Source organism: Arachis ipaensis, chromosome B6, assembly GCF_059453495.1.
Source record: "Arachis ipaensis isolate K30076 ecotype BB chromosome B6, ASM5945349v1, whole genome shotgun sequence".
Classification (NCBI taxonomy): Eukaryota; Viridiplantae; Streptophyta; class Magnoliopsida; order Fabales; family Fabaceae; genus Arachis; species Arachis ipaensis.
Window position 1 is genome coordinate 46,048,563 of NC_142441.1, and position 72,089 is coordinate 46,120,651.

Consider the following 72,089-nt stretch of genomic DNA (forward strand, 5'->3'; position numbering starts at 1 on the left):
GCGCCAAAAACTTGATGGGTTATTTTGGAAAACGGATTCCAAACACCCAAAACTCACCGGCAAGTTTACCGGGTCGCATCAAGTAGTAAAACTCACTTAGAGTGAGGTCGATCCCACAGGGATTAAGGATCAAGCAACTTTAGTGGGTGATTACTTTAATCAAGCTAACATTGATGATTTGAGTGATAATTGATGCAGCAGAAAGTAAATGACAAGAAAATTTAAAGTGCAGAAAGTAAATCTGCAGAAACTTAAAGTTCAAGAAAGGTAAATTGACAGAATCTTAAATAGCAAGAAATGTAAATTGCATCAAATGTAAATGGAATTGGGTGCAAGGAAATTAAAGAAAGCAATAGCTCAAGCAATTGAAAAAGAACAAGCAGCTGGAAATTTAAAGTGCAGGAGGAATAAAGGAAATTGAGTGCTGGGATTGCAAAATGTAGACAAGCAGAAGTATAATGACAATTAAACAGAGAATAAAATGAATCTAAATGTAGTAGATCTAAACAAGAGAAATAAAATTGCTTGAAGAATTAAAACAGAAAGTGACTGATGCTTAGTTGCAGCAATTTAAAAGAAGGTTGAAGATCTCAGGAGTGGAAGAGACTAGAAAACAAGTCTAGATCTCAAATCCTTCCTTGATCCAACAAGAAAAATTGCAAAAGAAATAAGGAAAAGTAAATTGCAGAAGAATAGAAGATGAAGCAGTAATCAGAATTTGAATTATGCAGAAAAAGTAAACAAGAGATCTCAAAGTGAGAATTGAAACAGAATTTGTTCAATTCTCTAATTCAAGTTAAGATGTAAAAGTGAGCTCTCTACTACTACTCTCTATTGGGACTCTCCTCTACTTTCTAATGGAGCTTCCCCTTTGAAAATGAGAATGATGCCTTTATATAGGCTTTTTACAAAATAAAATGAAAGTGAAATGAAAAACAAATTAAATGAAAATCCTAATTCTAGCTTGTTCTTGTGCCTTTGAGTGATGATGTGGGCTTTGCTTGCTTGATTTAGAGAGAGATGGGTTTGGTTGGCCTTGATTCAATTTGGTGAAGAATTGATTTTAATTGAAATTTTTGTTGAATTTTGGCCCAATATTGCACCTCCCAGGGACGGCACAGTTGGAAAACACAACTGAGCGCCCAAACTTGCTTTGCCTTGCCGAATTTGGTGTGTCAGCCCCTTGTTCGTGTCAATTTTGTGTGCACGATTAGCTTCCTTGGCGTGCCAAAATGTGAGGAGTGTGGGGGGAGTAGTGCTCAGTTGGAAAATTTAACTGAGCTTTCCTTTGTGTGCCTTGGTAGCGCCTTTGGCTTGAGTGTGAGGTCTTGAGTTCAAATCTTGGTGGAAGCACTTTTGTGAGCCTTTTCCTTGTATTTTCTTGAGTGAGAGCCCGATAAAGCTCAGTTGAGAAAGTGAACTGAGAGCTATTTTGCTTTCCTTGTTTTCCTTGTGTCTCCCCCTTCGAGCCTTGGTGGAAGCATTGGCTGATTTTTTTTGCTTATTTTTGGCTCTTAAAGATGTATTTCACTCATGCCTCAATTTCGTGCCAAATATGAACTATAATATATCGTTGGAAAGCTCTAAATGTCATCTTTCCAACGCAACTAGAAGCACATCAATCGGACATATGTATCTCAAGTTATATCCCTTTGAAGAAGGCATGGTCATGCTCTGAACGCCCAGATTTTAACTTAGCGAAATTTCTTGCTTCCAAGCCCATTTTTCTTGTACGTCTAAGCTAAGTGAACTGAGCTTTGTGTGCTGATTGTTCACGCTTCCTTGATTTGGTCATGGGCCATGCTTTTAAAAGCGTGGCCTAAGGCTCCAAAGTGTGCTCCAACTTCAAAGTGTGCCACAAAACTCTTTTTTTCTCCTTTTTGACTTATTTTGTGCTTTTTGCTTCTTTTTCTTCTTATTTTCTACAAAATTTATCAAATCAAGAAAATCAAAGAAATATAACATTTAAGCACAAAAGAATTCAATATTTAAGCACAAATCATCAATTTCTTATATGAAAAAAGCATATAAAAACATGACATGTTGACATGTCATCACAACACCAAACTTAAACCTTGCTTGTCCCCAAGCAAGAAAAGAATCATGCAATAAAGATTGACAATCCAAGGTAAGAAGAATAGCAACTCAATGTTCATGGTAAGCTAGTTTTCTAAGCATGCTACAATCACAAAAGAAATGTAAATGATTGATGCTTCTATCTAGCTCAATTTATGAAATCTTTTCCTTATATTTCTTCCTTGAAACAAGCTTTTTATTTTCTTATTAGCTTCTCCTTTTGGGTGCTTTGCCCCATGAGTTGATAACAAAACTACGACTCTAAATGCTTTGTTTTCAAGTATTACCACTTGATACATAAGCACCACAACCATTTAATTAGAGGACTTCATTAAGCTCATTTGTTTCTTCTTCTTTATTCTCTAATCATTGATGCTCAGAGCCTTGAGCTTTGAGGGAGTGCTTGTGCGCTTGAGCCTAGCCTTAACTTCTAAGTGTTTTGTTTTCAAGCATTTTACTTGATACATAAACACCACAAGTACTTAGCAAATAAATTGCCATTGGTACTCAGAGCCTTCAGCTTTCTCATTCTTTCCCTTTTTCTTTTCTTGCTTTAATTGTATTTGCTTCTTCAAGGTTTTCATGATTTTCAAAAGATTTCACAAAATGTCCTAGATGAAAACTTCAATTAAATAAAATCCAATGCAATTGAGCAACAATTAATCATACTAGCTTTCCAATACTTGTATGCACATGCTAAAATCTTCTTTAATTCCTTGTTTGTTTATGATCATGATGCTTTATTGCTTTTGAACTCACAAAACTCAAGTTGGTAGTCATAATGCCACAGCAACATGTTACAAATCAAGATTCAAGCTATGCTTTATTCATACACACATGTAAACAGAAAAGATGAAAACAATCATGCAATTTAAGTGCTGGAAACAAATGAGAAGAAAAGGAACTCTACAACCTTGTAGTTCATCTTCATTATTGTTGTCCTTTTTCCTCTATTTTTCCTCTTTCCCTTGCCAAACTCAGAATGCTTGCTCATCCTCAAGCAACAATTAGAACAATGGCTATGGGGCTAAGATGGATCATGAGTGTCTCACACAATGAAATGTTAGCAATACATGTGTTTCAAGCAAGCAAAATTAAAGATAACAATCAAGGCACAAGAGACAGAGACATTTTTATTGCAAACATAAGAAGGTGTGCATGATACATTGCATAAAGATATAAGTGGCACACCAAACTTAGTGTGACACTTTCACTTGGAATTAATGCAAGTATCCAATAAAGATTGGAAGCAAATTTTGTTGCATAGCAACACCAAACTTAGAATGCAATCCTATGTCCATTTTATTTAAAACAAAACTAAATGAAACTGTTGTATGTTAAATACAATCACCAAGCCAAGAATCTGTCATGAATAAAGCTCTCTTGGTAATGTATTAACAAACACAGTAAATAAAAGAAAGCATTTAAAACAAGGAAATGACTAAAAACAAAGACAAAACTAAAATTGTCTAACTAAAAGAATGATGACAGTGTAAAGAACATTATGATTATGCAAACAAGTGGTATTGCTGAATGATTTGCATAGAAAAATAAGTGGCACACCAAACTTAGAATCTTGGTGTGTCACATTCATTTTTGATTTGATGCAATCATCCAAAAAGATTGAAAACAATTTATTGCAAGGCAACACCAAACTTAGAATGTAACCATATGCCAATTTATTGAATTTAAACAGAGCAAACAAAGCAGAGAAGAAATGTTACCTACGGTTGGGTTACCTCCCAAGAAGTGCTCTTTTAGTGTCATTAGCTTGACATGTTGTTCTTCACTTTCTTCCTCTTCTTCCAGTTTGTTAAGAGGTATGACCTCAAATGAGGGAAAGATTCAGCTAGTGTCCCTTGTCTTGGCCTTTCCTCAGCAAGCTTCCTTTTGTAAATAGCATGATTGAGCTTGCTTGCTGGATTAGGGACAGAATTGGTGCTCTTGCTAGTTGCCTTCACTTCTTTAGATTCAAGATTTGGTTGCTGTGTTATTATTGGAGTTTTGTCTTCATCAAGAGTCCCTTGCAATGGTGGTTCCATGAGCTTTTCCTCTATGTACTTCTCTGCTTCACTTGAGTTTGGAATGACTTCCTCACTTTCTTGCTCATCCACTCCTTTCTTTGCACCCAACATTTGACTTAATAGCTTTTTCATTGAAGAGGTTTGTTGATCTTCCCAATATTTCTTCATCTCCTCTTCATATTTTTCAATCACAGATTCAATTGTTGAGAGTTTTTGGGTCAGGGAGGTTTGTGAGAGTTGGGAGTCTTCATGTTCCCTTGTCACCTCAAGTGTAGTTTCATTTTCAACCACCTCATTCTTCATTGAATGTTCACTTGATGCAGTAGCCTCCTCATCTTGCTCTTCCACTTTATCCTTCACATCCATCAATTGGTCTTCATTTTCCTTGCTTAGTAGTTCTAAGTGTTTATCTGTGTCCTCTAATTGCTCATCCGTCTCCTGAGAAAGGATTTCTAGTTCCCTCCGGGATTGTTGATATTCCTCCATCATTTTGTTGAACATGGACTCAAGTTTTGAGAGTCTTTGGCTTGTGGATGTTTGTGTTGAGGCATATTTAGGTGATGAAGAATTTTCAAATGTAGAAGTGGGAGGTGAGGTTGGGCAATTTTTCATGTGAGTTGACTGCTCAGGACTTGCATTTTCTTGGAAACACTCCTAGCCACCATTGCAATAATGACTTGAATCATTTTGTGGTGGAAGGAAATATTCCATATGATTTTCTTTTTCATCTTGTATTTCTAAAGCAATTCTCCATGAATTGGAGTGCTTAGAATTTATATTTTCTTGGTGATATTCCCAGCCACCATTAGAGATTGGTGATGGTGGGTAATATCCCATAAAATTTGTTTGATCATAAGATGAGTTGAACTCCATTTGAATTTTGGAACACACAACACCAAGGAAAATTGAAATTACTCATATCAGAGATGAGAATTTCTTAGTGAGGCAAAAACTCAAACACCTTGGTTTTAATCTACAATAGAAAACAAAAATAAAGAAAATGCTTGATCTAGACTTCTCACCCACTTAATCATTGATGATCTAAATCAATCCCCGGCAACGGTGCCAAAAACTTGATGGGTTATTTTGGAAAACGGATTCCAAACACCCAAAACTCACCGGCAAGTTTACCGGGTCGCATCAAGTAGTAAAACTCACTTAGAGTGAGGTCGATCCTACAGGGATTAAGGATCAAGCAACTTTAGTGGGTGATTAGTTTAATCAAGCTAACATTGATGATTTGAGTGATAATTGATGCAGCAAAAAGTAAATGACAAGAAAATTTAAAGTGCAGAAAGTAAATGTGCAAAAACTTAAAGTGCAAGAAAGGTAAATTGACAGAATCTTAAATAGCAAGAAATGTAAATTGCATCAAATGTAAATGGAATTGGGTGCAAGGAAATTAAAGAAAGCAATAGCTCAAGCAATTGAAAAAGAACAAGCAGCTGGAAATTTAAAGTGCAGGAGGAATAAAGGAAATTGAGTGCTGGGATTGCAAAATGTAGACAAGCAGAAGTATAATGACAATTAAACAGAGAAGAAAATGAATCTAAATGCAGTAGATCTAAACAAGAGAAATAAAATTGCTTGAAGAATTAAAACAGAAAGTGACTGATGCTTAGTTGCAGCAATTTAAAAGAAGGCTGAAGATCTCAGGAGTGGAAGAGACTAGAAAACAAGTCTAGATCTCAAATCCTTCCTTGATCCAACAAGAAAAATTGCAAAAGAAATAAGGAAAAGTAAATTGCAGAAGAACAGAAGATGAAGCAGTAATCAGAATTTGAATTATGCAGAAAAAGTAAACAAGAGATCTCAAAGTGAGAATTGAAACAGAATTCCTTCAATTCTCTAATTCAAGTAAAGATGTAAAAGTGAGCTCTCTACTACTACTCTCTATTGGGACTCTCCTCTACTTTCTAATGGAGCTTCCCCTTTGAAAATGAGAATGATGCCTTTATATAGGCTTTTTACAAAATAAAATGAAATTGAAATGAAAAACAAATTAAATGAAAATCCTAATTCTAGCTTGTTTTTGTGCCTTTGAGTGATGATGTGGGCTTTGCTTGCTTGATTTGGAGAGAGATGGGTTTGGTTGGCCTTGATTCAATTTGGTGAAGAATTAATTTTAATTGAAATTTTTGTTGAATTTTGGCCCAATATTGCACCTCCCAAGGACGGCTCAGTTGGAAAACACAACTGAGCGCCCAAACTTGCTTTGCCTTGCCGAATTTGGTGTGCCAGCCCCTTGTTCGTGTCAATTTTGTGTGCACGATTAGCTTCCTTGGCGTGCCAAAATCTGAGGAGTGTGGGGGGAGTAGTGCTCAGTTGGAAAAGTTAACTGAGCTTTCCTTTGTGTGCCTTGGTAGCGCCTTTGGCTTGAGTGTGATGTCTTGAGTTCAAATCTTGGTGGAAGCACTTTTGTGAGCCTTTTCCTTGTATTTTCTTGAGTGAGAGCCCGATAAATCTCAGTTGAGAAAGTGAACTGAGTGCTATTTTGCTTTCCTTGTTTTCCTTGTGTCTCCCCCTTCGAGCCTTGTGGAAGCATTGGCTGATTTTTTTGCTTATTTTTTACCCTTAAAGATGCATTTTACTCGTGCCTCAATTTCATGCCAAATATGGAGTATGATATATCGTTGGAAAGTTCTGAATGTCAGCTTTCTAACGCAACTGGAAGCACATCAATCGGACATCTGTAGCTCAAGTTATATCCCTTTGAAGGAGGCATGGTCATGATGTGAACGCCCAGATTTTAACAAAGCGAAATTTCTTGCTTCCAAGCACATTTTTCTTGTATGGCAAAGCTAAGTTCACTTAGTGAACTTTGTGTGCTGATTGTTCACGCTTCCTTGATTTGGTCATGGGCCACGCTTTTAAAAGCGTAGCCTAAGGTTCAAAAGTGTGCTCCAACTTCAAAGTGTGCCCCAAAACTCTTTTTTTCTCCTTTTTGACTTATTTTGTGCTTTTTACTTCTTTTTCTTCTTATTTTCTACAAAATTTATCAAATCAAAAAATTCAAAGAAATATAACATTTAAGCACAAAAGCATTCAATATTTAAGCACAAATCATCAATTTCTTATATGAAAAAAGTATATAAAAACATGACATGGTGACATATCATCAGGACTCATGCAACAAGCAAAGCATCTCCATGGATAAATCTGAGAAATCAACCGAAGAAAGGAGCATGAAGGAGATTTTAGAATCTCAACATGAGGACAAGAGGATGGGGTATGTCTTGCAACAAGTGGAGGAGGAAGAGATTGTTGAAGAAGAAGAAGTGGTTGAAGAGTTAGAGGAAGTTGAACAAGAGGTTGATTTCAAACTTGAGAGCGCTTCCATACCAAGTGACATTGTTGTTGATTTTGTGGAAGTTGTTGAACCTTCTTCTAATGAGCTTGAATTTGGTGTTGAGGAGGATAATGCGCAACCTCCTAAGCATATAATGAATGATGAAGAATTGGAAGAAGGTGAGCAAATAACAAATCTTCCTCTTGGAGATGAGCCCACACCAACACATGATCCTTTGGTATTTGAGGAATCTTCTCCTCTTGAATTTGAGGTGGATGTTGAGACAAGTTCTACATTACCTCCAAGTTGTGATATAAAAAATGGAGAAGAGCTAGAAGAGGTTGGTCAGGAAGTAATTGGACATGAAGATCCTTATAAAGAGGTGAAGGTGGAAGAAGCTTCCTAAGAGGTGGAGGTATTCAAAGAAGAGCACAAGGAAATGGAACTTACAAGACCATTGGATACGTCCCTTCCTAAGTCACTATCCAACACAACATTCAAGTGGGTAAAATTCTTATCTCTAATCTTTAATTTCTCACTTGAATATGGTTTTCTTGAGACGGATGGGCAACTTAGAGCTCTTTGTGGAGTCAAGAGTAGGAGAGAATTGGTTAGTGGGTGAAAATGCCAATCAAGGTTCCTTATGGTTGGAAACTCAAAGTCTAAGTACAATGGTTGGTATAGTTCTCAACTAAAGGGGTCTAGGAAGATGCTTTGGTGTTTACTTGAGAATTCGGATCACTTCTCACCCAATTGGAATTGTGATGATCAACTTGAAGATGGGTGTAGAAACAAGATTTAGGATCTGGGAATATATGATGACTAATTTTGGAAGCCCTTAGCTTGTGTAGAACTTCATCAAAGCTTGGTGCCATTGATCTTGAATTTTGGAGCTTACTTGAAGTCCAAGCATTGGTGGAAGTTTCAAGATGAGTTCAAGCATAAGCCACCATAACAAGGTGCCTTCCAAATGTCCAACTTAAGGACTTAAACTAAAAGTGCTAGGTGGAAGACACCTCACCATGGTAAACACTTTCCACTCTCTTTTAGATTTAGTTAATAAGTGATTGGAGTTGCCATTGTAGGTAGTTTTTGTTATTTCCTATACTCTTACACATTTTGCTTTGATTGATTGGTTGTTTCTTAGTTTGTTTTGATTAGTTTAGTTGTTGTTGAATTGCATTTTGCTTGTAGTATAAGTTTTGTTTTTAGTATGTTTGAAAATTTTTCAAAAACCAAAAAGTTTTGTTGTTGAATTTAATTTTGGTTATATTAGAATGCTTGTAGATTAGGAGAGTGCCCTGTAAAAAAAATAAAAAAAAAAGGGCATCGGCGCACAAGCGGGTTGTGCGCGCGCGCGCCGGTGGTGCATCTCACCCTCCTGGTATAAAAACCCGAGAGTTGTGCCCACTTTATGCCTACTTTGTGCCAGGCGATCCGCACGTAAGCACGCATGGTGCGCGCGTGCCGATTGTTTCTGCCACATCCGCGTGTGAGTACACATGGCGTGCGCACGCAGATTTTACATGCTGCATCTGCGCATAAGCACGCATGGCGCGCGTGCATAGATTGTACCTGCTGCATCCGTGCATAAGCACGCATGGCGCATATGCACGGATTTGCCCCCTGTTTTTCTTCTTTCTCCATTCTCCTTCTTTCTTATTTTCTTCTTCTTTCTTTCTACTTTTTTTTTCTTTTTCTTCTTCCTCTCTTGAAAATCTTTTTTTCTCTTTTATAAAAATAAATAAATAAATAAATAAATAAATAAATAAATAAATAATAAAAATAAAATAAAATAAAAATTTTAAAGAAAAAAAATTTTTTTCTTCCATCCTCTTTTATTGCATTTACTTATTTTCATTCATTGCATTTTAACTTTGTTTTTATAGTTTGTTCTTATTTTATTTTCTAGGTTTCTCATTTTAATAATGCTGTTTTATTCTCTTACTCAATTGTTGAGAAGTCCTTGGATTATTTTGGTGCTTCGTGACTTGTTTGGCATTAATTGTGATAATTGTTCCACACACAAGATTAGTGCTTTAGTCCTTCCTAACTCCTTATTCTTTGTTTTTGTACCTCATTATCATTGAGTTAGGATAAAACCAATTGCTCTCATGCTTATCACTAATCTTGTTTGTGTCCACTCTTTCTAGCTGAACTTGATGCTCTTAAGTGCTCTTCATGCTTTGACTTTACTCTTGCATCAAGTAGTAATTGATATGTCCTTTGCCTATATTGCTTTCTCACTCACATGCGTAGCTAACATGTAGTGAGAACCTTACTCTTATTTGGTATTAGTCCCCGCCTATGTTCTAATTGCTTTTATATCTTTGTTGTAGGCATAATTTTCTTTCTTTTTCTTTCCTTTTAGGTTGGCCACCAAGAAAGAAAGGATTGGAAAGGCTTCTAAATGGGACAACAAACAAATTCACCCACACAACCTTTTAAAGGAGCTCATCAATTGTAGCAACCCGTCCACCTTGCTCTTCTTTGCATGCATCGAGGATGATGCAAATTTCTAAGTGTGGGGAGGTCGTCCGACCGACCTCCATGGGTAACAACTTCCTTTTTCAACACCAATTTTTTAATTTTTGTCTTTGTTAGATTAGTTGTTGCATTGCATGATAGATTGCATGTTAGTTAGAATTTGTACATATTTTTACCACTTCCTTTTTATGTTAGGACTACTTGATTAGGGTAATGATTTCTTTTCCAAGAAACTATTTTTAGGGCACCCTACCAATTTGAAAAATTTTTTCTTGTTGAATGGTGCACGAAATTGTGATCTCAACGGTGCCAAAAACTTGGTACGCACGTACATAATCTCAATTCTTTTTCACAACACCGCACAACTAACCAGCAAGTGCACTGGGACATCCAAGTAATAAACCTTACGTGAGTAAGGGTCGATCTCACGGAGATTGTCGGCTTGAAGCAAGCTATGGTCATCTTGTAAATCTCAGTCAAGCAGATTTCAATTGGTTATAAGGTTTTGATAATTAAAATATAAATATAATATAAAATAAAGATAGAAATACTTATGTAATTCATTGGTGAGAATTTCAGATAAGCGTATGGAGATGCTTTGCTCCTTCTGAATCTCTGCTTTCCTACTACCTTCATTCAATCATTCATACTCCTTTCCATGGCAAGCTGTATGTTGGGCATCACCATTGTCAATGGCTACTTCCCGTCCTCTCAGTGAAAATGGTCCAAATGCGCTGTCACCGCACGGCTAATCATCTGTCAGTTCTCGATCATGTTGGAATAGGATCCATTGATCCTTTTACGTTAGTCACTACGCCCAACACTCGCGAGTTTGAAGCTCGTCACAGTCATCCCTTCCCAGATCCTACTCGGAATACCACAGATAAGGTTTAGACTTTCCGGATCTCAGGAATGGCCGCCAATAATTCTAGCCTATACCACGAAGGTTCCAATCTTAGATTAGAAACCCAAGGGATACACATTCAAGCTTGTTTGCATGTAGAACGGAATTGGTTGTCAGGCACGTGTTCATAGGTGGGAATGGTGATGAGTGTCATATAATCATCATATTCATCATGTTCTTGAGTGCGAATGAATATCTTGGAGAAGAAATAGGCTTGAGTTGAATAGAAAAACAATAGTACTTTGCATTAATTCATGAGGAACAGCAGAGCTCCACACCTTAATCTATGGGGTGTAGAAACTCCACCGTTGAAAATACATAAGTGATGAAGGTCCAGGCATGGCCGAATGGCCAGCCTCAAAGGTCTAGGGACTAAACATCCAAAGATGAAAATACAATAGTAAAAATAAGTAAATGATGCAGAAATCCACTTTCGGGCCCACTTGGTGTGTGCTTGGGTTGAGCATTGAAGCTTTCATGTGTAGAGACTTCTTTTGGAGTTAAACGCCAGGTTGTAGCCTGTTTCTGGTGTTTAACTCTAGTTTGTAACCTGTTTCTGGCGTTTAACTTCAGAATAGGGCAGGAAGTTGGCGTTTGAACGCCAGTTTGCAACGTCAAAACTTGGGCAAAGTATGGACTATTATATATTGCTGGAAAGCCCTGGATGTCTACTTTCCAACACAATTGAGAGCGCGCCAATTGGGTTTCCGTAGCTCCAGAAAATCCATTTCGAGGGAGGTCAGAATCCAACAGCATCTGCAGTCCTTCTTCAGCCTCTGAATCAGATTTTTGCTCAAGTCCCTCAATTTCAGCCAGAAAATACCTGAAATCACAGAAAAACACACAAACTCATAGTAAAGTCCAGAAATGTGAATTTTGAATAAAAACTAATAAAAATATACTAAAAAGTAATTAAAACATACTAAAAACTACTTAAAAACAATGCCAAAAAAAGTATAAATTATCCACTCATCACAACACCAAACTTAAATTGTTGCTTATCCCCAAGCAACTGAAAATCAAATAGGATAAAAAGGAGAGAATATACTATAAATTCCAAAATATCAATGAAACTTAGCTCCAATTTAGATGAGCGGGGCTAGTAGCTTTTTGCCTCTGAACAGTTTTGGCATCTCACTTTATCATTTGAAGTTCAGAATGATTGGCATCTATAAGAACTTAGAATTCAGATAGTGTTATTGATTCTCCTAGTTCAGTATGTTGATTCTTGAACACAGCTACTTTATGAGTCTTGGCCGTGGCCCTAAGCACTTTGTTTTCCAGTATTACCACCGGATACATAAATGCCACAGACACATAACTGGGTGAACCTTTTTAGATTGTGACTCGGCTTTGCTAGAGTCCCCAATTAAAGGTGTCCAGGGTTCTTAAGCACACTCTTTTTTTGCTTTGGACCTCGACTTTAACCGCTCAGTCTCAAGCTTTTCACTTGACACCTTCACGCCACAAGCACATGGTTAGGGACAGCTTGGTTTAGCCGCTTAGGCCAGAATTTTATTCCTTTGGGCCCTCCTATCCACTGATGCTCAAAGCCTTGGATCCTTTTTACCCTTGCCTTTTGGTTTAAAGGGTTATTGGCTTTTTGCTCTTGCCTTTTGGTTTAAAGAGCTATTGGCTTTTTCTGCTTGCTTTTTCTTTTTCTTTCTCTCTTTTTTTTTGCCCCTTTTTTTTTGCAAACTTTTGTATTCACTGGTTTTTCTTGCTTCAAGAATCAATTTTATGATTTTTCAGATTATCAATAATATTTCTCCTTTTCATCATTCTTTCAAGAGCCAACAAATTTAACATTCATAAACAACAAATTCAAAAAATATGCACTATTCAAGCATTCATTCAGAAAACAAAAAGTGTTGCCACCAAATCAAAATAATTAAACTAAGCTCAATGATGAATTCGAAATCATGTACTTCTTGTTCTTTTATTTTTAGAACATTTTTCATTTAAGAAAGGTGATGGATTCATAGGACATTCATATCTTTAAGGCATAGACAATAGACACTAATGATCATGTAATGAAAACAAAAACATAGATAAACATAAAGCATGGAGAACGAAAATAGAAAAATAAAGAACAAGAAAATTAAAGAACGGGTCCACCTTAAAGATGGCGGCTAGTTCTTCCTCTTGAAGATCTTATGGAGTGCTTTAGCTCCTCAATGTCTCTTCCTTGCCTTTGTTGCTCCTCCCTCATAGCTCTTTGATCTTCTCTAATTTCATGGAGGAGGATGGAATGCTCTTGGTGCTCCACCCTTAGTTGTCCCCTGTTGGAACTTAATTCTCCTAGGAGGTGTTAATTTGCTCCCAATAATTTTGTGGAGGGAAGTGCATCCCTTGAGGCATCTTAGGGACTTCTTGATGAGGGAATTCCTCATGCTCTTGTTGAGGTCCATAAGTGGGCTCTCTTATTTGCTCTATCCTTTTCTTAGTGATGGGCTTGATGGACCTTTGAGATGAATCTCTCCATCTCCCATGACTCAGAGGTGGAAGCATTTGCTTTTCCTTTCCTCTTTCTAGAGGTTTCTCTGGCCTTAGGTGCCATAAATGGTTATGGAAAAAAAAAGCAACACTTTTACCACACCAAACTTAGAAGGTTTGCTCGTCCTCGAGCAAAAGAAGAAAGAAAGGAGGAGAAGAAGAAGAGATGGAGGAGATGGTGATGTGTGGTTGGTTCGGCCAAGGGAGGGTGATAGTGTGTATGAGGGGTTGGGTTTGGGAGGGAAGAGTGGTGAAGAGGTGATGGGTGAAGGGTATTTGGGGAAGAGTGTTATGAAAAGGTGTGAAGAAAAGAGAGAGAGAGGTGGGGTAGGTAGGGATCATGTGGGGTCCACAGATCCTGAGGGGTCAAGGACTTATCATCCCTGCTCCATTTAGGCGTGTAAACGCCCTTAGAGTGCAATCCTGGCGTTTAACACCAGACTGCTGCTTGCTTCTGGCGTTAAACGCCAGCTTTTCTCCCTTTATTGGCGTTAAACGCCAAGTTGGTGCTTGTTTCTGGCGTTAAACGCCAAACTGTAGCTTGTTTCTCGCGTTTAACGCCAGCTTGATGCTTCTTTCTGGCGTTAAATGCCAGTCTGATGCTTCTAAGCTCTTCTTCCAGGGTGAACTGTTTTTAATGCTGTTGTTCATTCTGTTTTTTATTTTTCAGTTGTTTTTATGACTTCACATGATCATCAACCTACAGAAAACATAAAATAGCAATAGAAAATAAATAGATATAATTTAATAACATTGGGTTGCCTCCCAATAAGCGCTTCTTTAATGTTAATAGCTTGACAGTGAGCTCTCATGGAGCCTCACAGATAATCAGAACAAGGTTGGAGCCTCTCAACACTAAACTTAGAGTTTGGTTGTGGCCTCTCAACACCAAACTTAGAGTTTGGTTGTGGCCTCCCAACATCAAACTTAGAGTTTGAATGTGGAGGTTTTGTTTGACTCTGTATTGAGAGAAGCTTTTCATGCTTCCTCTCCATGGTTACAGAAGGAGAACCTTGAGTCTTTAATACAAGGTAGTCCTCATTCAACTGAAGGACCAACTCTCCTCTGTCAACATCAATCACAGCTTTTGCTGTGGCTAAGAAGGGTCTGCCAAGGATGATGGATTCATCCTCATCCTTTTTAGTGTCTAGGATTATGAAATCAGCAGGGATGTTGGTGCACGAAATCGTGATTGTTCATTCCCCATCAACGGTGCCAAAAACTTAGCATGCACGTTTGCAATCTTAAATTATTTTTCACAATTTCGATACAACTAACCAGCAAGTGCACTGGGTTGTCCAAGTAATAAACCTTACGTGAGTAAGGGTCGATCCCACAGAGATTGTTGGCTTGAAGCAAGCTATGGTCACCTTGTAAATCTCAGTCAGGCGGATTCAAATGGTTATAGAGATTTGATAATTAAAATATAATTAAAATATAAAATAGGATAGAAATACTTATATAATTCATTGGTGAGAATTTTAGATAAGCGTATGGAGTTGCTTTTGTTCCTTCTGAACCTCTGCTTTCCTACTGCTTTCATCCAATCATTCATACTCCTTTCCATGGCAAGTTGTATGTTGGGCATCACCGTTGTCAATGGCTACTTCCCGTCCTCTCAGTGAAAATGGTCCAAATGCACTGTCACCGCATGGCTAATCATCTGTCGGTTCTCGATCATGTTGGAATAGGATCCATTGATCCTTTTGCGTTTGTCACTACGCCCAACACTTGCGAGTTTGAAGCTCGTCACAGTCATCCCTTCCCACATCCTACTCGAAATACCACAGACAAGGTTTAGACTTTCCGGATCTCAGGAATGGCCGCCAATAATTCTAACCTATACCACAAAGGTTTTAATCTTAGGTTTGAAACCCAAGAGATACACATTCAAGCTTGTTTGCATGTAGAACGGAAGTGGTTGTCAGGCACGCGTTCATAGGTGAGAATGGTGATGAGCGTCACATAATCATCACATTCATCATGTTCTTGGGTGCGAATGAATATCTTAGAGAAGAAATAGGCTTGAGTTGAATAGAAAAATGATAGTACTTTGTATTAATTCATGAAGAACAGCAGAGCTCCACACCTTAATCTATAATGTGTAGAAACTCCACCGTTGAAAATACATAAGAACAAGGTCTAGGCATGGCCGAATGGCCAGCCTCCCCAAATGGCATATGAATTCGAAAGATAGGGAAAAAGACCCAAATTGATCCAAAAATCTAAATACCATAGTAAAAAGTCCTATTTATACTAAACTAGTTACTAGGGTTTACAAAGATAAGTAAATGATGCAGAAATCCACTTCCGGGCTCACTTGGTGTGTGCTTTGGCTGAGCATTGAAGCTTTCACGTGTAGAGGTCTTCCTTGGAGTTAAACGCCAGTTTGTAACTTGTTTCTGGCATTTGACTCTGCTTTGCAACTTGTTTCTGGCGTTTAATGCCAGAATAGGGTAGAAAGCTGGCGTTAAACACCAATTTGCGTCATCTAAACTCAAGCAAAGTATGGACTATTATATATTTCTGGAAAGCCCTGGATGTCTACTTTCCAACGCAGTTGAGAGCGCACCAATTGGGTTTCAATAGCGCCAGAAAATCCACTTCGAGTGAAGGGAGGTCAGAATCCAACAGCATCTGCAGTCCTTCTTCAGCCTCTGAATCAGATTTTTGCTCAAGTCCCTCAATTTTAGCCTGAAAATACAGAAAAACACACAAACTCATATTAAAGTCCAGAAATGTGATTTTTATTTAAAAACTAATAAAAATATACTAAAAACTAACCAAATCATACTAAAAACTATGTAAAAACAATGCCAAAAAGCGTATAAATTATCCGCTCATCACAATACCAAACTTAAATTGTTGCTTGTTCCCAAGAAACTAAAAATAAAATAGGATAAAAAGAAGAGAATATACTATAAATTTCAAAATATCAATGAAACTTAGCTCCAATTAGATGAGCAGGACTAGTAGCTTTTTGCCTCTGAACAGTTTTGGCATCTCACTTTATCCTTTGAAGTTCAGAATGACTGGCGTCTATAGGAACTCAGAATTCAGATAGTGTTATTGATTCTCCTAGTTCAGTATGTTGATTCTTGAACACAGCTAATTTATGAGTCTTGGCCGTGGCCATAAGCACTTTGTTTTCCAGTATTACCACCGGATACATAAATGCCACAGACACATAACTGGGTGAACCTTTTCAGATTGTGACTCAGCTTTGCTAGAGTCTCCAATTAGAGGTGTCCAGGGTTCTTAAGCACACTCTTTTTTTTTTTGCTCTGGACCTCGACTTTAACTGCTCAGTCCCAAGCTTTTGGCTTGACACCTTCACGCCACAAGCACATGGTTAGGGATAGCTTGGTTTAGCCGCTTAGGCCAGGATTTTATTCCTTTGGGCTCTCTTATCCACTGATGCTCAAAGCTTTGGATCTTTTTTATTACCCTTGCCTTTTGATTTTAAGGGCTATTGACTTTTTTTGCTTGCCTTTCTTTTTTTCTTTCTCTCTTTCTTTTTTTCTTTCTCTCTTTTTTTTTTCTTTTATTTTCACAAGCCTTGTTATTCACTGCTTTTTCTTACTTCAAGAATCAATTATATGATTTTTCAGATTATCAAATAACATTTCTCCTTTTTCATTATTCTTCAAGAGCCGACAATTTTAACATTTATAAACAACAAATTCAAAAGACATATGCACTGTTCAAGCAATCATGCAGAAAACAGAAAGTATTGTCACCACATCAGAATAATTAAACTAATCTCAAGGATGAATTTGAAATTCATGTACTTCTTGTTCTTTTGTAATTAAAGCATTTTTCATTTAAGAAAGGTGATGGATTCATAGGACATTCATAGGTTTAAGACATAGACACTTAAACACTAATGATCACGTAATGAAAACACAAACATAAATAAAACATAAGGCTTAAAAAAATGAAAAATAGAAAAATAAGGAACAAGGAAATTAAGGAATGGGTCCACCTTAGTGATGGCAGCTAGTTCCTCCTCTTGAAGATCTTATGGAGTGCTTGAGCTCCTCAATGTCTCTTCCTTGCCTTTGTTGCTCCTCCCTCATGGCTCTTTGGTCTTCTCTAATTTCATGAAGGAGGATGGAATGCTCTTAGTGCTCCACCCTTGGTTGTCCCATGTTGGAACTTAATTCTCCTAGGGAGGTGTTAATTTGCTCCCAATAGTTTTGTGGAGGAAAGTGCATCCCTTGAGGCATCTCAGGGATTTCATGATGAGGAATTTCCCCATGCTCTTGTTGAGGTCCATGAGTGTGCTCTCTTGTTTGCTCCATCTCCCATGACTCGGATGTGGAAGCAATTGTCTTCCATTTCCTCTTTCTAGAGGTTTCTCCAGCCTTTGGTGCCATTAGTGGTTATGGAAAAAAAAAGAAATGCTTTTTCCACACCAAACTTAAAAGGTTTGCTCGTCCTCGAGCAAAAGAAGAAAGAAAGGAGTAGAAGAAGAAAGAAATGGAGGAGATGGAGGAAGGTGAGTGGTTCAGCCAAGGGGGTAGTAGTGTGTATGTTGTGTTTGGGGAAGAGGTATTGAGGTGATTGGTCAAGGGTATTTGGAAAGAGATATGGAGGTGATTGGTGAAGGGTATTTGGAGAAGAGTGTTATGAAAAGGTGTGAAGAAGAGAGAGTGAATTGAGGTTGGTGGGGATCCTGTGGGGTCCACAGATCCTGAGGGGTCAAGGACTTAGCATCCTTGCTCCATTTAGGCGTGTAAACGCCCTTAGAGTGCAATCCTGGTGTTTAATGCCAGACTGCTGCTTGTTTCTGGCGTTAAACGCCAAGCTGTAGCCTGTTTATGGCGTTTAACGCCATCTTTTCTCTCATTCTTGGCATTAAACGCCACGTAGATGCTCTGTTCTGGCGTTAAACACCAGTCTAGTGCCTGTTTCTGGCTTTAAACGCCAGTTTGATACTTCTTACTGGCGTTTAAACGCTAGTAAGCTCTTCTTCTAGGGTGAGCTGTTTTTAATGCTGTTTTTCATTCTGTTTTTGATTTTTCAGTTGTTTTTATGACTTCATATGATCATCAACCTAAAGAAAACATAAAATAGCAATGGAAAATAAATAGATGTAATTAAGTAACATTGGGTTGCCTCCCAACAAGCGCTTATTTAATGTCAATAGCTTGACAGTGAGCTCTCATAGAGCCTCACAGATAATCAAAGCAGTGTTGTGGCCTCTCAACACCAAACTTAGAGCTTGGTTGGGGCCTCCCAACCCCAAACTTAGAGTTTGAATGTGGGTGTGTTGTTTGACTCTGTATTAAGAGAAGCTTTTCATGCTTCCTCTCCATGGTTACAGAAGGAGAACCTTGAGTCTTGAATACAAGGTTGTCCTCATTCAACTAAAGGACTAACTCTCCTTTGTCAATATCAATCACAGCTTTTGCTGTGGCCAGGAAGGCTCTGCCAAGGATGATGGATTCATCTTCATCCTTCCCAGTGTCTAGGATTATGAAATCAGCAGGGATGTAAAGGCCTTCAACCTTCACTAGCACGTCCTCTACTTTTCCATAAGCCTGTTTCATAGATTTGTCTGCCATCTCTAGTGAGATTATTACAGCTTGTACCTCAAAGATTTCCAGTTTCTCCATTACAGAGAGTAGCATGAGGTTTATCCCTGACCCCAGGTCACATAGAGCCTTCTCAAAGGTCATGGTGCCTATGGTACAAGGTATGAATAATTTTCTGGGATCCGGTTTCTTCTGAGGTAATGTCTGCCTCATTAATGCATTCAGTTCATTGGTGAACAAGGGGGATTCATCCTCCCAAGTTTCAATACCAAATAACTTGGCATTTAGCTTCATGATTGCTCCTAGATATTTAGCAACTTGCTCTTCAGTGATGTCTTCATCCTCTTCAGAGGAAGAATCAGAGCTCATGAATGGCAGAAGGAAGTTCAATGGAATCTCTATGGTCTCTGTATAAGCCTCAGATTCTTTTGGTTGCTCAAAGGGAAACTCTTTTCTGTCCAGAGGACGTCCCAGGAGGCTTTTCTCACTGAGACTCACGTTCTCCTCACTCTCTCCAGGTTCGGCCATGTTGATCATGGTTATGGCCTTGCACTCTCTCTTGGGATTTTCTTCTATATTGGTTGGGAGAGTACTGGGAGGAGTTTCAGTAATCTTCTTACTCAGATGACCCACCTGTTCCTCCAAATTTCTAATGGAGGATCTTGTTTCATTCATGAAACTTAGTGTGGTCTTGGATAGATCAGATACTATGGTTGCCAGGCCAGAATGGCTCTGTTCAGAATTCTCTGTCTGTTGCTGAGAAGATGATGGAAAAGGCTTGCTATTGCTAAACCTATTTCTTTAACCATTATTATTGAAGCCTTGTTGAGGCTTCTGTTGGTCCTTCTATGAGAAATTTGGATGATTTCTCCATGAAGGATTATAGGTGTTTCCATAGGGTTCTCCCATGTAATTCACCTCTGCCATTGTAGGGTTCTCAGGATCATAAGCTTCTTCTTCAGAAGATGCTTTTTTAGTACTGTTGGATGCAGCTTATAATCCATTCAGACTCTGAGAAATCATATTGACTTGCTGAGTCAATATTTATTCTGAGCCAATATGGCATTCAAAGTATTAATTTCAAGAACTCCCTTCTTCTGAGGCGTCTTATTGTTCACAGGATTCTTCTCATAGGTGTACATGAACTGGTTATTTGCAACCATTTTAATGAGTTTCTGAGCTTCTGCAGGGGTTTTCAGATTAAGGGATCCTCCTGCAGAATGGTCCAATGACATTTTTGACAACTCAGACAGACCATCATAGAATATACTGATGATGCTCCATTCTGGAATCATGTCAGTAGGACACTTTTTGATCAGTTACTTATATCTTTCCCAAGCTTCATAGAGGGACTCACCTTCCTTCTGTCTGAAGGTTTAGATTTTCACTCTAGGCTTGCTCATCTTTTGAGGTGGAAAGAATTTGGCCAGAAAAGCACTGACCAGCTTATCCCAAGAGTTCAGGCTTTGCTTAGGTTGTGAATCCAACCATGTTCTAGCTCTGTCTCTTACAGCAAAAGGGAAAAGCATAAGCCTGTAGACCTCGGAATCAACTCCATTGGTCTTGACAGTGTCACAGATTTGTAAGAATTCAGCTAAAAACTGATGAGGATCTTCCATTGGAAGTCCATGAAAGTTACAATTCTGCTGTATTAGAGAAACTAATTGAGGCTTAAGCTCAAAGTTGTTTGCTACAATTGCAGGAATTGAGATGCTTCTTCCATAGAAGTTAGAAGAGGGTGCAATAAAGTCACCAAGCATCTTCCTTGCATCTCCACCATTGTTATTAGGTTCGGCCATGTCTCCTTCTTTTTTGAAAATTTCTGTCAGGTCCTCTCCAGAGAGTTGTGCCTTATCTTCCCTTAGCTTCCTCTTCAGAGTCCTTTCAGGTTCAGGGTCAGCTTCAACAAGATTGTTCTTATCCTTGTTCCTGCTCATATGAAAAAGAAGAGAACAGAAAAGAAGAGGAATCCTCTATGTCACAGTATAGAGATTCCTTTATGTGAGTAGAAGAAGAGAAGAATAGAAGAAGGAGAAGATAAGAATTCGAACACTGAGGAGAAGAGGGGGTTCAAATTTTGAGTAGAAGAGGAATGTTAGTAGATAAATAAATAAATAGAAGGATATAAGATAGAGAATTTTCAAAAATAATTAAAAGGAAAAGAAAAATATTTTTGTTTTATTTTAATTATTGGTTAGTATTCAAAAATTAAGAAGGAAAATAAAATTAAATTGAAATTTAAAAGAATTAGTTAATGAAAGGTAATTTTGAAAAAGGGGTTAGTAATTTTTGAAAATTAGAGAGAAAAGTAGTTAGGTGGTTTTGAAAAAGATATGATTGAAATAGAAAACTTTTAAAATCAAACAAAAAAGTGAAGTAGTTAATTGAAAAAGATTTAAAAATCAATTTTGAAAAGATAAGAAGTTAGAAAAGATTTTGAAATTAAGTTTTGAAAAAGATATGATTGAAAGATATGATTGAAAGTCAATTTGAAAAAGATTTAAAAAGGAAATTAAAAAGGTTTGATTTTTTAAAATTAAAGTTGATTACTTGACTAACAAGAAACTAAAAGATAGGATGTTAAAATTTAAAGATTGAACTTTTCTTAATAGGCAAGTAACAACTTGAGATTTTTGAATCAAAATATTAAAAGTTAGCAATGAATTCGAAAATATGAAACAAAAATAAGAAAAAGATTTTTGAAAATCATTTTGAAATTTTCGAAAATATTAAGAAGAAAATTGAAAAAGATTTGATTTTTGAAAAAGTTTTGAAAAGATAGGATTTTTAAATTGAAAATTTTGACTTGGCTAAAAGGAAACAACTAAATTTTTTTTAAAAAGTTTTGAAAAAGTCAACTCAAATTTTCGAAAATTTATGAGAGAATAAGGGAAAGATATTTTTTAATTTTTAAATTTTTAATGAGGAGAGAGAAAAGCAACAAAAATACTCAAAACATGAAAATTATAAATCAAAACACACAATGCATGCAAAAGCACTTTGAATGTCAAGATGAACACCAAGAACTTTTTTTTTTTTTTTGAAAATTTTTAAGAAAAGGAAAACATGCAAGACACCAAACTTAAAAATTTTTACTCTATAGACACTAATAATTTTAAAATGTATATGAAAAACAAGAAAAGACACCAAACAAGAAAAAATTAGAGATCAAACAAAAAAATTCATCAAGAACAACTTGAAGATCATGAAGAACAAATGCATGAGTTTTTGAAAATTTTAATGAAAAATTAAAAAGATACAATTGACACCAAACTTAAAAAATGACACTAGACTCAAGCAAGAAACATCAAATTTTGGTTTTATGATTTTATTAAATTTTTTTTCTTGGATTTTTCAAAAATTAATTGGAAAAAGAAAAATAAGGATTTCAAAGTTTCTAATGAGAATTCCAAGGATCATGCAATGTTAGTCTAAAACTCCGGTCCAGGAATTAGATATGGCTTACTAGCCAGCCAAGCTTTCAGTGAAAGCTCCGGTCCAACACTAGACATGGCCAATGGCCAGCCAAGCTTTAGCATACAAATCAGGCATACAACAGCTGATCAGATGGGAGTCCACGGACTCTTGTGATGATAAGTTGAAATCTCGGTCCAAAGGATTAGACATGGCTTCACAGCCAGCCAGACTTCAACAGATCATCGTGAATTTCTAGAATTCATTCTTAAAAATTCTGAAGCCATAGAATAATTTTTTTTTTTTGAAAATTTTTCGAAAATAAAAAGAATAAAAACAAAAACTTAAAATTAAAATAAAATTACCTAATCTGAGCAACAAGATGAACCGTCAGTTGTCCAAACTCGAACAATCTCAGGCAACGGCACGAAAAACTTGGTGCACGAAATTGTGATTGTTCATTCCCCATCAACCGCGCCAAAAACTTAGCACGCACGTTTGCAATCTTAAATTCTTTTTCACAATTTCGATACAACTAACCAGCAAGTGCACTGGGTCATCCAAGTAATAAACCTTACGTGAGTAAGGGTCGATCCCATGGAGATTGTCGGCTTGAAGCAAGCTATGGTCACCTTGTAAGTCTCAATCAGGCGGATTCAAATGGTTATGGAGATTTGATGATTAAAATATAATTAAAATATAAAATAAGATAGAAATACTTATGTAATTTATTGGTGAGAATTTCAGATAAGCGTATGGAGTTGCTTTTGTTCCTTCTGAGCCTCTACTTTCCTACTGCTTTCATCCACGGCAAGCTGTATGTTGGGCATCACCTTTGTCAATGGCTACTTTCTGTCCTCTTAGTGAAAATGGTCCAAATGTGCTGTCACCGCACGGCTAATCATCTGTCGGTTCTCGATCATGTTGGAATAGGATCCATTGATCCTTTTGTGTCTGTCACTACGCCCAACACTTACGAGTTTGAAGCTCGTCACAGTCATCCCTTCCTAGATCCTACTCGGAATACCACAGACAAGGTTTAGACTTTCCGAATCTCAGGAATGGCCGCCAATAATTTTAGCCTATACCACGTAGGTTTTAATCTTAGATTAGAAACCCAAGAGATACACATTCAAGCTTGTTTGCATGTAGAACGGAAGTGGTTGTCAGGCACGCGTTCATAGGTGAGAATGGTGATGAGCGTCACATAATCATCACATTCATCATGTTCTTGGGTGCAAATGAATATCTTAGAGAAGAAATAGGCTTGAGTTGAATAGAAAAACGATAGTACTTTGTATTAATTCATGAAGAACAGCAGAGCTCCACACCTTAATCTATAGTGTGTAGAAACTCCACCGTTGAAAATACATAAGAACAAGGTCTAGGCATGGCCGAATGGCCAGCCTCCCCAAATGGCATATGAATTCGAAAGATAGGGAAAAAGACCCAAATTGATCCAAAAATCTAAATACCATAGTAAAAAGTCCTATTTATACTAAACTAGTTACTAGGGTTTACAGAGATAAGTAAATGATGCAGAAATCCACTTCCGGGCCCACTTGGTGTGTGCTTGGGCTGAGCATTGAAGCTTTCACGTGTAGATGTCTTCCTTCGAGTTAAATACCAGTTTGTAACTTGTTTCTGGCGTTTGACTCTGCTTTGCAACTTGTTTCTGGCGTTTAACGCCAGAATAGGGCAGAAAGCTGGCGTTAAACGCTAATTTACGTCATCTAAACTGGGGCAAAGTATGGACTATTATATATTGGTGGAAAGCCCTGGATGTCTACTTTCCAACGCAGTTAAGAGCGCACCAATTGGGTTTCTGTAGCTCCATAAAATTCATTTCGAGTGTAGGGAGGTCAGAATCCAACAGCATCTGTAGTCCTTCTTCAGCCTCTGAATCAGATTTTTGCTCAAGTCCCTCAATTTCAGTCAGAAATTACCTGAAATCATAGAAAAACACACAACCTCATAGTAAAGTCCAGAAATGGGATTTTTATTTAAAAACTAAAAAAATATACCAAAAACTAACTAAATCATAGTAAAAACTATGTAAAAACAATAATAAAAAGCGTATAAATTATCCGCTCATCAGATGTAAAGGCCTTCAACCTTTAGTAGCATGTCCTGTACCAATCCATAAGCCTGTTTCATTGATTGGCTGCCATATCTAGTGAGATTCTTGTAGCATGTACCTCAAAGATTCCCAATTTCTCCATTACAGAGAGGGGCATGAGGTTTATCCCTGACCCTAGGTCACACAGAGCCTTCTCAATGGTCATGGTGCCTATGGTACAAGGTATGAAGAATTTTCTGGGATCAGGTTTCTTCTGAGGTAATGTCTGCCTCATTAATGCATTCAGTTCATTGGTGAACAAGGGGGGTTCATCCTCCTTAGTCTCAGTACTAAATAAATTGGCATTCAGCTTCATGATTGCTCCTAGATATTTAGCAACTTGCTCTTCAGTGATGTCTTCATCCTCTTCAGAGGAAGAATATTCATCAGAGCTCATCAATGGGAGAAGGAAGTTCAATGGAATCTCTGTGGTCTCTGTATGAGCCTCAGATTCCTTTGGTTCCTCAAAAGGAAACTCCTTTCTGTCTAGAGGACGTCCCAGGAGGCTTTTCTCACTGGGACTCATGTCCTCCTCACTCTCTCCAGGTTCGGCCATGTTGGTCATGGTTATGGCCTTGCACTCTCGTTTGGGATTTTCTTCTGTATTGCTTGGGAGAGTACTGGGAGGAGTTTCAGTAATCTTCTTACTCAGCTGACTCACCTGTGCCTCCAAATTTCTAATGGAGGACCTTGTTTCATTCATGAAACTTAGTGTGGTCTTGGATAGATCAGATACTATGGTTGCCAGGCCAGAATGGCTCTGTTCAGAATTCTCTGTCTGTTGCTGAGAAGATGATGGAAAAGGCTTGCTATTGCTAAACCTATTTCTTCAACCATTATTATTGAAGCCTTGTTGAGGCTTCTGTTGGTCCTTCCATGAGAAATTTGGATGATTTCTCCATGAAGGATTATAGGTGTTTCCATAGGATTCTCCCATGTAATTCACCTCTGCCATTGTAAGGTTCTCAGGATCATAATCTTCTTCTTCAGAAGATGCTTTTTTAGTACTGTTAGATGCAGCTTATAATCCATTCAGACTTTGAGAAATCATATTGACTTGCTGAGTCAATATTTTATTTTGAGCCAATATGTCATTCAGAGTATCAATTTCAAGAACTCCCTTCTTCTGAGGCGTCTCATTGTTCACAGGATTCTTCTCATAGGTGTACATGAACTGGTTATTTGCAACCATTTTAATGAGTTTCTGAGCTTCTGCAGGGGTTTTTAGATTAAGGGATCCTCCTGCAGAATGGTCCAATGACATTTTTGACAACTCAGATAGACCATCATAGAATATACTTATGATGCTCCATTCTGGAAGCATGTCAGTAGGACACCTTTTGATCAGTTGCTTATATCTTTCCCAAGCTTCATAGAGGGACTCTCCTTCCTTCTGTCTGAAAGTTTGGATTTCCACTCTAAGCTTGCTCATCTTTTGAGGTAGAAAAAATTTGGCCAGGAAAGCACTGATCAGCTTTTCCGAAGAGTTCAGGCTTTCCTTTGGTTGTGAATCCAACCATGTTCTAGCTCTGTCTGTTACAGCAAAATGGAAAAGTATAAGCCTGTAGACCTTAGGATTAACTCCATTGGTCTTGACAGTGTCACAGATTTGCAAAAATTCAGCTAAGAGCTGATGAGGATCTTCCAATGGAAGTCTATGAAACTTGCAATTTTATTGCATTAGAGAAACTAATTGAGGCTTAAGCTCAAAGTTGTTTGCTCCAATGGCAGGAATTGAGATGCTTCTTCCATAGAAGTTAGAAGAGGGTGCAATAAAGTCACCAAGCATCTTCCTTGCATCTCCACCATTATTATTGGGTTCAGCCATGTCTCATTCTTTTTCGAAAATTTCTGTTAGGTCCTCTCCAGAGGGTTGTGCTTTAGCTTCTCTTATTTCCTCTTAAGAGTCCTTTCAGGTTCAGGATCAACTTCAATAAGAATGTCTTTATCCCTGTTCCTGCTCATATGAAAAAGAAGAGAACAGAAAAGAAGTGGAATCCTCTATGTTACAGTATAGAGATTCCTTTATGTGAGTAGAATAAGAGAAGAATAGAAGAAGGGGAAGAGAAAAATTCGAAAATTAAATAAAATAAAATAAAAGTATTTTTATTTTTATTTTAAATATTAGTTAGAATTCGAAAATTAAAAAGAGAAATAAAATTAAATTAAAATTTAAAACAATTAGTTAATTAAAAAGAATTTTGAAAAAGTGGATAGGAGTTTTCGAAAATTAGAGAGAGAAAATTAGTTAGGTGGTTTTGAAAAAGATATGATTGAAATAGAAAACATTTAAAAATAAACCAGAAAGTCAAGTAGTTAATTGAAAAAGATTTGAAAATCAAATTTGAAAGGGTGAGAAGCTAGAAAAGATTTTGAAATTGATTTTGAAAAATATATGATTGAAATTGAAAAAGATATGATTGAAAATCATTTTGAAAAAGATTTTAATTGGAAATTAAAAAGATTTGATTTTGAAAATTGAAATTAATTACTTGACTAACAAGAAACTAAAAGATATTATTCTAAAATTTAAAGATTGAACCTTTCTTACTAGGCAAGTAACAAACTCAAAAAAATTTTTTTTGAATCAATCACATTAATTGTTAGTAAAGATTTTGAAAAATATGGAATAAAATAAGAAAAAGATTTTTGAAAATCAATTTGAATTTTCGAAAATATGAAAGAAAAAATGAAAAAAATTGATTTAAAAAAAAACATTTGAAAAAGATAGAATTTTTAAATTAAAAATTTGATTTGACTTGTAAGAAACAACTAAATTTTGAAAAATTTTTGAAAAAGTAAACTCAAATATTCGAAATTTATGAGAAGAAAAAGGGAAAGGTATTTTTTATTTTTAAATTTTTAATGAGGAGAGAGAAAAACAAAAAAATGATGCAAAACATAAAAGTTCAAGATCAAAACACATGATGCATGCAAGAACACTTTGAATGTCAAGATGAACACCAAGAACACTTTGGAGATCAAGATAAACATCAAGACTTATTTTTGAAAATTTTTAAGAAAAGAAAAACATTCAAGACACCAAACTTAGGAATTTTCAATGTTTAGACACTAACAAATTGAAAATGCATATGAAAAACAAGAAAAGACATAAAACATGAAAATGCAAAGATCAAACAAAGAAGATCATCAAGAACAATGGTACACAAATTGTGAATCACACTTTTCACAACTCGTACCACTAACCAGCAAGTGCACTGGGTCGTCTAAGTAATACCTTACGTGAGTAAGGGTCGAATCCCACGGAGATTGTTGGCTTGAAGCAATCTATGGTTACCTTGTAACTCTTAGTCAGGAAAACAATTCACTTATCAAATTGAATTGCGATGAATAAAAGAGCATGAAATAAATACTTGTTATGCAGTAATGGAGATGATGTTGGAGTTTTGGAGATGCTTTGTCTTTTGAATCTCTGCTTTCTCCCTGTCTTCTTCTTCACGCACGCACGTCCCTCCTATGGCAAGCTGTGTATTGGTGGATCACCGTTGTCAATGGCTACCATCCTTCCTCTCAGTGAAAATGGTCCAGGTGCGCTGTCATCGCACGGCTAATCATCTGTAGGTTCTCGATCATACCGGAATAGGATTTACTATCCTTTTACGTCTGTCACTACGCCCATCACTCGCGAGTTTGAAGCTCGTCACAGTCATCCAATCCCAGAATCCTACTCGGAATACCACAGAAAAGGTTTAGACTTTCTGGATTCTCAAGGATGCTGCCAATAGATTGTAGCTTATACCACGGAGATTCTGATTAAGGAATCTAAGAGATACTCATTCAATCTAATGTAGAACAGAAGTGGTTGTCAGGCACACGTTCGTAGGTTGAGAATGGTGATGAGTGTCACGGATCATCACATTCATCATAATGAAGCACGAATGAACATCTTAGATAGGAACAAGAGTGTTTGAATATAAAACAGAAGTAATTGCATTAATTTATCGAAACACAGCAGAGCTCCTCACCCCCAACAATGGAGTTTAGAGACTCATGCCGTCAAAGAGTACAAAGTTCAGATCTAAAAATGTCATGAGATACAAAATAAATCTCTAAAAGTTGTATAAATACTCAGCTAGTAACCTACGTTTACAGAAAATGAGTAAACTATGATAGATAGTGCAGAAATCCACTTCTGGGGCCTACTTAGTGTGTGCTGGGGATGAGATTAAAGCTTCTCACGTGCCTGGGCTGCTTTGGGCGTTCAACGCCAGGTTGTAACCTGTTTCTGGCGTTGAACTCCAACTTGTCACCTGTTTCTGGCGATGGACGCCAGACTGCAACATGGAACTGGCGTTGAACGCCAGTTTACGTCATCTATCCTTGAGCAAAGTATTGACTATTATATATTGCTGGAAAGCCCTAGATGTCTACTTTCTAACGCAATTGGAAGCGCGCCAATTAAACTTCTGTAGCTCCAGAAACTCCATTCTGAGTGCAGAGAGGTCAGAATCCAACAGCATCAGTAGTCCTTTTTCAGCCTGAATCAGATTTTTGCTCAGCTCCCTCAATTTCAGCCAGAAAATACCTGAATTTACAGAAAAATACACAAACTCATAGTAAAGTCTAGAAATATGAATTTTTCCTAGAAACTAATGAAAATACACTAAAAACTTAACTAAAACATCCTAAAAACTACATGAAATTAACCCCAAAAAGCGTATAAAATATCCGCTCATCACAACACCAAACTTAAACTGTTGCTTGTCCCCAAGCAACTAGACAAATAAAATAGAATACAGATAAGTCACGAAGCAATAATATCTCAGAGTTTTTGAGTGAAGTTCAGATTCTAATTAAATGAGCGGGACTAGTAGCTTTTTGCTTCCGAACAGTTTTGGCATCTCACTTTATCCATTGAAGCTCTGAATGATTGGCATCTATAGGAACTTAGAATTCAGATAGTGTTATTGATTCTCCTAGTTCAGTATGTTGATTCTTGAACACAGCTACTTTATGAGTCTTAGCCGTGGCCCTAAGCACTTTGTTTTCCAGTATTACCACCGGAAACATAAATGCCACAGACACATAATTGGGTGAACCTTTTCAGATTGTGACTCAGCTTTGCTAAAGTCCCCAATTAGAGGTGTCCAGAGTTCTTAAGCACACTCTTCTTTTTGCTTTGGACCTTGACTTTAACCGCTCAGTCTCAAGTTTTCACTTGACACCTTCACGCCACAAGCACATGGTTAGGGACAGCTTGGTCTAGCCGCTTAGACTAGGATTTGATTCCCTTAGACCCTCCTATCCACTGATGCTCAAAGCCTTGGATCCTTTTTATTTCCCTTGCCTTTTGGTTTTAAGGGCTATTGGCTTTTTCTGCTTGCTTTTTTTTTTGCAAGCTTTGTATTCACTGCTTTTTCTTGCTTCAAGAATCATTTTTATGATTTTTCATATTATCAATAACATGTCTCATGTTCGTTATTCTTTCAAGAGCCAACATATTTAACATTCAAGAACATTAAATTCCAAAGACATATGCTCTGTTCAGGCATTCATTCAAAAGGCAGAAAGCATTGTCACCACAAGTAATTAATTAGAATTTCTTGTATTAAAAACTCGAAAAATATTGCCTCCTTATCCTAAAGAAAATCTTCTATTTTATTCATGTTTAATGATGATGAGAAAAAATAAATTGTAGCTTAATTGGAGATAAAATAACTACTAATTACTACTATAACTACTAAGGTAAAACTCAAATAAGAACAATCATCACAGAGTTAAGGTTAAGATTAGAGCTCAACAACCTTGAGTTTGGGATGCGGATGTTCCTCTAGTCTGTGGAGTGCTTGGTCCTTCAGGAGATAACTTCTGACGCTTCAGTTCCTTTAAGTCATGCCCTTGCTCTTCTTGTTCCCTGAGCAGTTTGCAGAGTATACTGTTTTGATTTTGTTGTTCTTCCTTTATTTGGTCCATAGATTCTTGCAACTTGGTGACAGATGCTTCAAGCTGTTCCCAATATTCAAATTGAGGGACTTCCGGGAGGAATTCTTGTGCCCTCCTCTTGATGGGGTCATCCTGCATTTGTTATTTTTCCATTGTGGTTTTAGTGATTGGTTGCTCCACTGAGATGTACTCCGTTATTCCCATCCTCACTCCAGCATCTTTGCAGAGCATAAAGATTAGGCTTGGATAAGCCAACCTGGCATCTTTGAAGTTCTTGTTTGCAAGTATGTAAAACTCAGATGGAATCAGTTGATGAACTTCCACTTCTTTTCCAAACATAATGCAATGGATCATCACTGCTCTTTTAACGGTGACTTCAGAACGGTTGCTAGTGGGCAATATAGAACGCCCAATGAAGTCCAGCCATCCTCTGGCGACTGGTTTGAAATCTTCTCTCTTGAGTTGATTTGGGACACCCTTGCTGCTGGTGGTCCACCTGGCTCCAGGGATGCATATATCCTCTAGAATCTTATCCAGGCCCTTGTTTGTTCTCATCATTCTCCTATTGAAGGAGTCTGGGTCATCTTTCAGCTGAGGTAGCTTAAAGATCTCCCTGATTTTGTCAGGGTGGATGTGAACAATCTTTTCTCTGACCATAGTCCGATAGTCATAGAGGACAGTTCCAGATATTCTCTGCCTGTCTGTTTGCCACAGATTAGCGTAGAACTCCTGAACCATATTCCTTTCCACTTTTGTTTCAGAATTAGCTAGGACTTCCCAGTTCCTGTTTCGAATCTGCTCTTGGATCTCTGGATATTCATCTTCCTTCAGATCGAACTTGATTTCTGGGACCACTGATCTTAGACCCATTATTTTGTAGTAATGGTCTGAATGTTCTTTGGTTAAGAACTTCCCTTGATTCCAACGTGGTTTTGGAGTACTCTCTTTCTTGCCTCTTGGAGTGGTTTATTTTCCTTTAGGGGCCATGATCTTAGTGGGTATAATTTAGTGATCACGGATAAACACACCAAACTTAGAGGTTTGCTTGTCCTCAAGCAAAAGAAAAGAAAAGAGAGGGATAGAAGGAGAGCTAGTGTCGAATGGTGGATGAGAGAAGGGAGGCCGAAAGTTGATTTAAAAGGGAGGGGGGATGGGTTTTTGAAAATTTTTTTTAAAAAAAAAGATAAGATAGAAGATATGATTTATAAAAAATAAGTATGATATGAGAAGATGTGATTTAAAATTTAAAAGATATGAAAGATATTTGAAAAAAGATAAATTTGGATTTTGAAAAAGATAATGTGGAGATTTGAAAAAGATATTGATGAGTTGAAAAGATTTTAGAAGGAAAAAAGATAGATTTGTTTTGGAAAATTTGAAAAAGAGTTGGATTGGATTGAAAAAGAATTTGTACTTATGGATTAAGATACATTTGATACTTTTAAAGTAGGGTTTTTAGAAATTAGGGATTTTAGAAATCAGGGTTTGTAACATGTTTATGTAAAAACGAATTTACCTCCTCCCCACCATCCTGGCGTTAAACGCCCAAATGCTGCATGTTTTGGGCGTTTAATGCCCAAATGCTGCTTCTCCTCGGCGTTCAACGCCCAGCTGTTGCTTCTTTCTGGCGTTGAATGCCAGGAACTCCTTTGTCACTGGGCGTTTTTCTGAACGCCCAGGACGCTGTAAATCTGGCGTTAAACGCCCAGAAGGAGCTTCTTTCTGGCGTTCAACGCCCAGAAGATGCTTCTTTCTGGCGTTTAACGCCTAGATAGCTATCCTTACTGGCGTTCAATGCCCAGTGGATGCTTCTTTTGGGCGTTGAACGCCCAAAACAGACTTTTACAGGCATTTTCTTGCCAGTGAGCTCTTATTCTCTGTTTTGTATGCTGAATCCTTCTATAACCCTGTGAACTTATGCAATTGACTCTTTATCTTATTAACAATGAACTTTATATAAACAAATAAAATTAAGAATAGGGCAAAATGATAGAGAAAGTGTTGCCAATGGCTGGGTTGCCTCCTAGCAAGCGCTTCTTTATTGTCTTTAGCTGGACCTTGCTGAGCTTTTTAATCTAGCCTCAGCCTTGAGCACTCTTGCTCAACATTGCCTTCAAGATAGTGCTTAATTCTCTGTCCATTAACAATGAACTTCTTATCAGAATCAATGTCTTGAAGCTCCACATAACCATATGGTGATACACTTGTAATCATATATGGTCCCCTCCACCGGGATTTTAGTTTCCTGGAGAATAGCCTGAGCCTAGAGTTAAACAACAGAACCTTTTGTCCTGGTTCAAAGATTCTAGATGACAGCTTTCTGTCATGTCACCTTTTAGATTTCTCTTTGTAAAGCTTGGCATTTTCGAAAGCAGTGAATCTGAATTCCTCTAGCTCATTCAGCTGGAGCAATCTTTTTTCTCCAGCTAGTTTGGCATCAAAGTTTAGGAATCTGGTTTCCCAGTAGGCCTTATATTCCAGTTCCACGGGCAGGTGACAAGCCTTACCAAACACAAGTTGGTACGGAGAGGTCCCTATAGGAGTCTTGAATGCTGTTCTGTAAGCCCACAGAGCATCATCCAAGCTTCGTGCCCAATCCTTTCTACGGGTACTTACAGTCCGTTCCAGGATTCTTTTTAGTTCTCTGTTAGAAACTTCAGCTTGCCCATTTGTCTGTGGATGATATGGAGTCGCCACCTTGTGGCGAATCCCATACCGGACCATGGCAGAGTAAAGTTGTTTGTTGCAGAAGTGAGTGCCCCCATCACTGATTAGTACCCTAGGGACACCAAACCTGCTGAATATATGTTTCTGGAGGAACTTCAGCACTGTTTTAGTATCATTGGTGGGTGTGGCAATGGCCTCTACCCATTTTGATACATAGTCAACTGCCACCAGAATATAAGTGTTTGAGTATGATGGTGGGAAAGGCCCCATGAAATCAAGTCCCCATACATCAAACAACTCAATCTCCAAGATTCCTTGTTGAGGCATGGTGTAACTATGAGGCAAATTACCAGCTCTCTGGCAACTGTCACAGTTACGTACAAACTCTCGGGAATCTCTGTAGAGTGTAGGCCAGTAGAAACCACATTGGAGGACCTTGGTGGCTGTTCGCTCACCTCCGAAATGACCTCCATATTGTGACCCATGGGAATGCCATAAGATGCCCTGTGCTTCTTCTGTAGGCACACACCGACGGATTATTCCGTCTGCACATCTCTTAAAGAGTTAGGGTTCATCCCACAAGTAGTACTTTGCATCAGAAATTAATTTTTTCTTTTGTTGCCTACTGTATGCCTTGGGTATAAACCTTGCAGCTTTATAGTTTGCAATGTCTGCAAACCATGGTGTTTCCTGAATGGCGAACAAATGCTCATCTAGAAAGGTTTCAGAGATCTCAATAGAGGGAGAGGGCGCCCCTTCTACTGGCTCTATTCCGGACAGATGATCAGCCACTTGGTTTTTTGTCCCTTTTCTATCTCTTATTTCTATATCAAACTCTTGCAAAAGCAATACCCATCTTATAAGCCTGGGTTTTGAATCCTGCTTTGTAAGTAGATATTTAAGAGCAGCATGGTCAGTGTACACAATCACTTTTGATCCTACTAAGTATGATCTAAACTTGTCAATGGCATAGACCACTGCAGAAGTTTGTCATGCCTCTGCCCCAGTACTGCGCCAATGCCGTGATCACTGGCATCACACATTAATTCGAATGGTAATGTCCAGTCTGGTGCTGTGACCAACTTAGCTTTCAGAGTTTCAAACGCCTGCAGGCACTATGTGTCAAACAAAAATGGCGTGTCAGCAGCTAGCAGGTTGCTTAGAGGTTTTGCAATTTTGGAAAAATCCTTTATAAACCTCCTATAGAATCCTGCATGCCCCAGAAAGCTTCTGATTGCCTTAACATTGGCAGGTGGTGGTAATTTTTCAATTACCTCTATTTTAGCTTGATCCACCTCTATTCCCTTGTTTGAAATTTTATGCCCAAGGACAATCCCTTCAGTCACCATAAAGTGACATTTTTCCCAGTTTAAAACTAGGTTGGTCTCTTGGCATCTTTTCAGAACCAGTGTCAGGTGATCAAGACAGGAGCTGAATGAGTCTTCATATACTGAGAAGTCATCCATGAAGACTTCTAGAAATTTTTCCACCATATCAGAGAAAATAGAGAGCATGCATCTCTGAAAGGTTGCAGGTGCATTACACAGCCCAAATGGTATCCTTCTGTAAGCAAATACTCCAGATGGACATGTGAATGCTGTTTTCTCTTGATCCTGGGGATCTACTGCAATTTGGTTGTAGCCTGAATAGCCATCCAAAAAGCAGTAATAATCATGACCTTCTAGTCTTTCTAGCATCTGGTCTATGAATGGTAAAGGAAAATGATCCTTTCTGGTGGCTGTATTGAGCCTTCTATAGTTAATACACATGCGCCACCCTGTAACTGTTCTTGTAGGAACCAGTTCATTTTTTTCATTATGAACCACTGTCATGGCTCCCTTTTTGGGGACAACTTGGACAGGGCTCACCCAGGGGATATCAGAAATAGGATAAATAATCCCAGCCTCCAGTAATTTGGTGACCTCTTTCTGCACCACTTCCTTCATGGCTGGATTTAGCCACCTTTGTGGTTGAACCACTGGCTTAGCATTATCCTCCAATAAGATCTTGTGCATGCATCTAGCTGGGCTTATGCCCTTAAGGTCACCTATGGACCACCCAAGAGCTGTCTTGTGTGTCCTTAGCACTTGAATTAGTCTTTTCTCTTCCTGTGGATTTAAAGCAGAGCTTATGATCACTGGAAAAGTGTCACCTTCTCCCAGAAATGCATATTTCAAGGATGGTGGTAATGGTTTGAGCTCGGGTTTAGGAGGATTTTCCTCTTCCTGAGAAAATTTCAGAGGCTCTTTCAATTCCTCTGAATCCTCTAGATCAGGCGGAACATCTTTAAAGATATCTTCCAGCTCTGATTCGAGACTCTCAGCCATGTTGATCTCCTCCACCAAAGAGTCAATAAGATCAACTTTCATGCACTCTTTTGGTGTGTCTGGATGCTGCATGGCCTTGACAGCATTCAACTTAAACTTATCCTCATTGACTCTCAGGGTTATTTCCCCCTGTTGGACATCAATGAGAGTTCGTCCAGTTGCTAGGAAGGGTCTTCCTAGAATGAGAGTAGCACTCTTGTGCTCCTCTATTTCCAGCACTACAAAGTCAGTGGGAAAGGCAAATGGCCCAACCCTAACAATCATGTCCTCAATCACGCCTGATGGGTATTTAATGGAGCCATCAGCAAGTTGGAGACATATCCGGGTCGGTTTAACTTCTTCAGTTAAACCAAGCTTTCTGATGGTGGATGCAGGTATTAGGTTGATGCTTGCCCCAAGACCGCATAGAGCTGTCCTGGTGCAATTACCTTCTAATGTGCATGGTATCAAAAAGCTTCCGGGATCTTTAAGCTTTTCTAGAAAGCTTTTCAGAATGATTGCACTACATTCTTCAGTGAGGAGAACTCTTTCAGTTTCTCTCCAATCCTTCTTATGACTCAAGATCTCTTTCATGAACTTGGCGTATGAAGGTATTTGCTCAAGTGCCTCTGTAAACGGAATCTTTATTTCAAGAGTCCTGAGATAATCTGCAAAGCGAGCAAATTGCTTATCCTGCTCCTCTTGGCGGAGTTTGTGAGAATAAGGTATCTTGGCTTTATATTCCTCAACTTTGGTTGCTGCAGGTTTATTTCCTACAAAAGTGGTTGAAGAAGCCTTTTTAGAAGGGTTGTTATCAGCACTTGTGTGTGTCTGATCCCTCACTGGCAATTGAGTGCCAGGGTTGGAAGCTGGAGTGACGTTAGACGCCAACTCCTCATCTGTTCCTGGCGTCTGAACACCAGAACTGTGCTTTCTTTGGGCGTTCAATGCCAGTTCCTTGCTTGTTTCTGGTGTTGAATGCCAGTCCTGAGCATGGTTTGGGCGTTCAGTGCCAGCTTTCCACCCAATTTCTGGCGTTTTAGTGCCAGAATTATTTTTCCCCGGGCTCTTACTGTCCTCAGATGGATTTTGGGTAATTTGCTCATTTCTTGGCTTCCTGCTGCCTTGAGATGGGTTATTTAATATTTTTCCACTTCTTAATTGAACTGCTTGGCATTTTTCTGTTATTTGTTTTGACAGTTGTTGCTTTGTTTGCTTTAATTGCACTTCCATATTTATATTAGCCATCCTTGTCTCTTGTAGTCTATCTGTGAATTCGGCTAACTGCCTTGTTAGAAAATCCAATTGCTGATTGAATTCAGCAGCTTGTTCTACAGGACTGAGTTCAGTAGTTACTGTTTTAGCCTCTTCTTTCATGGAAGGGTCACTGCTTAGGTATAGATGCTGATTTCTGGCAACTGTATCAATGAGCTCCTGAGCTTCTTCAATTGTCTTTCTCATGTGGATAGATCCACCAGCTAAATAATCTAGAGAAATCTGAGCTCTTTCTGTAAGCCCATAATAGAAGATGTCTAATTGAACCCACTTTGAAAACATTTCAGAGGGGCATTTTCTTAGCATCTCTCTGTATCTCTCCCAGGCATCATAAAGAGATTCATTATCTCCTTGTTTAAAGCCTTAGATGTCCATACTTAGCTGTGTCATCCTTTTTGGAGGGAAATATTGATTCAGAAATTTTTCTGTCAGCTGTTTCCATGCCCTTATACTAGCCTTAGGTTGGTCATTTAACCACCTCTTAGCTTGGTCTTTTACAGCAAATAGAAACAGTAATAATCTGTAGACATCCTAACCTACTTCTTTATCATGTACTGTGTCAGCAATTTGTAAAAACTGTGCCAGAAACTCTATAGGTTCTTCCTGTGGAAGACCAGAATACTGGCAACTTTGCTGCACCATGATAATGAGCTGAGGATTCAACTCAAAGCTACTGACTCCAATGGAGGGTATACAGATACTACTCCCATATGAAGCAGTAGTGGGGTTAGCATATGACCCCAGAGTCCTTCTAGACTGTTCATTTCCGCTTAGATCCATGATGGAGAAAGGGAGATAATGTAAAATAAAAAAAAAAGTTATTTTTATTTATTCAATTATTTATTTATTTTGAAAATAAAATAAATTAAAATAAAAAAATGGGTGAAGATTTTTGAAAAATGAAGAGAGAGAATAAAAAATGGTTAGGAAGTTTTGAAAAAGATATGATTGAAAGGATTTGATTGGAAAATATATGATTTGAAAAAGATTTTAAATTTTGAAATAAAAATCTGAATTTTAAAAGTAAATTTCAAAAATTTGCTTTAAAATAGAGAGAAAAGATATTTTTGAATTTAAAGAGGAAAGAGAAAAACAATAAGATAGCACAAGATTTAAAATTTTTAGATCTAATGCTCCTTGTTTTCAAAAATTTTGGAGGGAAAACACCAAGGAACACCAAACTTAAAAATTTTAAGATTAAAACACAAGGAAGACTCAAGAACACTTTGAAGAATAACAAGAACAACACGAACATGAAGATAGAACACCAAACTTAAAATTTTTAGAAAACCAAAATAAAATTTTTGAAAACCAAAGAAAATCAACAAGAAAATACCAAACTTAAAGTTTGGCACAAGATTTACTCAAAGAAAAATTATTTTTAAAAAATTTTTTGAAAAGAAAATAAAAGACTCTGACCCAAAAGACAAAAAAATTTCCTAATCTAAGCAACAGGATCCACCGTCAGTTGTTCAAACTTAAACAATCCCCGGCAACGGCACCAAAAACTTGGTGCACGAATTGTGAATCACACTTTTCACAACTCGTACCACTAACCAGCAAGTGCACTGGGTCGTCCAAGTAATACCTTACGTGAGTAAGGGTCGAATCCCACGGAGATTGTTGACTTGAAGCAATCTATAGTTACCTTGTAACTCTTAGTCAGGAAAACAATTCACTTATCAAATTGAATTGCGAGGAATAAAAGAGCATGAAATAAATACTTGTTATGCAGTAATGGAGATGATGTTGGAGTTTTGGAGATGCTTTGTCTTTTGAATCTCTGCTTTCTCCCTGTCTTCTTCTTCACGCACGCACGTCCCTACTATGGCAAGCTGTGTGTTGGTGGATCATCGTTGTCAATGGCTACCATCCTTCCTCTCAGTGAAAATGGTCCAGGTGCACTGTCACCGCACGGCTAATCATCTGTAGGTTCTCGATCATACCGGAATAGGATTTACTATCCATTTGCGTCTATCACTACGCCCAGCACTCGCGAGTTTGAAGCTCGTCACAGTCATCCAATCCCAGAATCCTACTCGGAATACCACAGACAAGGTTTAGACTTTCCGGATTCTCAAGGATGCTACCAATAGATTGTAGCTTATACCACGGAGATTCTGATTAAGGAATCTAAGAGATAATCATTCAATCTAATGTAGAACAGAAGTGGTTGTCAGACACACGTTCATAGGTTAAGAATGGTGATGAGTGTCACGGATCATCACATTCATCATAATGAAGCACGAATGAACATCTTAGATAGGAACAAGCGTGTTTGAATAGAAAACAGAAGTAATTGCATTAATTCATCGAAACATAGCAGAGCTCCTCACCCCCAACAATGGAGTTTAGAGACTCATGCCGTCAAAGAGTACAAAGTTCAGATCTAAAAATGTCATGAGATACAAAATAAATCTCTAAAAGTTGTTTAAATACTCAGCTAGTAACCTAGGTTTACAGAAAATGAGTAAACTATGATAGATAGTGCAGAAATCCACTTCTGGGGCCCACTTGGTGTGTGCTGGGGATGAGATTAAAGCTTCTCACGTGCCTGGGCTGCTTTGGGCGTTCAACGCCAGGTTGTAACCTGTTTCTGGCGTTGAACTCCAACTTGTAACCTGTTTCTGGCGCTGGACGCCAGACTGCAACATGGAACTGGTGTTGAACGCCGGTTTACGTCGTCTATCCTTGAGCAAAGTATAGACTATTATATATGTCTAGAAAGCCCTGAATGTCTACTTTCCAACGCAATTGAAAGCACGCCAATTGGACTTCTGTAGCTCCAGAAAATCCATTCTGAGTGCAGAGAGGTCAGAATACAACAGCATCAGCAGTCCTTTTTCAGCCTGAATCAGATTTTTGCTCAGCTCCCTCAATTTCAGCCAGAAAATACCTGAATTTATAGAAAAATACAAAAACTCATTGTAAAGTTCAGAAATATGAATTTTTCCTAGAAACTAATGAAAATACACTAAAAACTTAACTAAAACATCCTAAAAACTACATGAAATTATCCCCAAAAAGCGTATAAAATATCCACTCATCAAACAACTTGAAGATCATGAAGAACACCATGCATGAGTTTCGAAAATTTTTAGGAAATTAAAAAAAATGCAATTGACACCAAACTTACAATTTGACACTAGACTCAAACAATAAACACAAAATTATTTTTGGTTTTATGATTTTATTAATTTTTTTGGTTTTTTTTTCGAAAAATATTTTGGGAAGAACGAAAAAGAAAATTTTTTTTGTATTTTTCGAAAATAAGAAATAAAAAGCTTAAAAACAAAATAAAATTACCTAATCTGAGCAACAAGATGAACTGTCAGTTGTCCAAACTCGAACAATCCCCGGCAACGGCGCCAAAAACTTGGTGCACGAAATTGTGATCTCAACGGCTCCAAAAACTTGGTACGCACGTTCATAATCTCAATTCTTTTTCAAAACTCCACACAACTAACCAGCAAGTGCACTGGGTCGTCCAAGTAATAAACCTTACGTGAGTAAGGGTCGATCCCACAGAGATTGTCGGCTTGAAGCAAGCTATGGTCATCTTGTAAATCTCAGTCAGGCAGATTTCAATTGATTATGAGGTTTTGATAATTAAAATATGAATATAATATAAAATAAAGATAGAAATACTTATGTAATTCATTGGTGAGAATTTTAGATAAGCGTATGGAGATGCTTTGCTCCTTCTGAATCTCTGCTTTCCTACTGCCTTCATTCAATCATTCATACTCCTTTCCATGGCAAGCTGTATGTTGGGCATCACCATTGTCAATGGCTACTTCCCGCCCTTTCAGTGAAAATGGTCCAAATGCGCTGTCACCGCACGGCTAATCATCTGTCGATTCTCGATCATGTTGGAATAGGATCCATTGATCCTTTTGTGTCTGCCACTACGCCCAACACTCACGAGTTTAAAGCTCGTCACAGTCATCCCCTCCCAGATCCTACTCGGAATACCACAGACAAGGTTTAGACTTTTCAGATCTCAGGAATGGCCGTCAATAATTCTAGCCTATACCACGAAGGTTCTAATCTTAGATTAGAAACCCAAGAGATACACATTCAAGCTTGTTTGCATGTAGAACGGAAGTGGTTGTCAGGCACGCATTCATAGGTGGGAATGGTGATGAGTGTCACATAATCATCACATTCATCATGTTCTTGAGTGCTAATGAATATCTTGGAGAAGAAATATGCTTGAGTTGAATAGAAAAACAATAGTACTTTGCATTAATTCATGAGGAACAGCAGAGCTCCACACCTTAATCTTTGGGATGTAGAAACTCCACCGTTGAAAATACATAAGTGATGAAGGTCCAGGCATGGCCGAATGGCCAGCCTCAAAGGTCTAGGGACTAAACGTCCAAAGATGAAAATACAATAGTAAAAAGTTTTATTTATACTAAACTAGTAGCTAGGGTTACAGAAATAAGTAAATGATGCAAAAATCCACTTCCGGGCCCACTTGGTGTGTGCTTGGGTTGAGCATTGAAGCTTTCATGTGTAGAGACTTCTTTTGGAGTTAAACGCCAGGTTGTAGCCTTTTTCTGGTGTTTAACTCTGGTTTGTAACCTGTTTCTGGAGTTTAACTTCAGAATAGGGCAGGAAGTTGGCATTTGAACGCCAGTTTGCGTCGTCAAAACTCGGGCAAAGTATGGATTATTATATATTTCTGGAAATTCCTGGATGTCTACTTTCCAACGCAATTTAGAGTGCACCAATTGGGTTTCTGTAGCTCCAGAAAATCCATTTCGAGTGCAGGGAGGTCAGAATCTAACAGCATCTGCAGTCTTTCTTCAGCCTCTGAATCAGATTTTTGCTTAGGTCCCTCAATTTCAGCCAGAAAATACCTGAAATCATAGAAAAACACACAAACTCATAGTAAAGTCCAGAAATATGAATTTTGAATAAAAACTAATAAAAATATACTAAAAAGTAATTAAAACATACTGAAAACTACTTAAAAACAATGCCAAAAAGCGTATAAATTATCCGCTCATCATTGAACTTGCTTGAAGAATTTATTTTGGAACATGGTTTTTGAGTTAAGAACACAAGCATGTGAGTTTTGAGCCCAATTGTGTGGTTACACCATATAAGCACTTATTTTCATTCTTGTGTGCATTATTCTTTTTCTATGATTGTAATCTTTGATTTGTTTGATTCTTTATGTCCATTATTTCATGTATACATGCATTTATATGATTGAGGCCATCATTTCATTTAGCTCACTTTCCCAAATAGCCTACCTTTCATCAACCATTGTTAGCCAATTTTGAGCCTATTGAATCCCTTTTGTTCTTAATTATAGCACATCACTACCCCTAAGTGAAAAACAATAAATGTCCTTAATTTGGATCTTGGAACATTGGTTGAGATAAAAGTGTAATTTTATTTTTGTTAAAAATATTAGAAATTGGGTACATATTCATGCACCATATGTAAAACCATATGCATTGTTATGTTTGTATATATTTTTCAAAAAAAATGTAGAAATATATATATATATATATATATATATATATATATATATATATATATATATATATATATATATATATAAAGAAAAGAAATATAGAAAACGAAAAAGAAAAATATATAGAAAAAGAATACAATAAAAAGGGGACAAAAATGCCCCAAAGTAAAGTTCAATAAAAATCAATGCATATGGAATGTTAATTAAAAAGAATGCATGAGTATGTGAAAAAGTGGGAATCATGGGTAGCTAGGTTGTGTATTAGAATTGTATAGGTTGATATATATGTTTGGTGAGAGCTTAGGTTAATCAAAGATTCAAATTCCAAGCTCACTTGACCATATGCATCCCTACCTTTACCCTAGCCCCATTACAACCTATGAATAAGTCCTCATGATGAATGTATGCATGCATTGAATAATTGTTGATTGTTAGATGAAAAATAAATCATGGAAAGCATGATTAGAAGAGAATTGAGTGGATCGACCCTATACACTAGAGCGACTAGAGCGGATACACGTCCAGTGAGGGTTCGATACTCAATTCCTTGTTTCCGGCCTTCATGAGCTTTCTTCTTGCAAGTCTATTTGAACTTCATTTTGTTATTTGAATTGGTAGAGTTTGTGAGTCGTCATATGACCTTTGCCCTACTTGCTTATATATGTTCTTGGAGATTGATTTACTTTTAACTAAGTAGGTAGAATCATTTTGCATTGAGTTGTATGCATATAGATAGGTTTAGATAGTTTATTTGCATTGAATAAGTGTTCATATCCCTTTCCTTGTCCTTTTTTATTCTTAGCATGAGGACATGCTTGGTTTAAGTGTGGGGAAATTTGATAAACCCCGATTTTGTGGTTTATCTTGTGCTTAATTTGGGGGATTTTATCACCTTTTCCCACATTTATTCAATGAAATAGCATGGTTTTGCAATTCTCCCTTGATTTGTGCTTAAATGTGAAAACATGCTTTTTAGGCCTTAAAATAGCTAAATTTAACTCACTTTAATTCCATTCGATGCCTTGATATATTTGTTGAGTGATCTCAGGTTCATAAGGCAAGTATTGGATGGAAGAAGTAAGGAGAAAAGCATGCAAAGTGGGAGAACTCATGAAGAAATGAAGGAATCGCAAAGCTGTCAAGCCTGACCTCTTCGCACTCAATCAACCATAACTTGAGCTACAGAGGTCCAAATGAGGCGGTTTTAGTTGCGTTGGAAAGCTAACATCTGGGGCTTCGAAATGATATAAAAGTTTCCATATGCTTCGCGTTCAGCGGCGCGCACGCACCATCTACGCGTGCGCACCGATGCTGCTCGTGGCCCACTAAAGTGAAATCGCCCCCAGCGATTTCTGAAGCACTTTGGGCCCAATCCAACTCATTTCTGATGCTATTGAACCCAAGGATTGAGGGGGGAATGAACCAAATAGTCATAGTTTAGTTTTCATCATATTTTAGGCTAGAATTCTAGAGAGAGAAGCTCTCCCTTCTCTCTAGAATTTAGGGTAGTTTAGGTTTAATTTTCTTAAATTCATCTTTCAATTCTTGTTTTGATTTAGTTTTCTCTTTTAGTTTCTTGTTATTACACCTTTGTTATTCTAGTTCTTGTTGTTAATTTCCCCATTGTGCTATTTTTATGTTTATGAACCATTGTTGAATCTTGATTTCTTTGAATGCTACCTTATGTTTCTAAGTCTCTTTTATGTTATTTCCATTGTTATTGTTGATTTCTTGTTGATGATTGTTATGGATCTTGTTAATTCTTACAATTGATGATGTTTAATTTTCTTGCATTTTAAGTGTTTGATAAAATGTTTCTTCTAGTTTTTGAGTAGTTTTCTTTACTCTTGGCCTAGGGTAAGGGAATTGAGTGACCTTGAGTCATTGGGTCTCAATGAATTGGTGATTTGAGAACCCTTGGTGATCAATTTGATACTCATTAACACCAACCCACTACTAATCTAATTAGTAGGTAGGTTGGGACTTGTGGGTTGATGTGATCAAAGCCATTTGACGTACTTAAAGTCTAGGAATAGATATTACGTACTTAAGGCTTTTGGAAGTAGACCTAATGAGTTTGGTTCCTCATAATTGTTAATATATGGTTTGTAGACAAGGATGGTGATCTCAATTACCTATGTCTAGCCAAGAGTTATTTCCTATTTATTTTTTTAGTTCATATTATTTACTTTCTTGTCACTTATATTTTCTTGCCAAATTTCTAAATCAAACCCCCCTTGCATCTTCATAGCCAATAATTGAGCACTTCATTGTAATTCCTTGTGACACGATCCAGAGTTCAAATACTTCGGTTAATTTTCATTTGGGGTTTGTTATTTGTGACAAAACAAAATTTAATTTGATGTGAGAGTTGTTTGTTAGTTTGGAGCTATGCTTACAACGAAATTCTTCTTTCTATAAGAGAAATTCCTAACCAACACGATTCTTGCTATCAGACTTCTAAAATGGATTGGAATTTTGTTTGGGTACACACCTTCTAATTACCTGGTCAGCACCACACCCCCATATATAATATTTAGACTCACTTTTTAGCTTGTCTCTCTGATGTTTATTAAAATTTGGAGGGAAAGTATGACTAACTAGATAATTAGCTACAGGTGCATACCAAGGAACTACTTCAGATACTGCTTGCAGGCTATCAAATGGGAAAGTATCATTGATAGGAGTGGAGTCATCCCTAATGTGCTCAAGGCGACTCAAGTGGTATGCCACTAAATTCTGGTTACCACTCCTATCCTTAATTTCTAAATCAAATTCTTGTAGCAACAATATCCATCGTATTAGCCTTGGTTTGGACACTTTTTTAGCTAATAAATATTTTAGAGCTGTGATGAGCGGATATTTTATACGCTTTTTGGGGTTAATTTCATGTAGTTTTTAGTATGTTTTAGTTAGTTTTTAAGTATATTTTTATTAGTTTCTAGGAAAAATTCATATTTCTGGACTTTACTATGAGTTTGTGTATTTTTCTGTGATTTCAGGTATTTTCTGGCTAAAATTGAGGGAGCTGAGCAAAAATCTGATTCAAGCTGAAAAAGGACTGCAGATGCTATTAGATTCTGACCTCCCTGCACTGGGAATGGATTTTCTGGAGCTACAGGAGTCCAAATGGCGCGCTCTTAATTGCGTTGGAAAGTAGACATCCAGGGCTTTCCAGCAATATATAATAGTTCATACTTTTCTCAAGGATAATCGATGTAAACTGGCGTTCAACACCAGCTCCATGTTGCATTCTGGCGTTAAACGCCAGAAACAGGTTACAAGTTGGAGTTAAACGCCCAAAATAGGTTACAACCTGGCGTTTAACTCCCAAAACAGCCTAGGCACATGTAAAGCTCAAGTCTCAGCCCCAGCACACACCAAGTGGGCCCCAGAAGTGGATTTATGCACTATCTATCATAGCTTATTCATTTTCTGTAAACCTAGGTTACTAGTTTAGTATTTAAAATAACTTTTAGAGATTTATTTTGGACCTCATGACATTTTCACATTTGACATTGTATCTCTACGGTATGAGTCTCTAAACTCCATTATTGGGGGTGAGGAGCTCTGCTGTGTCTCGATGAATTAATGCAATTATTCCTGTTTTCTATTCAAACACGTTTGTTTCTATCTAAGATGTTCATTCGCACTTCAATATGATGAATGTGATGATCCGTGACACTCATCACCATTCTCAATCTATGAACGCATGCCTGACAACCACTTCTGTTCTACCTTCGATTGAATGAGTATCTCTTGGATTCCTTAATCAGAATCTTCGTGGTATAAGCTAGAATCCATTGGCAGCATTCTTGAGAATCTGGAAAGTCTAAACCTTGTCTGTGGTATTCCGAGTAGGATTCAGGGATTGAATGACTGTGACGAGCTTCAAACTCACAAGTGTTGGGCGTAGTGACAGACGCAATAGGATCAATGGATCCTATTCCAGCATGAATGAGAACCAACAGATGATTAGCCGTGCGGTGACAGCGCACCTGGACCATTTTCACTGAGAGGACGGATGGTAGCCATTGACAACAGTGATCCAGCAACACACAGCTTGCCATAGGAGGAACCTTACGTGCGTGAAGAAGAAGACAGGGGGAAAGCAGAGATTTAGAAGACAAAGCATCTCCAAAACTCCAACATATTCTCCATTATTGCATAACAAGTATTTATTGCATGCTCTTTTATTTTTCACAATTCAAACTGATAATCATAATTAATATCCTGAGTAAGATTTACAAGATAACCATAGATTGCTTCAAGCCAACAATCTCCGTGGGATCGACCCTTACTCACGTAAGGTATTACTTGGACGACCCAGTGCACTTGCTGGTTAGTTGTGCGGAGTTGTGAAAAGTGTGAATCACAATTTCGTGCACCAAGTTTTTGGCGCCGTTGCCGGGGATTGTTTGAGTTTGGACAACTGACGGCTTATTTTGTTGCTTAGATTAGGAAAAATTTTTCTTTTTGGTTTAGAGTCTTCTATTATTGTTTCTGGTTAAAAATTTTTTAAATCCTTATTTTCTCTTTTTAAATTTTTTCAAAAATTTTTATAAACTAATAATTGAGTTTTTCTGTTTGAGTTTAGTTTCATATTTTAAGTTTGGTGTCAATTACATGTTTTTATTTTCTTTTAAATTTTCGAATTTGTGTTCATTGTTCTTTCTTAATCTTCTTGTTGTTCTTGATTATTTTCCTTGTTAGATCTTTAGTTTTTCTTGTTTTGTGATTTTTCTTGTTTTTCTTGTGCATTTTCGAATTATTAGTATCCAAAGAAAATAATAATAAAATATTTTATATATTAAATACCTTTATTAAAACACTTTAAATTTATAACTCAATTGGCTAGAGCGTTGTGTTTGTATTCTTGGTAATTGAGAATCTTCCTTTTAAAACTTTTCCAAAATAATTTTTCTTTCATTAAATCTTGTGTCAAATTTTAAGTTTGGTGTTCTTTATTTTATGTGCTTGAGTCCTTTGAGTCTTTGACTTTTTGTTCTTCGTATTCTTGCAAATCTTCAAGGTGTTCTTGAGTCTTTCTTGTGTTTTGATCTTAAAATTTTTAAGTTTGGTGTTCCTTGGTGTTTTTCCTCCAAATTTTCGAAAATAAGGAGCATTAGATCTAAAAATTTTAAGTCTTGTGTCATTTTATTGTTTTTCTCTTTCCTCATTAAATTCAAAAATATCTTTTATCTTTATTTTAAATTTAATTTTCGAAAATTACTTTTAAAAATTCAGATTTTTATTTTAAAATCAAATCCTTTCAAAATTCAAAATCTTTTTCAAAAATCATATACAGAGTTTTTCAAATCTTCTCAATTAAGCAATTATTCTCATTTTCAAATTTATTTTTCCCTTGGTTTTCGAAATTTACATTTTAATTTCTAATTATTTTATTTTATTTTATCTTATTATTTTTATTTATCTTAATAATTTGGTTTGTTCTACTTCAATAAAATAAAAACAAAAATATATCTTCTTTGCAATTCACATCAATTTCATTTTATCCATCATGGATCTAAGTGAAAATGAGCAGTCCAGAAGGACTCTAGGATCATATGCTAATCCCACTACTGATGCATATGGGAGTAGTATCTGTATAACCCCCATCAGAGCAGGCAGTTTTGAGCTAAATCCTCAGCTCATTGTCATGGTGTAGCAAAACTGCTAGTATTTCGGTCTTCTACAGGAAGAACCTACTAAGTTTCTGGCACAATTCTTGCAAATTGCTGACACAGTACGTGACAAGGAGGTAGATCAGGATGTATACAGACTGTTACTATTTCCGTTTGCTGTAAAAGATCAAGCTAAAAGGTGGTTAAATAACCAACCCACAGCAAGCATAAGGACATGAAAACAGTTATCAAACAAATTCCTGAATCAATATTTCCCTCCAAAAAGGATGACACAGCTAAGGCTGGACATCCAAGGCTTTAAACAAGAGGATGACGAATCCCTTTATAATGCCTGGGAGAGGTATAGAGGGATGCTAAGAAAATGCCCCTCTGAAATATTTTCAGAGTGGGTGCAATTAGACATCTTCTACTATGGGCTTACAGAAGGAGCTCAGATGTCATTAGACCACTCAGCTGGTGGATCTATACACATGAGGAAAACTATTGAAGAGGCTCAAGAGCTTATTGATATAGTTGCCAGAAATCAGCATTTGTACATAAGCAGTGAGTCCTCCATAAAAGAAGAAGCCAAAGCAGTGTCTACTGAACTTGGTCCTCCAGAACAAGTTGCTGAACTCAATCAACAATTGTGCTTTCTAACAAAACAGCTAGTAGAATTCAAGGAGATGCTACAAGACACTAAAAATCCTAATAAAAATATGGAGGCACAATTGAATCAAACAAAACAGCAGTTATCAAAGTAGATAACAGAAGAGTGCCAGGCAGTTTAATTAAGAAGTAGGAAAACATTAAATACCTCACTTCAGAGCAGCAGAAAGCCAAGGAAAGAACAACTGACAGAGGATGAGAAAAATATCATCCAAAATCCCTCTGAGGACAGTAAGAGCCCAGAGAGAAACAATTCTGGCGTTCAAACGCCAGAAACAGGCAAGGAGCTGGCGTTAAACGCCCAATGGAAGCTCAGTTCTGGCGTTCAAATGCCAGAAATAGGTAAGAAGCTGGCGTCCAACGCCAATCAAGCTTCTAACCCTGGCATCCAAACGCCAGTGAGGGATCAGACACACACAAGTGCTGATAGCAACCCCTCTAAAAAGGCTTCTCTAACCACCTCTGTAGGAAATAAACCTGCAACAACTAAGGTTGATGAATACAAAGCCAAGATACCTTATCCTAAAAAACTCCGCCAGGAGGATCAGGATAAGCAATTTGCTCGCTTTGCAGACTATCTCAGGACTCTTAAAATAAAGATTTCGTTTGCAGAGGCACTTGAGCAAATACCTTCTTATGCCAAGTTCATGAAAGAGATCTTGAGTCATAAGAAGGATTGGAGAGAAACTGAAAGAGTTTTCCTCACTGAAGAATGCAGTGCAGTCATTCTAAAAAGCTTCCCAGAAAATCTTAAAGATCCCAAGAGCTTTATGATACCATGCATATTAGAGGGTGATTACACCAAGACAGCTTTATGTGATCTTGGGGCAAGCATCAACCTAATACCTGCATCCACTATCAGAAAGCTTGGTTTAACTGAAGAAGTCAAACCAATCCGGATATGTCCCCAACTTGCTGATGGCTCCATCAAATACCCATCAGGTGTGATTGAAGACATGATTGTTAGGGTTGGGCCATTCGCCTTCCCCACTGATGTTGTGGTGCTGGAAATGGAGGAGCACAAGAGTGCTACTCTCATCCTAGGAAGACCTTTCCTAGCAACTGGACGAACTCTCATTGACGTCCAAAAGGGGGAAGTAACCTTGAGAGTCAATGAGGATGAGTTTAAGTTGAATGCTGTCAAAGCCATGCAGCATCCAGACACACCAAAAGACTGCATAAAAGTTGATCTTATTGACTCTTTGGTAGAGGAGATCAGCATGGCTAAGAGTCTCGAATCAGAGCTGGAAGACATCTTTAAAGATGTTCAGCTTGATCTGGAGGATTTAGAGGAATTGAAAGAGCCTCTGAAACTTCCTCAGGAAGAGGAAAAACCTCCTAAACCCGAGCTCAAACCATTACCACCATCCCTGAAATATGAATTTCTGGGAGAATGTGACACTTTTCTAGTGATCATAAGCTCTGCTTTAAATCCATAGGAAGAGGAAGCACTACTCCAAGTGCTAAGGACACACAAGACAGCTCTTGGGTGGTCCATAAGTGACCTTAAGGGCATAAGCCCAGCTAGATGCATGCACAAGATCCTATTGGAGGATGATGCTAAGCCAGTGGTTCAACCACAGAGGCGGCTAAATCCAGCCATCAAGAAAGTGGTGCAGAAAGAGGTCACCAAGTTACTGGAGGCTGGGATTATTTATCCTATTTCTGATAGCCCCTGGTTGTAAGCCCTGTCCAAGTTGTCCCCAAAAAGGGAGGCATGACAGTAGTTCATAATGAAAAAAATGAACTGGTTCCTACAAGAACAGTTACAGGGTGGCACATGTGTATTGACTACAGAAGGCTCAATACAGCCACCAAAAAGGATCATTTTTCTTTACCATTCATAGACCAGATGCTGGAAAGACTAGCAGGTCATGATTATTATTGCTTTTTGAATGGCTATTCAGGCTACAACCAAATTGCAGTAGATCCCCAAGATCAAGAGAAAACAGCATTCACATGTCCATCTGGAGTATTTGCCTACAGAAGGATACCATTTGGGCTGTGTAATGTACCTACAACCTTTCAGAGATGCATGCTCTCTATTTTTTCTGATATGGTGGAAAAATTTCTGGAAGTCTTCATGGATGACTTCTCAGTATATGGAGACTCATTCAGCTCCTTTCTTGATCACCTAACACTGGTTCTGAAAAGATGCCAAGAGACTAACCTGGTTTTATACTGGGAAAAATGTCACTTTATGGTGACTGAAGGGATTGTCCTTGGGCACAAGATTTCAAACAAGGGAATAGAGGTGGATCAAGCTAAGGTAGAGGTAATTGAAAAATTACCACCACCTGCCAATGTTAAGGCAATCAGAAGCTTTCTGGGGCATGCAGGATTTTATAGGAGGTTTATAAAGGATTTTTCAAAAATTGCAAAACCTCTAAGCAACCTGCTAGCTGCTGACATGCCATTTGTGTTTGACACAGAGTGTCTGTAGGCGTTTGAAACTCTGAAAGCTAAGTTGGTCACAGCACCAGTCATTTCTGCACTAGACTGGACATTACCGTTCTAATGTGTGATGCCAGTGACCATGCCATTGGGGCAGTATTGGGGCAGAGGCATGACAAGCTTCTGCATGTCATTTATTATGCTAGCCATGTTTTAAATGATGCCCAGAAAAATTATACTTGGTAGGATCAAAACTGATTGTGTACACTGACCATGCTGCTCTTAAATATCTACTTACAAAGCAGGATTCAAAACCCAGGCTCATAAGATGCGTGTTACTTCTGCAAGAGTTTGATATAGAAATAAGAGACAGAAAAGGGACAGAAAACCAAGTGGCTGATTGGTGCACGAATTGTGAATCACACTTTTCACAACTCGTACCACTAACCAGCAAGTGCACTGGGTCGTCCAAGTAGTACCTCACGTGAGTAAGGGTCGAATCCCACGGAGATTGTTGGTTTGAAGCAATCTATGGTTATCTTATAAATCTTAGTCAGGAAGTCAATTATGTTTATCAGTTGAATTGCAAATAAACAAGAGAGCATGGATTAAAGGTTACTTGTTATGCAGTAATGGAGAATATGTTGGAGTTTTGGAGATGCTTTGTCTTTTGAATCTTTGCTTTCCTCTGTCTTCTTGTTCACGCACGCACGTCCTCCTATGGCAAGCTGTGTGTTGGTGGATCACCGTTGTCAATGGCTACCTTCCATCCTTCCAGTGAAAACTACGCTCACGCGCTCTGTCACAGCACGGCTAATCACCGGTTGGTTCTCGATCCGGTTGGAATAGAATCCCTTGATTCCTTTGCGTTTGTCACTAACGCCCAGCCTTCAGGAGTTTGAAGCTCGTCACAGTCATTCAATCCTTGAATCCTACTCGAAATACCACAGACAAGGTTTAGACTTTCCGGATTCTCATGAATGCCGCCATCAATTCTAGCTTATAACACGAAGATTCTAATTAAGAGATCTAAGAGATACTCATTCAATCTGATATAGAACGGAGGTGGTTGTCAGACACACGTTCATGGGTTGAGAATGGTGATGAGTGTCATGGATCATCACCTTCATCACAGTTAAGCGCGAATGAACATCTTAGATAGGAACAAGCGTGTTTGAATAGAAAACAGAAATACTTGCATTAATTCATCGAGACACAGCAGAGCTCCTCACCCCCAACAATGGAGTTTAGAGACTCATGCCGTCAAAGAGTACAAAGTTCAGATCTAAAATGTCATGAGATCCAAAATAAGTCTCTAAAAGTTGTTTAAATACTAAACTAGTAGCCTAGGTTTACAAAAAATGAGTAAACTATGATGGATGATGCAGAGATCCACTTCTGGAGCCCACTTGGTGTGTACTGGGCTGAGACTTAAGTAATTCACGTGCAGAGGCCATTTGTGGAGTTGAACGCCAGTTTTTATGCCAGTTTGGGCGTTCAACTCCAGCTTTTGATCCTTTTCTGGCGCTGGACGCCAGAATTGGACAGAGAACTGGCGTTGAACGCCAGTTTACATCATCTATCCTTGTGCAAAGTATAAACTATTATATATTGCTGGAAAGCCCTGGATGTCGACTTTCCAACGCAATTGGAAGCATGCCATTTAGAGTTCTGTAGCTCCAGAAAAGCCACTTTGAGTGCAGGGAGGTTAGAATCCAACAGCATCAGCAGTCCTTTTTCAGCCTGAATAAGATTTTTGCTCAGCTCCTTCAATTTCAGTCAGAAAAGTACCTGAAATTACAGAAAAACACACAACTCATAGTAAAGTCCAGAAATATGAATTTTTCCTAAAAACTAATGAAAATAGACTAAAAACTAACTAAAACATACTCAAAACTATATGAAATTAACCCCAAAAAGCGTATAAAATATCCGCTCATCACAACACCAAACTTAAACTGTTGCTTGTCCTCAAGCAACTAGATAAATAAAATAGAAGACTAATAGGTTGAGAAGCAATAATATCTCAGAGTTTTTGATTGAAGCTCAGATTCTAATTAGATGAGCGGGACTAGTAGCTTTTTGCTTCTGAACAGTTTTGGCATCTCACTTTATCCATTGAAGCTCAGAGTGATTGGCATCTATAGGAACTTAGAATTCAGATAGTGTTATTGATTCTCTTAGTTCAGTGTGATGATTCTTGAACACATCTTCTTTATGAGTCTTGGCCGTGGCCCTAAGCACTTTGTTTTCCAGTATTACCACCGGATACATAAATGCCACAGACACATAACTGGGTGAACCTTTTCAGATTGTGACTCAGCTTTGCTAAAGTCCCCAATTAGAGGTGTCCAAAGTTCTTAAGCACACTCTTCTTTTTGCTTTGGACCTTGACTTTAACCGCTCAGTCTCAATTTTTCACTTGACACCTTCACGCCACAAGCACATGGTTAGGGACAGCTTGGTTTAGCCGCTTAGACCAGGATTTTAGTCCTTTAGGCCCTCCTATCCACTGATGCTCAAAGCCTTGGGATCCTTTTCATTTGCCCTTGCCTTTTGGTTTTAAGGGTTATTGGCTTTTTCTGCTTGCTTTTTCTCTCTCTCTCTTTTTTTTCTGCAAGCTTTGTTCTTTGCTGCTTTTTCTTGCTTCAAGAATCATTTTTATGATTTTTCAGATTATCAATAACATGTCTCATGTTCATCATTCTTTCAAGAGCCAACATATTTAACAGTCTTAAACAACAAATTCAAAAGACATATGCATTGTTCAAGTATTCATTCAGAAGACAGAAAGCATTGCCACCACATTTAACTAATTAGAATTTCTCTTATTAAAACTCGAAATTTTATTGCCTCTTATTCAAAAGATCTACTACTTTATTCATGTTTGCTGATGATGAGAAAAAATAAACTATAGCTTAATTGGAGATAAAATCAAAATAGATACTAATTACTACTATATGACTCCTAAGGTAAACTTCTATAAGGACACTGTCACAGAGTTAAGGCAGAAATTGGAAATTAACAACCTTTATTCTGGGGGAACGGGGGTTCCTCTGATCCTTGGGGTGCTTGGTCCTACAAGAGAAGACTTTTGGCGCTTCAATTCCCTTAAGTCACGCCCTTGCTCCTCTTGTTCTTTAAACATATAGGTCAGCATTTGACTGTGTTCCTTCTGTTCTTTTATTATTTGCTCCATAGCTTCCCGTATCTTGGTAACAGACGTCTCAAGATACTCCCAGTATTCAGATTGAGGGATCTCTGGGAGGAATTCCTGTGCTCTCTTCTTGATGGGATCCTCCTGTGCTTGTTGTTTTTCCATTGATGCTTTGGTAATAGGCTTCTCAATTGGGATATACTCAGTTATTCCCCTCCTTACTCCAGCGTCCTTGCAGAGCAGAGAAATCACGCTTGGATAAGCTAACCTGGCCTCTTTAGAATTTTTGTTAGCAATTTTGTAGAGTTCAGTTGAAATCAGCTGATGAACCTCCACTTCCTTTCCCATCATGATGCAATGGATCATCACTGCTCTTTTAACTGTGACTTCAGAACAGTTGCTAGTGGGCAACAGAGAACGCCCAATGAAGTCCAGCCATCCTCTGGCGACTGGTTTGAGATCCTCTCTCTTGAGTTGATTTGGGACACCCTTTGTGTTGGTGGTCCACTTGGCTCCAGGGATACATATGTCCTCTAGAATCTTATCCAGGTCAATGTCTGCTCTCATCATCCTCCTGTTGAAGGAGTCTGGATCATCCTTTAGCTGAGGTAGCTTTAAGATCTCTCTGATCTTGTCAGGGGTGGTATGAACAATCTTTCCTCTGACCATGGTCCAAAATTCATAGAAGGCAGTTCCAGATAGTTTTTGCTTGTCAGTCTGCCACATATTAGCATAGAACTCCTGGACCATGTTCCTTCCTACTTTCGTTTCAGGATTAGCTAGGACTTTCCAGTTCCTGATTCGAATTTGCTCCTGGATCTCCGGATATTCATCTTCTTTCAGATCGAATCTAACTTCCGAGATCACTGATCTCAAACCCATTACTTTAAGATAATGGTCTGAATGTTCTTTAGATAAGAACTTCCCTTGATTCCAAAGTGGTTTTAGAACGCTCTCTTTCTTGCCTCTTGGAGTGGGTTGTTTTCCTTTAGAAGCCATGATCTTAGTGATCTAGGATAAACACACCAAACTTAGAGGTTTGCTTGTCCTCAAGCAAAAGAAAAGAAAGGAGAGGGATAGAAGGAGAGCTAGGTGCAATTGTTGATGGAGGAGGAGGGAGGCCGAATCTAAATTTAAAAGGATGGGGGGGTGGGTTTTCAAAAAATTGGAAAAGATAAGATAAAAAGATTGAGTTGAAAAAGATAAGATAGAAGATATAGTTTAATTTTGAAAAGATATGATAGATTTTTGAAAAAGATAAATCTGAATTTTGAAAAAGATAATATGAAGATTTGAAAAAGATATGGATTATTTGAAAAGATTTTAGAGTGAAAAAGATAGATTTGTTTTCAGAAAAGATTTGAAAAGAGTTGGATTGAATTTGGAAAAATGAATTTTTAGAAATTAAGGATTTTAGAAATCAGGGTTCTTAACATGTTCATGTAAAACTCATGCATTGAAACATAAAATTTGAAATTAGAATGGAAATAGGTGTGAAAAAATGGATTTGGCTCCTCCTTGCTATCCTGGCGTTTGAACGCCCAAACACTGCCTGTTTTGGGCGTTCAGCGCCCAAATGCTGCTCTCCTGGGCGTTCAACGCCCAACTGCTGCCATTACTGGCGTTCAACGCCCAGTGGGTGCCCTTTCTGGCGTTGAACGCCCAGATTGCTACCATTACTGGCGTTCAACGCCCAGTGGATGCCCATTTTGGGCGTTGAACGCCCAAAATATACCTTTACTGGCGTTTTCTTGCCAGTGAGCTCTTTTTCTCTGTTTTGTGTGCCGAGGTCTTCTGTAAATGATTATTTACCTTGTTATCAATGAACTCTATATAAGCAAATAAAAATAAAAATAGAAATAGGGCAAAATGCTTAGAGGATTGTTGCCCCATGGCTGGGTTGCCTCCCAGCAAGCGCTTCTTTATTGTCTTTAGCTGGACCTTGCTGAGCTTTTAATCTACCTTCAGCCTTGAGCATTCTTGCTCAATGTTGCCTTCAAGATAATGCTTGATTCTCTGTCCATTGACAATGAACTTCTTATCAGAATCAATATCTTGAAGCTCCACATAACCATATGGTGATACACTTGTAATCACGTATGGTCCCCTCCACTGGGATTTCAATTTCCCGGGGAATAGCCTGAGTCTAGAGTTAAACAACAGAACCTTCTGTCCTGGTTCAAAGATTCTAGATGACAGCTTTCTGTCATGCCACTTTTTTTATTTTTCTTTATAAAGCTTGGCATTTTCGAAAGCTGTGAATCTGAATTCCTCTAGCTCATTTAGCTGGAGCAATCGTTTTTCTCCTGCTAGTTTGGCATCAAAGTTTAGGAATCTGGTTGCCCAGTAGGCCTTATGTTCCAGTTCCACGGGCAGGTGACATGCCTTACCATACACGAGTTGGTATGGAGATGTTCCTATAGGGGTCTTGAATGCTGTCCTGTAAGCCCACAGAGCATCATCCAAGCTCCGTGCCCAATCCTTTCTACGGGTACTTACTGTCCGTTCCAAGATTCTCTTTAATTCTCTATTAGAGACTTCAGCTTGCCCATTGGTTTGTGGATGATATGGAGTGGCTATCTTGTGGCGAATTCCATACCGAACCATGGCAGAGTAAAGCTGTTTATTGCAGAAGTGAGTTCCCCCATCACTGATTAGTACTCTAGGGACACCAAACCTACTAAAGATATGTTTCTGGAGGAACTTCAGCACTGTTTTAGTATCATTGTTGGGTGTGGCAATAGCCTCAACCCATTTTGATACATAGTCAACTGCCACCAGAATATAAATGTTTGAGTATGATGGTGGGAAAGGTCCCATGAAGTCAATTCCCCATACGTCAAATAACTCAATTTCCAAGATTTCTTGTTGAGGCATGGCGTAACCATGAGGCAGATTACCAGCTCTTTGGCAACTGTCACAATTACGTACAAACTCTCGGGAATCTTTATAGAGTGTGGGCCAATAGAAGCCACATTGGAGGACCTTGGTGGATGTTCGCTCACCTCCGAAATGGCCTCCATAGTGAGATCCGTGGCAATGCCACAGGATCCTCTGAGCTTCTTCTCTAGGCACACACCTACGGATAATTCCGTCTGCACATCTCTTAAAGAGATAAGGTTCATCCCACAAGTAGTACTTTGCATCAGTAATTAATTTCTTCTTTTGTATCCTGTTGTACTCCTTGGGTATGAACCTTGCAGCTTTATAGTTTGTAATATCGGCAAACCATGGTGCTTCTTGAAAGGCAAATAAATGCTCATCAGGAAACGTCTCAGAGATCTCAAGAAAGGGGAGGGACGTCCCTTCCACTAGCTCTATCCGTGACAGATGATCAGCCACTTGTTTCTCTGTCCCTTTTCTGTCTCTTATTTCTATATCAAATTCTTGCAGAAGCAATACCCATCTAATGAGCCTGGGTTTTGAATCCTGCTTTGTGAATAGATATTTAAGAGCAGCATGGTCAGTATACACAATCACTTTTGATCCTACTAAGTATGATCTGAACTTGTCAATGGCGTAAACCACTGTAAGTAGTTCTTTTTCTGTGGTTGTGTAATTTTTCTGGGCATCATTTAGAACGCGACTGGCATAATAAATGACATGCAGAAGCTTGTCGTGCCTCTGTCCCAATACTGCACCAATGGCATGATCACTGGCATCACACATTAGCTCAAATGGTAATGTCCAGTCTGGTGCAGAGATGACTGGTGCTGTGACCAACTTAGCTTTCAGCGTTTCAAACGCCTGCACGCACTCTGTGTCAAACACAAATGGTGTGTCAGCAGCTAGCAGATTGCTTAGAGGTTTTGCGATTTTTGAAAAATCCTTTATAAACCTCCTATAGAATCCTGCATGCCCCAGAAAGCTTCTGATTGTCTTAACATTGGCAGGTGGTGGTAATTTTTCAATTACTTCTATTTTTGCTTGATCTACCTCTATTCCCTTGTTTGAGATTTTATGCCCAAGAACAATTCCTTCAGTCCACATGAAGTGACACTTTTCCCAGTTTAAAACTAGGTTGGTCTCTTGGCATCTTTTCAGAACAAGTTTCAGGTGATCAAGACAGGAGTTGAATGAGTCTCCATATACTGAGAAGTCATCCATGAAGACTTCCAGAAATTTTTCCACCATATCAGAGAAAATAGAGAGCATGCATCTCTGGAAGGTTGCAGGCGCATTACATAGCCCAAATGGCATCCTTCTATAAGCAAACACTCCGGATGGACATGTGAATGCTGTTTTCTCTTGATCCTGGGGATCCACTGCAATCTGGTTATAGCCTGAGTAGCCATCCAAAAAGTAGTAATAATCATGACCTGCTAGTCTTTCTAGCATCTGGTCTATGAATGGTAAAGGAAAATGATCCTTTCTGGTGGCTGTATTGAGCCTTCTGTAGTCAATACACATGCGCCACCCTGTAACTGTTCTTGTAGGAACCAGTTCATTTTTTTCATTATGAATCACTGTCATGCCTCCCTTTTTTGGGACGACTTGAACAGGGCTCACCCAGGGGCTATCAGAAATAGGATAAATAATCCCAGCCTCCAGTAATTTGGTGACCTCTTTCTGCACCACTTCTTTCATGGCTGGATTTAGCCGCCTCTGTGGTTGAACCACTGGTTTGGCATTATCCTCCAATAAAAGTTTGTGCATGCATCTAGCTAGGCTTATGCCCTTAAGGTCGCCTATGGACCACCCAAGAGCTGTCTTGTGTGTCCTTAGCACTTGAATAAGTGCCTCCTCTTGCTGTGAATTTAAAGTAGAGCTTATGATCACTGGAAAAGTGTCACCTTCTCCCAGAAACGCATATTTCAAGGATGGTGGTAATGGCTTGATCTCGGGTTTAGGAGGTTTTTCCTCTTCCAGAAGAAATTTCAGAGGCTCTTTCATGTCCTCTGAATCTTCTAAATCAGGCTGAACATCTTTAAAGATGTTTTCCAACTCTGATTCAAAACTCTCAGCCATGTTGATCTCTGCTACCAAATAGTCAATAAGATCAACTTTCATGCAGTCTGTTGATGTGTCTGGATGCTGCATGGCTTTGACAGCATTCAACTTAAACTCATCATCATTGACTCTCAGGGTTATTTCCCCCTGTTGGACGTCAATTAGGGATCGTCCAGTTGCTAGGAAGGGTCTTCCTAGAATGAGAGTAGCACTCTTGTGCTCCTCCATTTCCAGCACAACAAAGTCAGTGGGAAAGGCGAATGGCCCAACTCTGACAATCATGTCTTCAATCACGCCTGATGGGTATTTAGTAGAACCATCAGCAAGTTGGAGACAGATCCGGGTTGGTTTAACTTCTTCAGTTAAGCCAAGCTTTCTGATAGTGGATGCAGGTATTAGGTTGATGCTTGCCCCAAGATCGCATAAATCTGTCTTGGTGCAATTACCTTCTAATACGCACGGTATCAGAAAACTCCCCGGGTCTTTAAGCTTTTCAGGAAAGCTTTTCAGAATGACTGCACTGCATTCTTCGGTGAGGAGAACTCTTTCTGTTTCTCTCCAATCCTTCTTGTGACTCAAGATCTCTTTCATGAAGTTGGCATAAGAAGGTATTTGCTCAAGTGCTTCTGCAAATGGAATCTTTATTTCAAGAGTCCTGAGATAATCTGCAAAGCGAGCAAATTACTTATCCTGCTCCTCTTTCCGGAGTTTTTGAGGATAAGGTATCTTGGCTTTATATTCTTCAACCTTAGTTGCTGCAGGTTTATTGCCTACAGAAGTGGTTGAAGAAGCCATTTTAGAGAAGTTGTCATCACCATTTGTGTGTGTCTGATCCCTCACTGGCAGTTGAGTGCTAGAGTTAGAAGCTGGAGTGAAACTGGACGCCAGATCTTTGTCTGCTCCTGGCGTCTGAACGCCAGAATTGTGCCCATTTTGGGCGTTCAGCGCCAGATCTTGCCCATTTTGGGCGTTCAACGCCAGATCCTTGCCCATTTCTGGCGTTGAACGCCAGTCCTGCCTTGTTTCTGGCGTTGAACGCCAGTTTTGGCCATGGTCTGGGCGTTCAGCGCCAGCCTTCCACCAATTTTCTGGCGTTTTAGCGCCAGAATTGTTTTTCCCTGGGCTCTTACTGTCCTCAGGTGAATTTTGGGTGGTTTGCTCATTTCTTAGCTTTTTGCTGCCTTGAGGTGGGATATTCAGTGTTTTCCCACTTCTTAGTTGAACTGCTTGGCATTCTTCTGCTATTTACCTTGACAGCTGCTGCTTTGTTTGCTTAAACTGTTCGTCCATATGTATATTAGCCATCCTTGTCTCTTGTAACCTGTCTTTAAATTCGGCTAGCTGCTTTGTTAGAAAGTCCAATTGCTGATTAAATTCAGCAGCTTGTTTCACAGGACTGAGTTCAGCAGTTACTATTTTAACCTCTTCATTCATGGAAGGGTTGCTGCTTAGGTACAGATGCTGATTCCTCGCAACTGTATCAATGAGCTCTTGAGCCTCTTCAATTGTCTTTCTCATGTGGATAGATCCACCAGCTGAGTGATCTAGAGACATATGAGCTCCTTCTGCAAGCCCATAGTAGAAGATGTCTAACTGAACCCACTAGGAAAACATTTCAGAGGGGCATTTTCGTAGCGTCTCTCTGTATCTCTCCCAGGCATCATAAAGAGATTCATTATCTCCTTGTTTAAAGCCTTGGATGTCCAGCCTTAGCTGTGTCATCCTTTTTGGAGGGAAATATTGATTCAGGAATTTTTCTGTCAGCTGTTTCCATGTCTTTATGCTGGCCTTAGGTTGGTTATTTAACCACCTCTTAGCTTGATCTTTTACAGCAAATGGAAACAGTAATAGTCCGTAGACATCCTGATCTATTTCCTTATCATGTACTGTGTCAGCAATTTGTAAAAATTGTGCCAGAAACTCTGTAGGTTCTTCCTGTGGAAGACCAGAATACTGGCAGCTTTGCTGCACCATGATAATGAGCTGAGGATTCAACTCAAAGCTACTGACTCCAATGGAGGGTATGCAGATACTACTCCCATATGAAGCAGTAGAGGGGTTAGAATATGACCCCAGAGTCCTCCTGGACTGTTCATTTCCGCTTAGGTCCATGATGGAGAAAGGGAGATGATGTAAAATAGAAAGAATATTTTTATTTATTTATTTATTAATTTATTTCGAAAATAAAATAAATCAAAATAAAATAAATAAAAAATGAGTAAAAGATTTTCGAAAAAGTGAGGAAAGAGAAAGTGGTTAGGAAATTTTGAAAAAGATATGATGATTTTTTTGAAAAAGGTTTTAAATTTTAAAATAAAAATCTGAATTTTAGAAATAGATTTTGAAAATTTGCTTTTAAAATAGAGAGAAAAGATATTTTTGATTTTTAAAAGGAAAGAGAAAAACAATAAGATAGCACAAGATTTAAAATTTTTAGATCTAATGTTCCTTATTTTCGAAAATTTTGGAGGGAAAACACTAAGGAACACCAAACTTAAAAATTTTAAGATCAAGACACTAGAAAAACTCAAGAATACTTTGAAGACTCACAAGAACACAAGAACATGAAGAAGGAACACCAAACTTAAAATTTTTAGAAAACCAAACCAAAATTTTCGAAAATCAAGGGAAATCAACAGGAAAACACCAAACTTAAAGTTTGGCACAAAATTTAATAGAGAAAATATTATTTTTGAAAAAGATTTTAAAAAGAGTGTACCAAACTGCCACGGGCTTAGACTAACGCTCTAGCCAATTGGGCAGTAAATGTAACACTTGTTTTAAAGAAGGATATTTTTAACCAAGAACAATAATAAGAGACTCTAAACCAAAAAGAAAAATTTTCCGAATCTAAGCATCAAAATAATCCGTCAGTTGTTCAAACACGAACAATCCCCGGCAACGGCGCCAAAAACTTGGTGCACGAATTGTGAATCACACTTTTCACAACTCGTACCACTAACCAGCAAGTGCACTGGGTCGTCCAAGTAATACCTCACGTGAGTAAGGGTCGAATCCCACGGAGATTGTTGGTTTGAAGCAATCTATGGTTATCTTGTAAATCTTAGTCAGGAAGTCAATTATGTTTATCAGTTGAATTGCAAATAAACAAGAGAGCATGGATTAAAGGTTACTTGTTATGCAGTAATGGAGAATATGTTGGAGTTTTGGAGATGCTTTGTCTTTTGAATCTCTGCTATCCCCTGTCTTCTTGTTCACGCACGCACGTCCTCCTATGGCAAGCTGTGTGTTGGTGGATCACCGTTGTCAATGGCTACCTTCCATCCTTCCAGTGAAAACTACGCTCACGCGCTCTGTCACAGCACGGCTAATCACCGGTTGGAATAGAATCCCTTGATTCCTTTGCGTTTGTCACTAACGCCCAGCCTTCAGGAGTTTGAAGCTCGTCACAGTCATTCAATCCTTGAATCCTACTCGGAATACCACAGACAAGGTTTAGACTTTCTGGATTCTCATGAATGCCGCCATCAATTCTAGCTTATACCACGGAGATTCTGATTAAGAGATCTAAGAGATACTCATTCAATCTGATATAGAACGGAGGTGGTTGTCAGGCACACGTTCATGGGTTGAGAATGGTGATGAGTGTCACGGATCATCACCTTCATCACAGTTAAGCGCGAATGAACATCTTAGATAGGAACAAGCGTGTTTGAATAGAAAACAGAAATACTTGCATTAATTCATCGAGACACAGCAGTGTTCCTCACCCCCAACAATGGAGTTTAGAGACTCATGCCGTCAAAGAGTACAAAGTTCAGATCTAAAATGTCATGAGATCCAAAGTAAGTCTCTAAAAGTTGTTTAAATACTAAACTAGTAGCCTAGGTTTACAAAAAATGAGTAAACTATGATGGATGATGCAGAGATCCACTTCTGGGGCCCACTTGGTGTGTGCTGGGCTGAGACTTAAGTAATTCACGTGCAGAGGCCATTTGTGGAGTTGAACGCCAGTTTTTATGCCAGTTTGGGCGTTCAACTCCAGCTTTTGATCCTTTTCTGGCGCTGGACGCCAGAATTGGGCAGAGAACTGGAGTTTAACGCCAGTTTACGTCGTCTATCCTTGTGCAAAGTATGAACTATTATATATTGCTGGAAAGCCCTGGATGTCTACTTTCCAACGCAATTGGAAGCATGCCATTTCAAGTTCTGTAGCTCTAGAAAATCCACTTTGAGTGCAGGGAGGTTAGAATCCAACAGCATCAGCAGTCCTTTTTCAGCCTTAATCAGGTTTTTGCTCAGCTCCTTCAATTTCAGTCAGAAAAGTACCTGAAATTACAGAAAAACACACAACTCATAGTAAAGTCCAGAAATATGAATTTTTCCTAAAAACTAATGAAAATAGACTAAAAACTAACTAAAACATACTCAAAACTATATGAAATTAACCCCAAAAAGCGTATAAAATATCCGCTCATCACTGATCATCTATCCCGGATAGAGCCAGTAGAAGGGGCGTCCTTTCCCTCTATTAAGATCTCTGAAACCTCTCCGGATGAGCATTTGTTCGCCATTCAGGAAATACCATGGTTTGCAGACATTGCAAACTATAAAGCTGCAAGGTTCATACCCAAGGAGTACAGTAGGCAACAAAAGAAAAAATTAATTACTGATGCAAAGTACTACTTGTGGGATGAATCCTATCTCTTTAAGAGATGTGCAGACGGAATAATCCGAAGGTGTGTGCCTAGAGAATAAGTACAGAAGATCTTATAGCATTGCCATGGGTCACAATATGGAGGCCACTTCGGAGGTGAGCGAACAGCCACCAAGGTCCTCCAACGTGGCTTCTACTGGCCTACCCTTTATAGAGATTCCCGAGAGTTTGTACGTAACTGTGACAGTTGCCAGAGAGCTGGTAATCTGCCTCATGGTTACGCCATGCCTCAACAAGGAATCTTAGAGATTGAGTTGTTTGATGTATGGGGTATTGACTTCATGGGGCCTTTCCCACCATCATACTCAAACACTTATATTCTGGTTGCAGTGGACTATGTATCCAAATGGGTAGAGGCCATTGCCACACCCACTAATGATACTAAGACAGTGCTGAAGTTCCTCCAGAAACATATCTTCAGCAGGTTTGGTGTCCCTAGAGTACTAATCAGTGACGGGGGCACCCACTTCTGCAACAAACAGCTTTACTCTGCCATGGTCCGGTATGGAATTAGCCACAAGGTGGCAACTCCATATCATCCACAGACAAATGGGCAAGCTGAAGTCTCTAACAGAGAACTAAAAAGAATCCTGGAATAGACTGTAAGTACCCGTATAAAGGATTGGGAAGAAGCTTGGATGATGCTTTGTGGGCTTACAGAATAGCATTCAAGACTCCTATAGGGACCTCTCCATACCAGCTTGTGTATGGTAAGGCCTGTCATCTGCCCATGGAACTGGAGCACAAAGCCTACTGGGCAACCAGATTCCTGAACTTTGATGCCAAATTAGCTGGAGAAAAAAGATTGCTCCAGCTGAATGAGCTAGAGGAATTCAGACTCACTGCTTTCGAAAATGCCAAGCTTTACAAAGAGAAAGCAAAAAGGTGGCATGATAGAAAACTGTCATCTAGGGTCTTTGAACCAGGACAGAAGGTCCTTCTGTTTAACTCTAGACTCCAGCTATTCCCCGGGAAACTGAAATCCCGGTGGAGGAGACCATATGTGATTACAAGTGTGTCACCATAGGGCTATGTGGAGCTTCAAGACATTGACTCTAATAAGAAGTTCATTGTTAATGGACAGCGAATCAAGCATTATCTTGAAGGCAATGTTGAGCAAGAGTGCTCAAGGCTGAAGCTAGATTAAAAGCTCAGCAAGGTCCAGTTAAAGACAATAAAGAAGCGCTTGCTGGGAGGCAACCCAGCCATTAGCAAAACTCTTTCTGTTATTTTATTTTATTCTATTTTTCATTTTATTTATTTTTAAATTATGTAAGTTCAATATTAATAATCTTCAAGGTAAAGAATCAATTGCATAAGTTCACAGGGTTACAGAAGGATTCAGAGCACAAAACAGCAAAAAGAAGCTCACTGGTACGAAAAAGCCAGTAAGAGCTGTTTTGGGCATTAAAAGCCCAAAAGGAGCATCTACTGGGTGTTTAACGCCAGTAGAGATAGCCATCTGGGCATTAAACGCCAGAAAGAAGCAGCTTCTAGGTGTTTAACGCTGGATTTACAGCCTCCTGGGTGTTCAGAAAAACGCCCAATGACAAAGGAGTTTCTGGCGTTTAACGCCAGCTAGAAGCAATAGCTGGGCGTTAAACACCCAGACCAAGCACCAGTTGGGCGTTAAACACCCAAAACATGCAGAAGTTGCGCGTTTAACGCCAGGATTGTGGGGAGTAGGTAATTTCGTTTTCAATTCAAATTTTTCCATTTTTTATGTTTCAATTCATGATTTCTTGCATAAACATGTTACAAATCCTAATTTTTCAAATCCTTTTTCAAAAGATATCAAATGTATCTTAATTCTAAACATAAACTTTTTTTTAATCCCCTTCAACTTCTTTTCAAATTTTTTCAAAACAAATCTATCTCTTTTCCTTCTAAAATCTTTTCAACTCATCAATATCTTTTTCAAATCTTCACAATATCCTTTTCAAAACAAAGCTATCTTTTTCAATTATCTTTCATATTATTCATATCTTTTAAATTTTAAAGTGCATCCTTTTTCTATCATACTTATCTTTTACAAATCATATCTTTTATCATATCTTCTTCAAAATTTTCGAAAACCCAACCCCTTTCCCTTTAAATCCTAGTTTGGCCTCCCCCCACCTTCACAATTCGGACTTGGCTCTCCTCATATCCCACTTTTTCCTTTCTTTTGCTTGAGGACAAGCAAACCTCTAAGTTTGGTGTGTCTATCCGTGATCACTAAGCCAATACCCACTAAGATCATGGCTCCTAAGGGAAAACAAACCAACTCAAGAGGCAAGAAAGAGAATATTCCAAAACCACTTTGGAATCAAGGGAAGTTCTTAACAAAAGAACATTCAGACCATTACTACAAAATAATGGGTCTAAGGTCAGTGATCCCAGAAGTTAAATTCGATCTGAAAGAAGACGAATATCCGGAGATCCAAGAGCAAATTAGAAACAGGAGCTGGGAAGTCCTAGCTAATCCTGAAACAAAGGTGGGAAGAAACATGGTTCAGGAATTCTATGTAAATCTGTGGCAGACGGACAGGCAGAGAATAGCGGGAACCGCATTCTATGACTATAGAACTCTGGTCAGAGGGAAGATTGTTCACACCCACCCTGACAGAATAAGGGAGATCTTCAAGCTGCCTCAACTGCAAGATGACCCAGACTCCTTTAATAGGAGAATGATGAGATCAAACCTGAGCTTGGACAAAATCATAGAGGACATATGTCTCCCTGGAGCCAAATGGACAACCAACACAAAGGGTGCCCCAAACCAACTCAAAAGAGGAGATCTCAAACCAGTCGCCAGAGGCTGGCTGGACTTCATTGGGCGCTCTATACTACCCACTAGCAACTGCTCTAAGGTCACCATCAGAAGAGGAGTGATGATTCATTACATTATGCTGGAAAAAGATGTGGAAGTTCATCAGCTGATTGCTTGTGAGCTTTACAAAATTGCAAACAAGAACTCCAAAGATGCCAGATTGGCTTATCCAAGCTTGGTCTCTCTATTATGTAAAGATGCTGGGATAAAAATGGGAGTAGATGAGTACATCCCAGTTGAGCAACCAATCACCAAAAAGTCTATGGAAGGACAACAAGTGCAGGATGACCCCATCAAGAGGAGAGCACAGGAGTTCCTCCTGAAAATCCCTCAAATTGAATACTGGGAGCGCCTAGAAGCATCTGTCACCAAGTTACAAGAAGCTGTGGATCAACTGAAGGAAGAACCGCAAAATCAAAATAGCATGCTCTGCAAACTGCTTAGAGAACAAGAAGAGCAAGGGCGTGAACTGAAGGAACTGAAGCGCCAGAAGCTATCTCTTGAAGGGCCAAGCACTCCACAGACTAAAGAGGCATCCACCTCCCAAATTTAAGGTTGTTGAGTTCTAATCTTAGCCTTAACTCTGTGATAATTGTTCTTATTAGAAATTTACCTTAGAAGTTATATATGAGTAGTAGTAATTAGTATCTCTATTTTGATTTTATCTCCAATTAAGCTATAATTTATTTTTCTCATCATCATCAAACATGAATGAAATAGCAGATTTTTAGAATAAGGAGGCAATATTTTTTCGAGTTTTCAATAAGGAAAATTCTAATTATTTATATGTGGTGGCAATGCTTTTTGTCTTCTAAATGAATGCCTGAACAGTTCATGTTTTTTATATTGAATTTTATGAATGTTAAAATTGTTGGCTTCTGAAAGAATGATGAGCAAGAGAAATGTTATTGATGATCTGAAAAATCATGAAATTGATTCTTGAAGCAAGAAAAAGCAGTGAAAAAAAAAGAGAGAAGGAGCAGTAGAAAAAGCCATTAGCCCTTAAAACCAAAAGGCAAGGGTAAAAAGGATCCAAGGCTTTGAGCATTAATGTGCTTGTGGCGTGAAGGTGTCAAGTGAAAACTTGAGACTGAGCGGTTGAAGTCGAGGTCCAAAGCAAAAACAAAGTGTGCTTAAGAACTCTGGACACCTCTAATTGGGGACTTTAGCAAAGCTAAGTCACAATCTAAAAAGGTTCATCCAGATATGTGTCTGTGGCATTTATGTATCCAGTGGAAATACTGGAAAACAAAGTGCTTAGGGCCACGGCCAAAACTCATAAAGTAGCTGTGTCCAAGAATCAATATACTAAACTAGGAGAATCAATAACACTATCTAAATTCTGAGTTCCTATGGATGCCAATCATTCTGAATTTCAAAGGATAAAGTGAGATGCCAAAACTGTTCAGAAGCAAAAAGCTACTAGTCCCGCTCATCTAATTAGAATCTGAGCTTCACTTAAAACTCTGAGATATTATTGCTTCTTGATTTCTTTCTATCCTATTTTATTTGTCTAGTTGCTTGGGGACAAGGAACACTTTAAATTTGGTGTTGTGATGAGCAGATATTTTATACGCTTTTTGGGGTTAATTTCATGTAGTTTTTAGTATATTTTAGTTAGTTTTTAAGTATATTTTTATTAGTTTCTAGGAAAAATTCATATTTCTGGACTTTACTATGATTTTGTATATTTTTCTGTGATTTAATGTATTTTCTGGCTGAAATTGAGGGAGCTGAGCAAAAATCTTATTCAGGCTGAAAAAGGACTGCAGATATTGTTGGATTCTGACCTCCCTGCACTCAAAATGGATTTTCTGGAGCTACGGGAGTCCAAATGGCACGCTCTCAATTGCGTTGGAAAGTAGACATCTAGGGCTTTCCAGAAATATATAATAGTTCATACTTTGCTCAAGGATAAACAATGTAACCGGGCGTTCAACGCCAGCTCCATGTTGCATTCTGGCGTTAAACGCTAGAAACAGGTTACAAGTTGGAGTTAAACGCCCAAAACAGGTTACAACCTGGCATTTAACTCTCGAAACAGCCTAGGCACGTGTAAAGCTCAAGTCTCAGCCCCAGCACACACCAAGTGGGCCCCAGAAGTGGATTTCTGCACTATCTATCATAGCTTATTCATTTTCTGTAAACCTAGGTTACTAGTTTAGTATTTAAAATAACTTTTAGAGATTTATTTTGGACCTCATTACATTTTCACATTTGACATTGTATCTCTATGGCATGAGTCTCTAAAACTCCATTGTTGGGGGTGAGGAGCTTGATGTGCATAAACTTGATATGCTACGATTTAGGAAATTTGCACGATCGGCAAAATTCCTTCCGGCAAGTGCACCGGTTATCGTCAAGTAAAAACTCACAATAGAGTGAGGTTGAATCCCACAAGGATTGGTTGAGTGAGCAATTCGGATTAGAAGTATGTTCTAGTTGAGCGGAATCAAGATTTAGATGAGAATTGCGGAATGTAAAATTGCATGAATTAAAGAGCGAGAAGCTAAATTGCTGAAATTAAAAGGGATGGGGGTGATTGCATGAATTTAATTGCAGAATGTAAAGAGAAAGTGGTAAATCAGAAATGGGGAGTTCATTGGGTGTTAGGAGATATTGAGATCTCCGAATCAAAACAACTTTTATCCCTTCCTCAACCAATGCATTCATTGAATTTTGCTTGGCAATCTTATATGATTGGATCCCAATCCCTTGGCTCACCAATTCTCTCTAAAAACAAACAAATTCCCAATCCCTTGGTTTAAATGTTCATAAGAAGAGATGATGCTCGATCACTGATTATACCACACAGTTTCATGAACCACAATTTGGTAGGATTACATGTCACAATATCCATCCAAACCCCAATCCAATTCACTGTGAGAAAGCTTCTCTAGCATGAATCCTCCATTCCTTTCCCAAGGTTCCGAAGGATTCCAATTATGGGTAGTTTCTTTCCCAAGACAACTTCCCAATGGAATTAGATCGAGAAGCTTTCTAACAAAATTCAAGAGAAAAGATTGAAGAAGAAGATAAAACTATTATTGATTCATTGAATTACAATAGAGCTCCCTAACCCAATGAAAGGGGTTTAGTGAGTCATAGCTCTGAATTCAATTACAAAACTAAAAGAAAAATGATCCAAAGTTCTCCGTGTAAAAAAAGTGCCAACTAACTTAAATTCTATCCTATTTATACACTTTCTAAATTGAGCTTCTGTTGTGTTTCTTGGGCTTTGAGGCCTTTCCCTGATTTCCCTTTGCTTTGGGTTTATGGTCCATAATCCTGATGCGGCTGTGATCCACTTCTGTAACATTCATTGAGCAAACTTAGTGATAAACAAGTAATGACACAAGACTCAACAAATTGAAGCTCCAGACTCATCAATTCTTCAGGCCCAATCCCATAAACCATGATATTCAATTGGGTTTCATACCATAATACGTTTAAGTTAATGTTTGTGCTCAAATGCTAACTTAAACTTCAATATATTTGGCCCAGAAACCCTTTCAAAAAGTGGCGTTTAAGTTGAAGTTTAAGTTTCAGTTTAAGGTTAAACTGAAACTTAAACGTGGAAATGGAAGAAATCAACCCAGGAGTGTGAAATGTCGAACACGTTTAAGCTTCAGTTTAAGGTTAAACTGAAGCTTAAACGTGGAAATGAAGAAAGCAACCCTGGAGGAGCAATTGGGTCGAACACGTTTAAGCTTCAGTTTAAGGTTAAACTGAAGCTTAAATGTGGAAATGCTCCTGGTGCCTTTCTTACTTCTGGCGTTTAACCTCCAGTTTAAGGTTAAACTGGAGGTTAAACGTGGAAATGCTTCCTGGTGAGAATTGTGTCGAACACGTTTAAGCTTAAACTGGAGCTTAAACGTGGAAATGCTCCCTTGGTGAAATTCTCATTCTGGCGTTTAACTTCCAGTTTAAGGTTAAACTGGAGGTTAAACGCCAGTTCCAGCATTTCTTAGCCTTCATGATTCTGGCGTTTAAGCTCCAGTTTAGGCTTAAACTGGAACTTAAACGCCATTTCCAGCATTATATGGCTTGGTAGTTTAAGTTCCAGTTTAAGCTTAAACTGGAACTTAAACTCCACATGTGATATTCAAGCTTCCTTTATTGATTTTGTTGCTTCCTTGCCTAGCCTCTTCTTCCCTGAAATCATCCAAACAATTGCATCAAAGTCTTGCAAAATTTCATGAGAAATCTTCCATTCATAGCATTCAAGTAATATAACTAAAACTCATGGAATTTGCATCAAAATCATACTGTTTGGATGGTTCATTGCTTTGTTATTCATTTAACCATTCTTGGTTACTTTAAGCTCAAGAAAATGCATAAAACAACTAAAACTAACAGAAAAATGCTAGTGAAACTAGCCTAAGATGCCTTGGCATCAGAGCTCTGCTGTGTCTCGATGACTTAATGCAATTATTCCTGTTTTCTATTCAAACACGTTTGTTTCTATCTAAGATGTTCATTCGCACTTCAATATGATGAATGTGATGATCCGTGACACTCATCACCATTCTCAATCTATGAATGCGTGCCTGACAACCACTTCTATTCTACCTTCGATTGAATGAGTATCTCTTGGATTCCTTAATCAGAATCTTCGTGGTATAAGCTAGAATCTATTGGCAGCATTCTTGAGAATCTGGAAAGTCTAAACCTTATCTGTGGTATTCCGAGTAGGATTCAAGGATTGAATGACTGTGACGAGCTTCAAACTCACAAGGGTTGGGCGTAATGATAGACACAAAAGGATCAATGGATCCTATTCCAGCATGAGTGAGAACCAACAGATGATTAGCTGTGCGGTGATAGCGCACCTGGACCATTTTCACTGAGAGGACGGATGGTAGCCATTGACAACGGTGATCCACCAACACACAGCTTGCCATAGGAGGAACCTTGTGTGCGTGAAGAAGAAGACAGGGGGAAAGCAGAGATTCAGAAAGCAAAGCATCTCCAAAACTCCAACATATTCTCCATTACTGCATAACAAGTATTTATTGCATGCTCTTTTATTTTTCGCAATTCAAACTGATAATCATAATTAATCTCCTGACTAAGATTTACAAGATAACTATAGATTGCTTCAAGCCAACAATCTCCGTGGGATCAACCCTTACTCACGTAAGGTATTACTTGGACGACCCAGTGCACTTGCTGGTTAGTTGTGCAGAGTTGTGAAAAGTGTGAATCACAATTTCGTGCACCAAGCCGCATGGTCTGAGTACACTACTACCTTAGTACCAAGTAAATAGGCTCGAAATTTATCCAGAGCAAAAACAATAGTAATAAGCTCTTTTTCAGTAGTGGTGTAATTAGACTGAGCAACATCTAAGGTTTTAGATACATAAGCAATTACGAAAGGATTCCTACCTTCGCGCTAAGCCAGCGCCGCTCCTACTGCATGGTTGGAGGCATCACACATAATCTCAAATGGCTGGCTCCAGTCTGGTCCTCTCACAATTGGAGCTTGAGTCAGGGCGATTTTCAGCTTATCAAATGCTTGCATGCAATCCTCACTGAACTCGAACTCAATATCTTTCAGTAGCAGTCTAGATAAAGGTAATGCTACCTTACTGAAGTCCTTAATAAATCTCCTATAAAAACCTACATGGCCAAGGAACGAATGGAGTTCCCTCACGGAGGATGGGTAAGGTAAACTAGAAATAACATCTACCTTTGCTGAATCTACTGAAATACCAGTTTTGGAGACAACATGTCCTAGAACAATCCCTTGTTTTACCATAAAATGACATTTTTCAAAATTCAATACAAGGTTTGAACTAACACATCTG

The 72,089-nt window shown here is 38.3% G+C and overlaps 2 non-coding genes across 2 annotated transcripts; both read left to right on the forward strand.

The window, feature by feature from the left end:
- The first annotated feature begins 20,109 nt into the window (after positions 1–20,109).
- On the forward strand, positions 20,110–20,213 carry LOC148555405 (small nucleolar RNA R71). Its single transcript, XR_015888247.1, has one exon. It is a non-coding gene; the product is annotated as a small nucleolar RNA R71 (small nucleolar RNA).
- A 5,454-nt stretch (positions 20,214–25,667) lies between these two features.
- On the forward strand, positions 25,668–25,775 carry LOC148555406 (small nucleolar RNA R71). The gene has a single exon (XR_015888270.1). It is a non-coding gene; the product is annotated as a small nucleolar RNA R71 (small nucleolar RNA).
- The last annotated feature ends 46,314 nt before the right edge of the window (positions 25,776–72,089 follow it).